This window comes from Solanum tuberosum, unplaced genomic scaffold (assembly GCF_000226075.1).
Source record: "Solanum tuberosum cultivar DM 1-3 516 R44 unplaced genomic scaffold, SolTub_3.0 scf00195, whole genome shotgun sequence".
NCBI lineage: Eukaryota > Viridiplantae > Streptophyta > Magnoliopsida > Solanales > Solanaceae > Solanum > Solanum tuberosum.
In genome coordinates this window covers 231,932-304,020 of record NW_006239116.1, presented here as the reverse complement: position 1 = coordinate 304,020, position 72,089 = coordinate 231,932, and the positions used below count along the sequence as shown (strand labels likewise).

General features: G+C 38.6%; 3 protein-coding genes across 3 annotated transcripts in view; all 3 read left to right on the top strand.

The window, feature by feature from the left end:
- The first annotated feature begins 17,934 nt into the window (after window positions 1-17,934).
- Window positions 17,935-20,180, top strand: LOC107062030 (replication protein A 70 kDa DNA-binding subunit B-like). The gene is made up of 6 exons (XM_015312211.1): window positions 17,935-18,105; window positions 18,302-18,615; window positions 18,698-18,822; window positions 18,911-18,992; window positions 19,235-19,352; window positions 19,923-20,180. Exons 1-6 carry the CDS (start codon window positions 17,935-17,937, stop codon window positions 20,178-20,180), a joined length of 1,068 nt encoding a protein of 355 aa, XP_015167697.1.
- Window positions 20,181-68,502: 48,322 nt separating this feature from the next.
- On the top strand, window positions 68,503-69,411 carry LOC107062029 (uncharacterized). The gene has a single exon (XM_015312210.1). It carries the CDS (start codon window positions 68,503-68,505, stop codon window positions 69,409-69,411), a length of 909 nt encoding a protein of 302 aa, XP_015167696.1.
- Window positions 69,412-71,885: 2,474 nt separating this feature from the next.
- Window positions 71,886-72,089, top strand: part of LOC107062028 (uncharacterized) — a 452-nt gene continuing 248 nt past the window's right edge. The window contains exon 1 of the mRNA XM_015312209.1: window positions 71,886-72,089. This exon is cut by the window's right edge and continues 23 nt beyond it. Within this exon, the coding sequence (XP_015167695.1) occupies window positions 71,886-72,089 (204 nt within the window).

The window sequence follows — 72,089 nt, the reverse complement described above, 5'->3', positions numbered from 1 at the left end:
GAGTTCGTGACTTTTCCGCTTCAAGGTGAGGCTAAGCAGTGGTGGATAGCTTATATGGAGTGCAGATCTTTAGTTTTAGCTCCACTTACTTGGACCCAATTTCATGCTCTGTTTTTAGAGAAATATGTGCCTACGATTTTGAGGGATCGTAAGAAGGATGAGTTCATGGCTTTAGAGCAAGGTGGTATGACTGTGGCTGCTTATGAGGCTAAGTTCCATGCTTTCTCTAGATATGCTACTCAATTGGTGACTACTGAGGAGGATAGGATCCGTTTATTTGTTATAGGACTAAATTCTGAGTTGCAAGTATTATCTGTTCATATGACTTCTGCAGGGAGGAGCTTTAATGAGGTAACTGACTTTGTGAAGAAAGTAGAGGGGATGAGGTGAGACGGTAAGGCTAAGGCATTGGCTAAAAGGGCCAAGAACTCGGGTAACTTTCAATGTTCTTATTCCAGAGGATCAGGGAGGCCAACGCTGGCAGTAAAGCCAATTCAGTCCGCTATGACCGCCTCTACAGATAATTACTCGGGGACTCCATCTCATAATTTGGTTCAAGATAGCCACGGAGTCGCACCTTCGACGTGCAGCAGACCATCTTTTGATCGTACTTGCTACAGTTGTGGAGAACTGGGGAATATGAGGAGATATTGTCCCCACCCATTTGTGCTGGATTCCGTGCAGCAACAGACTAGAGAAGTGGTACCCGCGGGAAATGGTAATAATGGTCGAGGGCGTCTATAAGGTGGGCGAGGAGATAATCAGTGAGGCTGTGGAGGTAGAGGAAATGATAACGTAGGCAGGGGTAATGTGTAACCAGGCAGGGAAATCGCTCGACATGAGGATAGGGCTTAGTGTTACGCCTTTCCGGGCAAGAATGAGGCAGAGGCGTCAGACGCAGTGATCACATGTACTATTCTTGTCTGTGACCGGTGTCTAATGTGTTATTTGATCCAAGTTCCACTTATTTTTATGTATCCCTACATTTTTCCTCAGAGTTTTATATGATTTGTGATATACTTGATGCCCATATCCATGTTTCTACCCAGTTGGAGAGTCAATCATAGTTACCCATGTCTATCGTCCTTGTCCTATTTTATTTATGGGTTATCCGACTTGGGATGATTTGGTGATGTTGTAAATGACTGATTTTGATATAATCTTAGGCATGACTTGGTTGTCCCCTTCTTATGTTGTGCTTAATTATAATACTAAGTCTATAACTCTAGAAATTCCGGGAAGGGAAAAGTTAGAGTGGGAAGGGGTATACAGGCCTAAGCAAGCTAAGATCATATCCTCCATTCGGGCTAGGAAACTGGTAGGGCAGGGTTGTTTAGCTTATTTGGCTCATATTAGGGATGTTGAGGTTGAGACTCCATCTATTGAGTCTATTCCGGTGGTTTCAGAATTTAGAGAAGTGTTTCCTACTGATTTGCCTGGTATGCCTCCAGATATAGATATAGATTTCTGCATTGATTTGGAACCTGGTACTCGTCCCATTTCTATCCCTCCATATCGTATGGCCCCAGCAGAATTAAGACAGCTTAAGGCTCAAATCCAAGAGCTTCTTGATAAAGGATTTATTCATTCTAGTGCTTCTCCATGGGGTGCTCCAATTTTGTTTGTTAAGAAAAAAGATGGTAGTATGAGAATGTGTATAGATTATTGGCAATTGAATAGGGTCACCATTCGAAACAAGTACCCCTTGCCTCGAATAGGCGATCTTTTTGACCAATTGCATGGTGCATCAATTTTCTCCAAGATTGATCTAAGGTTTGGCTACCATCAGTTGAAAATTAGCCCTGAAGATGTGCCCAATACGGCATTTAGAACCCGCTATGGGCACTACGAGTTTCTAGTTATGTCCTTTGGCTTGACTAATGCGCATACAACTTTTATTAATTTAATGAATGGGGTGTTCAATCCATTTGTTGATTCATTCATCATAGTCTTTATTGATTTTATTTTGGTCTATTCGAAAAGTGAGGAAGAGCATGCCGACCATCTTCGTATTGTTTTGGGTGTCCTTGGGAAAGAAAGGTTGTATGCTAAATTTTCTACGTGCGAATTTTGGTTGACTTCTGTTGCATTTTTGGGACATGTAGTTTCAAAAGAAAAGGTAATGATAGATCCTTAAAATATTGAGGCGGTTAAGAATTGCGTTCGGCCTAGCTTTGTCTGCAATTATTTTTTGCTGTGCTATTAATTGACATATTTCTAACTTTTTCCCGATGTTTTGCAGACATGGTCAGGACCAACATAGAAATGCCACCCCAAAAAAGAGTACGGGGTATCACAATCAACGAAGGGGGATCAAATCCTTTAAAAAGAGGAAGGCAAGAGCCTCCAACTGGAGATCAGAGAAGGGGCAAGAGGCCCATATCTGATAGGGTGACTACTGGTTCCCAGGCTACTTTATCTGAGCATGAGGATGACCAGCCTTTACAGTCCCGGCGGGATGAGATCCAGGCTAGATCTCACCCTGACTCAGCCAGAGTCCTTCCAGCTCGTACACCAGCAGACTCAGTGCCAGCTCTGGCACCCCCTATGGCTCCTGTGCCACCAGTCGTCCCTCCTCCCAGGCTTCTGAACAGATTGAAAGGTGATGGTTTGCGAACCATCCTCGAGGAGAATTTGATATCGACAGAAGGCATGGAGGGCAAGTACTCAGATGTGAGGGACACCCTCAATTTCCACAGATTCGAGCAGTTCACCAGGCCTCGAGGCCCCTATATTCCTTCATGGGTCTGGGAATTCTACACAACATACAGTGACTTGGTCCCAAATAGTAAGAAGAAGGCAAACGAGTTCAAACCAGTTACGTCGATTGTGGTCCGGGGTAAAGAAGTTGAATGCAATAGAGAGTACATCAACACCATACTTGACAGGGGGTATGACTTTGAATACCCCAACTTGACTACTACCACATCTTCATTGGATGAGCATAAGGGTTGGCTGGCCATTCATCTCAGACACCACCCCAAGGTGGATAGAGGTAGGAGCCCCGATTAAGAAGAAGGACTTAAGTGTAGCTGCGCGTTATTGCTTTTGATTCATCAACAACTCTATTATGCCTTCCCAAAATGAGTCCATTCTCCGTCATCCTAAGGCGGCCTTCCTTGGGTGGATTATTTGTAGGAGAGCGTCGACTTGGGACTTATCATTTAGCAAGGGATGGCCATGAGGGTCAAGTAGAGGCAGACTTCTCTACCATTTCCGGTACTGATCACAAAGTTATGCCGGCATGCTGGAGTCCCCAGGGATCCGACTAGAGATATTGATTCGATACATGCAGAGGCTTCTTTGCCTACTCCGGCCTCCGGGCCTTCAGGTACCTCTGCCCTTTCTACTTCTTCATAGGTTCCGGGTGCCTCCACCTCATCCCAGTCAACCAAGATTACTCAGACGATGATCCCGAAGATGGGGCATCTGGCCCATTCAGCTGACGTGAGGGCGACCATACTCGAGAGATCTGTACCCTGGATGATTGAGGCTGCTATTTTGGCTGCACTGACCCCCCTCCAGACTTCTATTGACACTCTAACAACGAGAGTTTAGGCTTGTGATAGCATGAGGGGGAGACCTCTGAGGTGACGACTTTGAAAGCCGAAGTAGCAGATTTGAGGAAGGATGTAAACTATCTAAAGTCTACTGACTTCACTTCATTATTGGAGGCTGCTGATGATTTGGACGCCCCTGAGACTTCAGAGATTTCTCTGGCTACCACCGGAGATGTGCTTAGGGATGATCCAGTAGTTGATGACTCGGATGTAGAGACCGATGAGGAGCAAATAGAGATAAGGGAGGAGAACATTTATGGAGACCTGCCAGATCTGGAGAAGACTATTGTACAGTATGTGATCTAGACATCGCTGACCGAGACATCCATGGCAGTTCCTAGTGGAGCTGGTCCTTCTGAGTTGACTCCGGGCCCGGATGCCCAAGTCCAGATTGATGCACGGGGCACTGATGCCCAGACAGGTGGAGTGAATGAGTAGACATGATCCCTTCTTTACCTCCCTCTCTATATTACATTATTTTGACTTGTGGATATTTTTTTTTGCATTTGAGGACAAATGATTTTATTTGTGGTGAGGTGAGGCCCCTTTTGTGACTCTCTTGTTTTGTGTATATATTACGGGTTTTGAGCTATAATTGTGTGTTACGCTATTTTTGTGGATGATTGAGCTTGTGCCTCGTTGTTTTTAATTGTAAATGATTTTTGGACCCTTCTGAAAAAATTGTGCCACCTCTTTTTTGTGTTTGAATGTGGTTGTTCTCTTGCTAATTTTAGTATCGGTCTTGATTATTATCGATGACTTGAATAGTGCTCATAATTGAGCAAAAGTGAATGTGCGGCAACGATGAGGCCAAATGAAGTTGCATAGACAATATGTGAACTTTTTGCATCTCGTTGTGACTAGCCAAGTATCGAATTGAGTCTCTTGTGATGAACATTGCACACTGGCAAAAGTGTGGAGTCTTGTTTGACATTGGTGTCTGTGCCTTGTGTGATGAGCTTACCGTAAACCATGTGTGATGACACCTAGAATTTGCCCTATTGGTCCGGTTGACTAAGTGATGCAATCTCTTGATATGATTTTAGGCAACTTTAAAGAGTGAACAATTTGACATTATACCTCTTTTGTGGCCTACCTTGTGAGTGTGTGAACCCTGTTTGAACACCCTTTGAGCCTTAGCCTTTTCTTGGAAGAAACTTGATAAAATTGTGACCTTTCTTGAACCATTACCCATAATCCTCATGATTTGTGGTTTCTGTGAATAGCCAACTTAGGCCAGAAGCCTAAGTTGGGGGTGTGGTGAAAAGAGAAGGTAAATCAAGAAGTGCAAGAAATTCCCCTTTGACCTATGGTTTTGAGAAAAATGGAACCCCTTCATATAAAAAAAAAGAATGAAAAAAAAGAAGAAGAATGAAAAAGTTATGGAATAAAGTTGTGAAAGTGCAAAGAAAATGGGGTTTCCAACTGTCCGTGGAAAGTGAATAATGCGATGACTTTTGAGCATGAATGAGAATGAGGAAGAAAAGGAAAGGAACTGTTGTTCACACCACATTTTATGAGGATAGAAGTCAGTAAGCCTAAATGACCATACCTTTGCACTAAGCCCCGTTACAAGCTTTGAAAAGACCTTTTTGATCATGAGTGATTGAAACAAGGGTTGATCGGAATATACAGGTAAACCTATGGGTGAATTTATGCACCGTGTTCATCTTTTTGAGTGTGAGCGTTGCATTTGATTCCAGAGCTTTAAATTGTGAACCATTGTGTGTGAATATGAAATCATTCTTTGTGTGAGGGCATTTGAGTACCATTGTTGAGTTTGAAATTGCATTTGAATCAAGTACTGTGAACTTGAGAATCTTTGATGATGGTGAGTCACAACTTGAATCTTTGAGTGCACAATTGATCCTTGCATGAGTAAGTTGAGTCTTTTGGGTGCATTCATGATTGAGTCTTGTGTAGCACTGTTTTGAGACATCCTTTTTCAACTGCTGAACTTGAGTTTTACTTGAGGACAAGCAAAAGTTTAAGTTGGGGGGTGTTGATGAGTCCATGATTTGGACTCATTTAGGGCTTCATTTTAGTAGATTTAGTGTCCTCAAATGCATATTTTGTGCCAATAACTGATGTAAATCCTTGAATTTTAGGTATTTGGATTGACATTATTGAGCAAAAAGGAACAAGGCAACTGAAAGAACAAAGAAAAGAAGGCCTGAGGATTGCCTAAACCATTGGGCGAGTCGCCGAATGGCTATGATCTCGCCTAATGTTCCAGTGTGCCAAGCCATGAAGGAGAAAATCAAGTCGGCGATAGAAAGGAATTGTGGGCGAGTCATCGAACGGTTCCTTGATGCAGTGTCATATCTCCCAAAGTTACAGAGCTTGAGGTTGGTAAACGCCAAAGCTAAAAGGAGATGGAATTGACCAAAGGGCGGATCGCCGAGTGAATCCGCGATCCAGACTTAGTGCACCGAATGGTCCTTCGCAGCACATTTTTGGGCGACTATAAATACGTTTTTAAATACTTAGTTTAGTATGCAGTTTAGAATTTATCATAGATATTGTTCAGTTTTCAAGTTTGAGAGCTTAGAACTGAGTTTAAAGGCAGTTTTCCTTAGCTTTGAAGATTTGAAGATTTCCATTTCTAAGAAATTGGAAGTGGGTGTTGAAGATTCTTCATCTTAGACCTTTGTAAAGACTATATCAATCCTACCCAGTTGATGGAAACACAACTTGGTAACGATTTTTACCTTTTTACTATGTCTAGCTAAAACCCCAATTCTTGGGGTGTGATTATGGGTTGATTTAGCTGTTGGGTATTATTGATTGATAGTATAAATGATGTTTAAAAGTGATTACCCAGGTAATGGAAACATAATTTGGTAACGATTTTTACCTTTTTATTATGTGCTAAAACCCCAATTCTTGGGGTGTGATTATGGGTTGATTTAGCTGTTGGGTATTATTGATTGATAGTATAAATGATGTTTAAAAGTGATTTTGTTCATTAATTGTGGTTCAAATTAATGGGTTGTAGTTGCAAATACAATCATAACTTTGTGTTTTTGGCTTGCTCGAGAGAGATGTTTAAAAACCAAAATTTCTGAATCGATGGTCTATGGGTATTGGGTTGTCATGGGTTCAGCTCGAGAGAGTGAACCCTAAACCCTTTTCCACACATTCAGCTCGAGAGAGTGAATGAACTAAAGCGTAGGCTGTTCTTAATTGCTGCTTACAGGTGTTTGAGAGAAACAAATTTGATTCGGGGTAAATTGTTCGAGATAAAGTTTATCCCCACTAAAATCTAGCTTATTCAGTAATTTACAACTATTCATTGTTAATTGCAATCACCCAATTAGACACCTTAGCCCATAATCCAATCACATATCAAGAACCCGTCTCCATACTTGTTATTTTCGTGGTATTTGTTGTTGTCGATGATAGTTGAAACCAATTTCCCCTTAATATTTGACACTTGTGTCACCCCAAATTTGAACCATGCTTTTATTCGTAAATGTTTTTAGCTATGATTGGCTTGAGCATATTATTACTTGCCTATTGATTCTCAATTACAAACCACTCCCTTGGGACTCGACCCCAACTCACTAGTTGGGTTATATCACTACTTACGATCGTTGACACTTAGTATTTGATGAAGCGTCCTGATACGTGAAATCAGAGCAGCGAACTGATGCCTCAATGGGACCTCACTTGAATTTAATTCATCATTCCTTGTCCTTGAATTACATGGTACTTGATTCCCTTAAAACCCGGGCTATTTAGATTGTCCAAAACAAGGACTCGGTCACATTTTTTTTCCTTTCAAAAAAGAGTCCGTTCAAAACTTGTCTCATTGTCTACTTCTTTATATGCAAACTCTTCGTGTATTCAATCAAAGAGGGGTGTAGACACGTGATTTTTTTACCGAATTTGATGTTTTACACAATTTTTATGCTACAATATTTCTTTCATATCTTCATTAGTTATTTTGATTTTTTTAATCTTATTTTAGTAAATTGATTTTAAAACTACAAAAATAAAGTTATGTTCTAGGCGAAGTTTTATTTTTCAAGAGAAAAAAAAATTTACAATTTTTTTTTTATAAATAAACTACTGTTTCTTAATTATATTTTAAGATTAACTATTTAGCTTTTCTTATATTTTTAGTAGTTCAAAATAGTTGACTAATATTTTTACTATTATAATTTTTGATATATATATTTAATTTAAAATAAAATAAAATCATTAGCCTAAACTATACCACTACCCTCACTCATACCTAAATTTCACTACACTCTCATCCCCATTTTCTACCCATCAACACACAACCATCCTATATTAACACACATACACATGCCAAAAATCAGCACATACCTACAGAAGGGGAAGAAAAAGAAACATATACCACACAAACATACATTACTATACAACAACCCAAAAATATAATTGACACCAAAACATAATCTTCCTTCCAATAACACACCCAAACATACAACATGCATAGTTAGAAAAAACCACAAAGATTGAGTACGAGGTTTGCTTTCATGATTTTAAGTTCGTGATTTTTTATTGTGTTTTTTTCTTCTTATGAATTAATATTAACAAAAAGTAACATTTTATCTTCATTGTATAGCTTGATTTCATAATTATATAAGATGTGATTTGAATGTTATGAACTTGCACAAATTTATATGTATTTAATTATTGCATTATAATATTTATATCTTTTTGAACCTTTTATATCGTTAAATTTAGAAATAAAAATTGTATAACATGTGATTATGTCTTGCATGTTTAAAGATCCCTTTCCAACTCTTTTCTTTAATTAATTATCGAATGTGTTTGGTGCTTATGCCTTATTAATTTTGATAAATTTTCTGTTGGGTTGTGTTTAAATAAGTGATATATTATTTTTATGCAATAATATGAGTGTTGTATCTTTTGGGTGCTAACTTAGCTTATGCTATAAAAATGACAAACTAATTTTGGTAGACAAATTTAGACACATTAAAAAGTGGTTTCAATAAAGAATGTGATCATACATCTTTTTTGAGACAGTTAAAAGAAATTCAATGATGCGGTGATGCAGTTTATCAAAAATATAATCGACTTTTATTAATTTAAAGTAAGACTGTAGACAAAATTACTAGGTGCGATGTGAAGAGAGCATTTATGCTCTTAAACTATTTATCTGTCAAAAATTGAGAATATAGTTATGGATCTATTTGAGCTTAATAAAAGTTAAACAATAAAAATGCGAAAAAATCATGACCTGAAATTAGATATTCAAAAATAATTTAAGTATAAGTCGATATAAGCAACCGTGCTAGAATCAAGAGACTCGAGGGATGCCTAATATCAGTCAAAAGAAATCCTTACGTGAATTTCTAATTTGCAGACCAAATAAAGAGTCATTTTCTTTTGATTAGGGATTCAAAAAGAAGGTGACTTGGAACACCGTAACTCATTTCCAAGTGCTACTCCAAAAAAATAATTTATATTCAATGCCGTCAGTTAAAAATTGAAAAAACGCTTTCTTGCAGTAGAAAAAGAGGTGTGACAATATTGATAAATATCAAAATTTGTAAGGAATATTTTCTAATAAAACTTGAGAGTAGCTTTCTAAAATTGGTTAACTTAACTATGATTATTATATTTGTTAATATAATGTAATCTTGACCTTTGAATTTTAAATAAGACATATGTTTCTTATCTAGACATGTATTTGATGAAATGTAAATAAAGTGTAATAAAAAATTTTGGATTTTAGTTAATCCACAGTACTAGCATTGTTGAACATGAGATTGAGTTTGCCATACTTGGATACTGAGGTGTTCACAGTATTTTTAGGTCTTCTTCTTTTGCAATGTCACAATGCACAAAGGTTATTGATGATGGATCTGAATTTTCACAAACTTTTTGAGTCAAGTCATCTTGAATATGTGCAATCACCACTTAGCCAGTCATGCAACAACTTCACCGATGCCACTAGAACACCAGTTATGATTGCAACTTTACATTCATTCCTAAAGTAATAGGAAAGAAAGAATGTTGATTCCGTGCTCATCAATTTGAGCTCATAATATATCGATACTGAAGTAGTATTTTTACCCTTTAGAATTCATATGACTTATAGACTTGAAACACATGTAGGATACAATATGTCAAATTTATATTAAATAATACAAAAAAAATTCCTACTTTATTGGACTTATTATGAACAATTTTTTACCATTTTTAATCAATTTTTTTGTCCATATGAGCGCACTTTATTAGAAATATAGAAGGACCAAAAGCCCAAAACAAAATCTTAGTCTGGTCCAAAAGTAACCCGACCCATAAAAATACCTAAATAAAAAATATAGATATCCGATACTTTTTCAAAGTGATCGATCATTATCTATCTTGTCTTGTGCGTCGCCTTAGTAAACTCCTCCTTGTTGTTGCCTAAACAAAAGTTAGAGGTGCAGTGCTCTTGTTCTCCATTTTTGTACCTGTTGTGCTTTCTTCATAATACTAAGGTGAGTGTATCTCCTTCGTGATTTCATTTTCCCTACACTGTGAGCTGACTTCGATCTGCTCAATTTATCGTGCCCTACTTTTTCTTTACCCCTTTTGTTCTCTTCTTTTCCTCAACCCATTTAAGGTGGTATGAAAACATAAAATCTTCCTACCTTCGCCATGATATCTGACCTCCATCATTAGATTTGAGTACCTACATTCTCTATTGCCTTGCATTCCCTATATAAGATTTTTATTTTCAGCATATTTTATATGTTTATATTTGATGATGAAGCTTTTATGGAAAAAGGACTTCTTTATTTATTTGCATCTTGGCTTTACCACTACTGAACTTTACCCTCATTTCCTCTTATCTTGCATGTTTTAATTTTAATATTTGGAATTATTGACTTGTCTGCATTAAGAATCTTCCAACAAGTTATAGTGAGTTGTTAAAAGGTATTGTACATTTTCTTTAATTCTTGCTTATATGCTTTGTTTGCTGAAGAATCTGCAAGAAAATTCCCCTCCTTGTAAACTCGGATGTTGACTGGTTGTTGGAGTCTGTAACAAAGAGATTACTAATAAACAATAACAATAGTTCTCAAAGGCACGTTTGTATTGATAAACTGAACCAACTACAACTTTTGTAAACAACAACAATACTTGATAAACTATATTTAAGGCAATTTGAAATACAAGAAGAAATAACTAGTGATAGATAGCTAAAAGAAATGGGATGAGAAGTTAGAATGAAGTAGGAGATGAGAAACTAGAGAAATAGAGATGAGATAACAGAAAGACCCATCATGATTTTGCTTGCCCCATTATGCCCAGTACTTGTTCTGTTTATACATCTTATTGCAGCAAACTCTGTCCTTTGTCACGTGACCTCCCACTTTTCCAAACGTAATCGCCAAGTCTTTTAGGAGGAATTACTCTTCTAGAGCTCTTAACGTGTCATATCCATGTGATTATTCTCCGTGGCAGCCCCCATGTCATCCAGGTCAGCAACTTGACTCCTCTTGTTCACAACAATACTCCTTCCCTGAAAAACAACCTTGTCCTCAAGGTTGGGGTTAGGTTGATCTGCTAATGGTGTTGTGTCGGTGAGCTGCGGTGGAGTGATTTGTTGAACTGGTTTGCCAACACATCGTTTCAAGGCAGAAACATGGAACACAAAATGAATTTTAGCAGCCTCAGGAATGTCCAATTTGTAAGCCACGACTCCTACACGTTTTAGAATTTTGTAAGGACCAAAGTAACACCGTCCCAACTTGTGATCGTGTTGCAAACGCAGAGTAGACTGCTTGTAAGGTTTAAGCTTCACAAAGACCCAGTCCCCTACCTCATATCTAATCTCAGTGCGAGATTTATCTGCGAAAGCCTTCAATCAATTTTGAGCTTTTGTCAGATTATGCTTGAGTAGTTGTAATACCTTGTCCCTTTGCAGCAAGAAGGACTCTACTAACTCACTTGATGTACTTCCTAGTATATATCGTGCAATAGTAGGAGGCTCACGCCCATACAAAGCCTGAAAAAGAGTCATTTCCGCTGAAGTTTGGTACTAAGTGTTGTACCAGAACTCTGCCCACGGCAACATGGAAACCCAAGTAGTAGGAACATCCGCAACATAGCATCTTAGGTACTGCTCAACACATTTGTTGAGTGCCTCAAATTGTCCATCCATTTGAGGGTGATAAGTTGTACTCATAGCCAACGTGGACCCCTGCAAACGATGAATGTATTGCCAAAGAGAGTGAAGAAAGTGAGGATCTCGATCAGTTACAATAGTTCGAGGGGTTCCATGTAACCTGATAACCCAAATCACAAATGCTTCAGCCACCGTATAAGTAGACAAGGTGGATGGTAAGGGTATAAAATGCGCATATTTGGTGAGACGATCCACCACGGTCATGATGGTAGTCTTGCCTTTGGAGCTAGGAAGGCAAGTGATAAAATCCATGGAAATATCCTCAAAGACTTGGTCCGGTAATGGCAAAGGTTGAAGTAAACCTGCCTGGTGCAAGTGAGAGTCTTTCATCTGTTGGCAAATGTGGCAAGTTGCGACCAAAAACTGGACATCCTTGCGCATATGCTTCCAAAATAAGTTGGAGAACAATCGATGGTAAGTCCGAGCAACCCCAGCATGACCCCCAATAGAAGTGGCATGAAACTCAAACATCAACTTATGGCGCAAAGGTGAATTAGTAGGAATTACTGTCCGACCTTCGTAAAATAATATCCGCTCCTTAAACTGGTAATCAACAAAGTCCTCATCCGATCTTTGTTTCTCTTGTTGTATTGCTAGTAACTCCGAGTGATTAGCATTTAGTTGTCTCAATTCTTGTTCCAGTTCCAGTGACGTAATAGAGATGGTCATATAGGCTGCCTCAAAGTTACGAGAAAGTGCATCTGCAGCAGCATTTTGTTTCCCAGGCCTATAGACTATCTAGAAATCAAACCCCACTAACTTGGTGAGCCATTTTTGTTGCTCAGGAGTTTGAATAGTGTGATTCGTGAGGCTCTTCAATGATTATTGATCAGTAATAATAGTGAACTTTTGCCCCAAACATATCTTGATGGTAAGTGGATGCCTTTTGCATTGGGGCACCCAATTGTTAACTGAAGTATGCGATTGGATGGCCCTTTTGAGAGAGTATAGCACCAATTCCTTGCCCCGATGCATCAGTCTCAACCTGAAATTCTTGGCCAAAGTCAGGCAGACATAAGATAGGAGTAGAAACCAGTTGGGCCTTAAGAATGTCAAAGGCCTGTTGCTCTGCCTCTGTCCACTGATAGGAGTCTCGTCGCAACCAGTTATACAGCGGCCCTGCTGTAGCTGCAAAGTGGTGAATAAATCGTCGATAATACCCAGCAAGTCCAAGGAAACTGCGTACCTCTTTTACTGTTTTAGGAGGGTGCCATTGTTGTATCACCTCAATTTTATCTAGATTCACTGCCAAGCCTTGTGCCGAAATAATGTGGCCCAAGTAATCAATTGAAGGCTGCCCAAACAAACACTTAGATTGTTTTGCCACTAATTAATGTTGCCGTAGTAATTGTAAGATAGTCTCCAAATGCTCCAAATGTGCGTTCCAAGAAGGCTTGTAGACCAAGATATTGTCAAAAAATACGAGAACAAAGCGACGCAAATGTGGACTGAAAATCTCATTCATTGTTGCCTGGAAGGTTGAAGGAGCATTAGTTAATCCAAACGGCATTACTAAGAACTCATAGTGACCATCATGAGTTCGAAAGGCTGTTTTAGACACATCCTCCGGCATCACACGAATCTGGTGGTAACCTGAGAGTAGATCAAGCTTAGAAAAATAATGAGCCCCATGCAATTCGTCAAATAATTCATCAATTGTTGGGATTGGGAACCGATCCTTTACTGTGATTGCATTTAGTGCTCGATAGTCAACACAAAAATGCCAAGTACAATCTTTCTTTCGAACCAGCAACACCGGTGATGATAATGGGCTGGTGCTAGCCCGTATCACTCCTTCTTTAAGCATCTCTGAAACCATTTGCTCCATGACCTATTTCTAAAAATAAGGATACCTATAGGGTTTAACATTCACCGGTTGTGCCCCAAAGTTGAGATGTATAGCATGATCCTGGATACGAGAAGGTGGTAATCCCGATGGCTTATGAAATACATCAGCATATAGTTCTAACAAAGTTGCTAGTTCCACAGTACGCTGCTCTGTAACAGAGTTATATCTAGTAACTATCTCAAGACAAAAATAGGATGCAATGGCTTCCGTAGCTACCATTCGTCTTAAGCTATGCAGTTGTACATGTTGCACATCAGTCGGAGATACACCCTACCATACTACTTGGTTTCCTCCTAAATTGAATTCCAAAGTTCTCGTCGCATAGTTAGGGTGTACTAAACTTAGGTATCCCAACCATGAAACCCCGAGAACAAGGTCGGCGCCATGTAGTGACAAAATATAGAGGTCTTCAATGAGCGTAGTTCCCTGAATCAACACCGTGACACCTCTGGCCACTCCGTCACAACGGAGGCGCTGTCCACTCCCCACAACCATAGGGAAGTTGGAGATGGTTTCAATGGACAATTGCAAGAAGCGTGCAACTCGTTCCTGAATGAAATTATGGGTACTTCCTCCATCCACCAAGATCTGAATCGAAGTCCCATTCAATTGCCCCATAAATCGAAGTGTAGACGGTGAACTTCCTCCGGCTAGTGCATTGTAGGAAATAACGAAGTCTTCATGTAACTCTAAGCACTGCAAATCCTCAGCAAAAATATCATCTGTGACAAAAGGGTCCGGCAGTAGAGGGTCCATAGATGTCCCATCTGGAAGGAGTAGAAGATGGGGTGGGGTTTTACATTTATGGCCTACAATATACTTCTCCTCACAGTAATAACAAAGACCATGCTCTCGATGGCTTTGGATCTCAGGGTGTCTTAAACGCTTGAGTGGTGGCCTATTTTGTGTTGGGGTCGATAATGAAGCAGGAGCAATGGACTTAGAAGATGGATCGTGAAATGTTTTAGTGCTAGGGTTTGGAAGCAGGGGTCGAATTCTATTAGCCAAGGCGGGTCGGACCTGCCCCTTTTCCGCTTGGATCCTCTTCTCATGTATATAGGCTAAATCAAGAGCTTCTTCAAAACGTTTAGGTCCATGAGCAAGTACTGAACCCTTAATATCCTCTCTTAGTCCAGAGATGAACAGACGAACCATCAGCCCCTCCGAGATATCATTGGTCTGGTTTGCCATAGCCTCAAAACGTCCCTGGAACTCCGATACCGTGGTCGTCTGACGGAGCTTCGCCAATCTTCCCTCTGCTGATTCAAGCCCTTTTGGTTGAAAACAAATCTTCACTTTTCAATGAAATGGTCCCATCCGACTAGTTGTTTATTACGAAACAACCATCGGTACCAATCCAAGGCTTCTCCATCAAGGTAAAAAGACGCTAAGGTCATTCTGTAAGCCGCCGCGATGCCGTAGAAATTAAAATAACGTTCAGCCTGAAATAGCCATGCTTCTGGGTTTTCACCACCAAAACGACCCAATTCCACCGAAGCTGGTTTATGACGAAGGGTTGGTGCTGTTGGAGCATCCATGAAAGAATCTCGTTGAGGATCACCCATCAGAACTATTTTCCCCACCATCTCTTGGAAGAAGCCTCGCATGTCAGCGAGATCCTTGGCGAATGAATCCTTTACTTCTTTCATTGATTCTGCAATTAGAGCCTTGAGTTGTTGGTCCTCCATTAAAGACCTCTGGATGAAAGCACCAATGTAACAAAAAGATTACTAATGAACAATAACAATAGTTCTCAAAGACACCTTAGTATTGATAAACTGAACCAACTACAACTTCTGTAAACAACAACAATACTTGATAAACTATTTTTAAGGCAATTTGAAATACAAGAAGAAATAACTAGTGATAGATAGATAAAATAAATGGGATGAGAGGATAGAATGAAGAGGGATATGAGAAACTAGAGAAATAGAGATGAGATAACAGAAAGACCCATCATGATTTTGCTTGCCCCATTATGCCCAGTACTTGTTCTGTATATACATCTTGTTGTAGCAAACTCTATCATTTGTCACGTCTCTCCCACTCTTCCAAACGTAATTGCCAAGTCTTTTAGGAGGAATTACTCTTCTAGAGCTCTTACGTGGCATATACATGTGATTATTCTCCGTGGCAGCCGCCATGTCATCCAGGTCAGCAACTTGACTCCTGTTGTTCACAACAGAGTCTATTTATTTCTAGATAAGTAACTGTCATTTCCCCTGGGATCTTTTAGATTTCGCTTAAAAAAATGCTTATACGAAACGAGTCTGCTTCTAGAGTTATATTTTGAATCCCATTCTCTTCACAAAACATTAAAGTTTCTAAGTTAGTTTTATTTTCTCCTTCATATCTGCTGCATTTTCAATAGATTCTGTTTGAGCATAGATTAAATTTTCATCCCTATTTCTCAAACAAAATCCATATGTACTCATCATTGGGTTTCTTCTGCAAGCCTCATTTGTAATACATGATGATTTTTTCCTCAAGATGTCTCCAAGTTAGTGAGTGATAAATACAGTTTGAGTTTGTACTTAATGAGCACCTCCACCATGGCTGGCCAGTCAATTGGAAATCTTTTAATCCATTGATACAATATCAAAATTTATTCCCTACCATGAAGTTAAAATTGATGTCTCCTCCATATCTTCTAGCATTCCTTCTTTTCCATAGGGACTACATTATCAAAAAAAGGTAATGTTCTATATAAAGTCATTAGTTTTGGTGGACCTATGAGCCTTTATAAATGTATTTTTACGTGTTGTAGATGCATGTTGTCAACGTTTATACCTGCAAAAATAGAAAAATTCTTCCACAACTTGTTGGCTATGGGAGCTATTAGTAAAAATTGACTCATAGTTTCTTCAGCATAAGTGTCACAACAGTGGCATCTAGAGACTGTTGTTATCATCATTCTCTTCAGGTTGTCATGATCACATGTCTAGGCTCTTCCCTTCTTCAACTTGTTCCTAGGTTGATTTTACTGAAAAGATTTCTTTAGTATTGGACATCTACCAAGTTTTATCATTATTTTTTCTTTCTTTAAGTGGTTTGATTGTATCCATTATATTATCTACCATATCCTTTGACAATTTACTCCTTGGTTTAGGAATATCACATGTTCTTTGGCTTATGAAATCCTTTACCTCTATTTCCTCTTCCTCTACTTGTTGTAATAAAGTTCTCCTTGTTTTGTGTTATTTTCCTTCTAGGATCTGCCACCAAATGTGATATTCAACTTTTTCCCTTAGCATAAACATTTTTCTCCAAAAGCGAGAAGCTTCGCTGCCTTATACTAGGATAGGATATAACTTCTTATAATATATATTCCACATTTAGGTACTCCACAAGGATGATGTGCTCACTCTAAAAACACATCAAAGTTTTGAAACCAGAGCTTTTGATATATCATGTATAGATGTGAAGTTCAATCCCCCTTCCACCTTGGGAAGTAGAGGTGGACATAAATACCGGAAAATCAAAAAATCGAACCCAACCAAACTAATTCGATTCTTCATTTTAAGTTCTTTGGTTTTTCAGCTCGGTGTCAGTGTCTTTTTTTTCAAAAGGTTAATTTTTCATTTCGGTGTTTGGTGTAAGTGTTTCAGAATTTTGGTGCACCAAAGAACCGAACTTTTTTTAAAAAGAAAAATTTCAAAAAATATTATATATATATATCTATATTACTTTAAAAGCATCAACTCCTAACCTTAATGTTAAAATACTAAAATACCCCTATCCCACATTACAGCCCCCACGCTATATACATACACCCAGTCGGAAACGCCAACAATTAAACCTGCTACACTTTCGACATCCCTCTTCGCCTCAAAAAACGACCATTGGTAAGCGACACCACTTCTGCCGCCTCCTCAATGAAACAACACCTCCGTCCAACAATAACAAACAGTCGCACCCTACCACTTTCCCCTATTTCTATGTCTGCCACTGAGATTCTTTCCCCCCATCAAACACACCACAAATACAGTTTAAGCACTGGCACTCAGAAAAAACTCAAACACATCATCAAGGCATCTGCTCTGCCTTTCAAACAGCACAACTTAACATCTGTTGTGCGATTTCATTAACACATTGTATGTTCTTCCCTTCTGAATGAAATTCCGTTATTTTTGGAAAAAATTACAGTCTAAAATAAGGCAATATGAAACACATTCATATGGAATCCGTCACTTCGTTTCATCCCCTGGCAGCAACAACAACAGTCACATACCTACAGGGACAATTTTGTTTTTTCATTCAACTGGTTACATACAATTTCGTAGCCATTCAGAAATAACATTGTTGCACTCATGTCCTCAGGTACATGCAGTCATCAAAATTCAACCAACATGGCGACTGAATCAGAACTAGCAAAACAGTCTGTACCGATAAACAAGATACCAAAAAACTCTATTGATTCTGTGATTAGAGTCTTAGTTATTCGAAGAGGTTCAATAACACCTTATAAGAATTCAAGGAATGAAGGAACTTACAGAACAATCATATTAGTTGACGAAGAGGTAACAACATTGACACTTTTACTTCTTTTATCGCACTGTTACTATTTGTTCTACTTATGCCACACCTGCTTAATAATAGGGCACAAAGATTCAAACAACGCTATTTAATAAGCATATCGAAACATGGAAGGATTTTTTGAAGCCAAATAAGAGTTACTACATTGCTAAATGACGCTATGATCGTGTCAACCCCAAGTACTCTTCTGTGCATAAAGAAGTTGAATTGGCCTTTACAGACAACACTGTCATAAAGGAGACCATCCATGAGGTTTCAACACAGAAATTTTCTGATGGCTTTTTATCATTAGACGCTGCTGATAACTTACATAATGGTTCTATTCTAGGTAACTATCCAAACGTCAAAGTTGTTATTTTCATGCTCCATTACGTAAGTGCTATCGCTAATTTACACGAGAAATTTCCAAACTTGATTTGCATCTTAGTTTCGGTGAATCCCATCATTCAAAATGCAACTTCGAAGAGACGAGATATAGTTGTTACAAAGGAGTTGTAAGTTTTGCTGATTCATAATGTAACATCTATATAAATATATGACGGTGCCCTGACTTTTTACTTCTAACTGATACTGTAGGATGGAGCCTACAACTGTAACTCTTTGGGGAGATTTTGCTGAAAATGACGGTGCATTCCTTGATAAGCTTAAAGATGATAAACCTATACTCGGCTTATGTGACGTTAGAGTTTCAATCTATAAAGGTATCCAACCATCTATTGTAGCCGCTCAATGACTATAAACTGAGTATAGCTCCTGTTTGTAAACATTAACATGTCTTTCTCACACTAGGCCGATTTGGGATCTCCACTATTCCTGTGAGCAGCGTCTTAATCAATCCAATTTTCCAAAAAGCAATCGACCTTCGAGCCTGGTACGTTACCTTATTCACAAACGTGTTCAGCACGGTTACTTTAACCCAACTGCCAAAACATATCATCAAACTACACTTCACTATTGTAGTCAAGTGAAATCAAACGTTGCTCTAACACGACATAATCCCTCTATTATCATTGTTCTGCAGTTACATATACCCAAATACCTGAAAAACATATGCACTGAACACACCTCACTCTTAATGGCTCGCACCACTAACTAACCTTATTGTATATACAGGCACGAAATCATAGAGGCTCACAACAAAGATATTATAGTAGCACCAACTAAGGCAATGAGAAGAGCTATAGAAGTTCCGTTGGACCATATTCTTGATGGGTTGTTGGCTGAATCGGAGGTACATACTAACCAATAATCCACCCCTCCATAAATAAAATTCAGGTGTATGTTTAACATATATTCACAAATATGGTATATTGGTGCTTTGCAAGATTCTATGTACAAGTTCAAAGCAACGATTGTAGACATACTCAATAAAGATGAGCCATGGTATTTTTCATGCAAAACATGCCGCAAGAAAGTCAGAGTTATAAAAGAGGCTGCAGCTTGTATTAATTGCAACATTGATAATGTATAATATGCAATGAGGTTAGACTTTGTTAAAACTCCATTACACAGCTACTCCTTATAAAACACAAACTTTTCATATTAAATTCTTACCCCTATGTTGAAGATACTGCTTACGACTTGAAGTGTGTGGTGGAGAAAAACCTGCTCGAGTCGTACTTTTTGAAGCGGCTAATAATTTACTAGGCTGGAAGGTGCAAGAGTACATACAAACAACCTCAATAAAGGTATGAAATTTATTGATAGAGTTCACTGAATTCGCGTCGTATTTATATAGTATCATGTGTACCTTACTGGCAACCTTCATACTAACATATTCAATTGTTTATATCTTATAAAGAAGGAAGAATGTCACTACTACCGCAAATTGGTGTTGAGTAAAGACAAACAATTCAACTTCCTTGTCAGAATTGATTTGACAGATGCAAACCCCCGTAGGAGCTTAATTGCCGAAGAAATAAATCAACTAGAAGATGAAGCACCAATTATCCTGGAAGAAGAAGTTAGATCAGTGAGGAAGTACAGGAAGAGGGCTAAGAAAACCACAAATGCAGAGGCCCAAATCAACCAAAAGAAACCCAAAGCCGCAAAAGATTAGACGTGTTTCTAAATTCTGTAACTAAACAATGTGTCGCTTATACCGTATAACCAATGTCTGTATCTTATTATCTATTTATGTGTGAAATTCATATGTGTTATTTGTATATATAGCCTCTGCTCCATATTACCTTCTTCCATAGACAACCATTTTCCAATGGCTACCATAGACTCCCCCAACCAAACTATGGTTATCCACCTGAGGATGCTTACAAATATATTATGTTTCATATGTACAACAATTACTTCCTAGGAAGATTGAATACTATTAAATTTGCATACCATTGCAGAAAAAAGTAACTTCATGCCAGTATACTTATAAATAAATAATAAACACTGTTATATTTCATTAATCTAAAGATGGTGCAGTTTACTTTGAATTTTTTTTATAGATTTAAGGAAAAAGTAGAGTCGATATTTTTAATAATACATTCAAATTTGATCTATGAATTTAAAGTTTAATTAATTAGCACAAATACCAATTCACCAGACACCACATTTATTATTAATCTTCATAATACCAAAGAAGGAAAAGTTGTTTGAATAATGTTTGGTGTCTTTTACGACATATCCTAACTTTACATTTAGATTAGGGTAAAATTTCAACAACATTATGTTTTTATATAAATCAAAACACTATCTACGAGACTATATGTATTTTTGTAACTAAAAAATAATTCAAATTAGTTATTTTTAAATTAAAATATTATTACAATTGAAAATATATTTGACGCGCACATGTACGTTAATAGTGAATAATAGTAATAACTTCCTTATTAATGGTAGTAATAACTTACGATAAATATTTTAGAAATTGATTTTATGTCTAATTTTAGTTCACCTTCGCTTACTTACTATATATAATATAAAATTTAAAACTTCATTTGATGTCCAACTTCAACTCATCATTGCTTTAATGATTCTCATTTATTAAAAAGTGACTATGATATTTAAAATGAACTTATTTCCTGATTAGTTAAATCTACTTATTTTATGTATATAAAAGCTTTTGGAGAGTCAATTTAATAATAAATAACTAAGTTTAATAAAATTACCAACAAAATTACTAAAGATGCGTCACCTTAATAGCTATTATCTCAAAGTTTATTTGGAAATAAGCAATTAGAATAGTCAATAGTAAAAATAGTATATTATACAATCCTGCTTAACCAAAACATTAATGTTACTAGGACAGCCAACACGACCAACCAACGCATTGGCCAACAGTCGCGCCTACTCAAAACCATCGCAACTTTCCAGTAGTGTTGCGTCGCAGTCCAAAAGTTCACTACTGAATCGTTCCCACCACTTCGACAAGCCCCTCTTGAAAACACTATGGCATTCCTCCATCTGACAATAACAACTCGCTAAACTGTGCGCCTTCTGCAAGAAATTCATGATCCTCCAGTTATATTGTAGTCCTGACATTCCTTTCGTCCATCTCTTCAAAATAATTATACATTGTCACTCAAAGACACATTCAGTTACACAAACCGTCAGCAGGATCTATTTGTTCAATCCCCAGTTATGCTGTCATATTAAATAAAATCCGCAAGACTACAAACTTTACACAACAACATCACGCACGGCGAATTACAAATTGTAAGTTTTCCTTTATTATCATAACACATTCATATCAGGTACATTATCCCCCACTGTGAACGGCATCCAGTAATGATATATGGATTATACTACTCATAAAAATGAAAACTATACAAAACCATGGTAGCAGAAAAATAGTGGCTTCATCTTCAGCATCTTACGTAGAGACTACCCTGTTATATATAGATAATAGCATAAGTACACAATTTATAAGCACTCCCCCAATTCTGCTTTCAACTAATGTATTTTTACAGTCAACAAATTTCAAACAGGAAACCATTCTCTCAAAGGCAGAGCAATTAAAGATGGAAGTGCAACAGAATAAGCAGCCCAAAACAAGAGGTTTGTTCCCGAAAATGTATCTTTAACATCAAAATAAATCTTACAAACCAAGTAAATATACTGCAATTCTAACATCATATCATCACATCACATTTTCAACAGCGGTCAAGCGCAAAATACTCACGGATGTAGAAAGGGCCTTGCGACGAGTTCAAAAATTCGTGGCATCAACTAATCAAATACAAGATGAGCACGCTCATGAGCCACATGTGAAGAAGCGGAAAAAATCAGTTAAACGTATAGCTATATCAGAGGTGAATGATGATGGAGGTATATAAACTCAGATACTATACACTAAGAGCAACGTAACATTTACTGTTATCACCATAAATACAAATCATTCATTAATACTATTTTGTTGGGCAGTATAGCAGTAATAAATGGCAACTTGACAACAACATCAAGTCATAAACTTGAAGAAGAAATAGATTGCACCTACTGCAATGCTCGGAGGTTTCAATATGAACCCCCGACATTCTGTTGCGGAGGTGGCTATATCAGCTTAGCACCTAATGAAGTGGCCGATGACTTTTATGAATTATTTGTGTCTGACTTAGAAGATGCCAAGTTATTCAGGAAAAATATACGCGCGTATAATAGCATCTTTGCGTTTACATCATTTGGAGTTAAGCTCGATATGGAATTGGCATCTTCCAGGAAAGGAGTTTACAGTTCAAGGCACAAGGACAGATATATCATGATCTACCATCATTAATCCCAAACAATGATAGACCACGGTACTTTCAACTATACTTCTATGATACCGATCAAGAATTAGCCAATAGAATATCGGTACTGGAAGATGCAAACTTATCAGAGGAGGTCATGATCAAAATAAGAAACATAATGGAGAGGAATCCATATGCAAAATTCTTCTCACAGCTTAAAGAACATACAAGCTTTCAAAATATGGAAATACGCATAGTTGCAAAAACATCATTAGACCAAAGGGTTTATAACAAACCATCAGTGGATCAGGTGGCAGCTATTTGGGTAGACGGTAACAATCCAAATATACCGTTTGAATGAGATATTGCAGTACATGAACACTCAGGTTATAAACATCGAGTCAAACATTATTATGGATGTTATGATCCGCTTCAATATCCTCTAATACTTCCTAAAGGAGAAGGAGGTTTGCATCAAGGAATACAAAAGTGTCGCAATCCAATAAAAAACAGTCAAAGAGTGGCGTTACCAAGTGACCAGATAGGTAGATCATCATTCACAAATGCCGCAGAGATGTTTGCCCATGAAGAACAAGGTAAGCACTTTCACATATAGCCAACAAAAATATACATCCAATTGCCTAACATCTTACACCTTGTAAATAATAAAATTCAAATGCTATAAAGATAATATGGAAAACTTACTTATTCCAATTGACCAGAAAAAAACACGCACTATATGATACTTTACTTTATGGAATAGAAAAAAAACTGGCTCGCCTAAAAGTCACCGTTGCATTATGCAGTTATGTCCGTGAATTTACCACTTTTAGTAATCCATAACTTATAATTTTAAATACATGTAGGTGTACGACGCGAAACAAAAGGTTCGATTTCCTGCAGGGAGTATTACTGTTATAAACTACAAGTCCGAACAAGTGACAAGTCCATATTATTACTGTGCGGGAGATTGTTGCAGCAGTTTGTTGTGGACATATACATCAAAATGGAAACAACAAGACTTGAATATTATAGATTAGAGCAATCAAATTATCGAAGGGAGATACTCAAAGGTATTTTTGATAGTGTCACGGCAGGCGAGAGTAGAGGGGACAAGGTAGGACAAAGGGTATTACTGCCAGGATCGTTCATTGGAGGCCCCAGTGATATGCGACGACGCTATATGGATGCTATGGCGTTGGTTCAAAAGTTTGGAAGACCAGACCTATTCAACAAGCCTTGCTTCCAGGTCAACTACCTCAAGACAGGCCAGATTTGGTTACCAGAGTGTTTCGAGCAAAAATGCAAGACTTGAAAGACCAAATCTTCAAAAAAGAAATATTGGGACCGATTGCAGCACATGTTTTTGTGGTAGAATTTCAGAAGAGAGGCCTACCACATATACATCTGCTTCTAATATTTAAAGAAGGTAATAAGATACGATCAACAGACGAGTATGATAGATACATTTCTGCCGAAATCCCGGATAGTGACACACGTCCAAAATTAAGTGCATTAGTTGTAAGACAAATGATACATGGACCTAGCGGCGAAAAACGAAAAACAAGCCCGTGTATGAAGGATGGACAATGTAAATTTCACTACCCACGAGCATTCAACAACAAAACAATACAAGGAAAGGATGGATATCCAATTTACAAAAGAAGAAATGATGGGAAAACAAGTGAGGTCCGGGGAATGAAGATGAATAACCAATGGGTTGTACCATATAATCCATATTTGTTGATGAGATATAATTGTCACATTAATGTTGAGGTCTGCTCAGGAGTTAAAGCAATTAAGTATCTTTACAAATATATATATAAAGGGCACGACAAATGTGCAGTACACATTGAATCAAACGATGGGGAAAAAGTCATTGACGAAATCAAAAGCTTCCAAGATGCACGTTGGGTGTCTCCACCAGAAGCAATGTGACGAATCTATGAGTTTAACCTAACTGAAATGCAACCGGCAGTTATAAACCTACAGTTACATCTACCGGGCAAACAAACAGGTACTTTACAAATTTTACTCATACATTATTGATAGCAACCATGACAACACAAAATAACCCGATTACTTTGTAATATACTTACAAAATGATATGTAGTGTGCTACTGGAAGAGGCAAAATCTACAAACTATTGTGGAATCTGATTTTGTTAACAAAACTATGCTTACCGAGTATTTCAAGATATGCTCTATAGACGTTGAGGCTCGTAAATATCTCTACAGAGAATTTCCAGAGTATTATGTTTGGAACTCCCAATCCAAAATATGGACAAAAAGAAAATCCCGCACAGTCATTGGTCGCATAAATATTGGTAAGACACACGTACTTTCTATGTCGATTAAATACAAAAACTTCACATAATAAACATAGATGCTCAATATCGAAGCTAATCCACGAGAAGGAGAAAGGTACTATGAAAGGCTATTAGTGAATCACGTTCGGGGGCCAACTTCATTTGAATACTTACTCATTGTTAATGGAAAGCATTGCGAAACTTTTAAGCAGGCAGCCAAAGAAAGAGGGTTATTAGAATCAGTTAACAGCATTTCAGAATGTTTACGCGAGGCTGTCACCTTCAAGATGCCCGCCGCCCTTCGATGTTTGTTTGCAACAATATTGGTTCATTGCAACCCAACGGATGTCAGATGTCTTTGGGAAACATATTATGGGGATATGTCCGAAGACTTTCAAATGAGCCATTCAAGCACAACATACGCACCAATCCAATGTACCTTGAAAAGTATTAACTATTACTTGGAGAGTATGGGACAAAGTGTGGACAAATATGACATCCCTCAGATCAAACAACAACCACTTCAAACTGAACCACGTGAATGTAGAGAAATAATAGAAGAAATGTCTGTGAAAGTGCCAGCTGAAGATGTTGCCGCTTAATCAAAATTGAATCAAGAACAAGCGGAAGCTTACAATACCATTCTTGAAAGGGTCAACTCAGAAACACCGGGGTTGTTCTTTGTGGATGGGCCTGGGGGAACCGGGAAAACATTCCTATATCGTGCGTTACTAGGAAAGGTTAGATCAGAAGGTATGATAGCATTAGCATCCGCAACCAGTGGTGTAGACAGCAGCAATATTGCCTGGAGGACGTACGGCACACTCAAGATTTGCCATACCACTACAAGCAGATGAGACAACAATGACAAATATGTCGAAACAAGGTGGGGGAACTAAACTAATTAGACAAGCAAAATTAATAATATGGGACGAAACACCCATGGCAAAGAGACACATAATTGAAACAGTCGATAGAAACTTTCGCGATATAATGGATAGCGACATTCCTTTGGGAGGGAAAGTCATGGTATTTGGAGGGGACTTCCGTCAAGTTTTGCCTGTTGTACCAACATTTACATGCGCGGAGACTGTAAATGCAAGTTTGGTTAAGTCATATTTGTGGCCTTTAATGGAAACGATTCAACTATCAACAAATATGCGAGCAAGAGCAGATACAAGTTTTAGTAACTTTTTGCTTCGAGTTGGAAATGGGGAAGAAACCACAATAAAGGATAATTTAATAGCACTTCCAGAACAAATGATTGTACAACAAACACAACATGGTAATCCAGAAGAAAACTTGATCAGGGAAATATTTCCAGACCTTCAACAAAATTACAGATCTACTGACTATATAACGGAACGGATAATCTTAGCAAGTAGAAATGAATTTGTAGATAATCTAAATGAAATCCTGATTGGGAAATTCCCTGGAGAAACAAAAACATATATCAGTTTTGACTCAGCGGAAGATGATACCAACAACTACTATCAAGAGGAATACCTCAACACCTTAACACCAAATGGACTACCACCCCATAGGTACATGATCAAATCCGTCTAAACTTTTTTAAATGTCTTATTATGTTACTTCATAGCGCAAAAGATAAATCAACAAATATGTTCCTAAAAATACATAACAATTAATGAATCTTTACAATTTACATATTAGGTTAGTGTTGAAAGAAAATGCGCCAATCATGCTACTGAGAACTCTAGACCCCTCAAATGGATTATGCAATGGGACTCGGTTAATTTGTAGAGGATTTGACAAGAATATCATACATGCCGAAATAACAACAGGTCAATATGCAACAAAACAAGTGTTTATTCCAAGGATACAACTATCACCACCGGAGAATGAAGGATATCCTTTCAAATTTATTCGGAAACAGTTTCCAATACGTCTATGTTTTGCAATGACAATAAATAAAGCACAAGGTCAAACAATACCGAATGTTGGATTGTACCTACCACAACATGTCTTCTCACATGGTCAACTGTACGTAGCACTATCAAGAGGAATATCTATGGCGACAACAAAGGTATTGGTCATGACTGAAAAACCAGAACGGTACAAAGGGACATACACAAGAAATATTGTGTACAAGGAAGTTTTAGGCGAGATCTGATAAATGCTAAGAAATCAAAGCAACCGGAGATGGGAAAACTAACACATTAAATGAATCAAATGAAATATTATTCAGATGTATTCAAAAGTTTAGTCGAAGGGACGACTATATGAACAACACCATAGAACGAACTAATATGACATTACAGTTCTATATATTCTATTATGTAATTATACACTTACATTATAATACACTATTTAAAGGGGACATGTTAAACATGACAGAACAGAAGTAACAGACAAAACTGTCAATTCATGCAGAATTAATTGGAAATATGTCTCGTAGCAACAAATATAGGATATTACCATTGCCTGCACATGCCTTACAACACGAAGCTAACTTAACTGACACCTCGCAAAGTATAGGGCGTAATTAATAATAAAATACAAAGTCATATTACAAACAAACTCAAATATACATTGACAATAAACATTGCCATGTATAGGGAGATGAAGACTTTACATACACGTCAAAGATACTTGCACAGAAACTTATCATACCCATTTACACATTAACAAAATAATTCACAGAGAAACATGACTTCAAACTATCATATGCGACACCCAATTCATTTTTATTGTTGAATCAACCTCAAGACGACGAACCCACGTGCGGTGAATCTAGTATATATATATATGGGCATTCTCTTAACTAAAAATAAAGAGTCAACTAACAATTAAATCATTCATGAACAAATTAGAGTAGCAAGAAATGTACAATTCAATAGTTAATTTCAACTAATAAATCCCAAGAGGAACCAAAACATACTTTTATCAATGTACGTTACGTAAAAGAATCCACCTTCATCCTTGTTTTATGTATCCCCAAGAACCCATGTATTTCTCGTGTTTCTCAATTGGGATCTTATAATGTGGGTCTTTGTTTAAGAAAGAAGAATTTTATGAATTAATGCATAAAGTGATAGAATCACATGATTTATAATGAAATACATGTCTAATGTTTCAATTCTAGATTTGATGATTGAAAGTAGGTTTTGAACCTTGAAAGAGTAAGTATGAGATTATGCATGTCTTTATGAAAGTTATGTAAATGTATTGAGGACACTTTGAGAGTGAAGTGTCAACGATTAAGTTGTTGTTGTGTGTCGATTGAAAGGTTATTCTCATGAACACATATGAATATGATGTGAAAGGTTTTCTCACATAATGAAGATTCTAAAGTTATATGGCTTTCTCACCTAATTGAATCTAATACTTACATGTAGACATGGACGGTGAAAGGTTATCTCGCGCATGATCTAAAGAGCTATCCTAATGAATAAATGTGGATTGGTTGTCCAAGGGACATCCTTCCATGAGCCATGAGTTAAGTTAAGACTTAATGATACTCTGTGGAATTTATGCGTAGCACCGAGTGGATATTGAATATGAGATGGAAGCTCTCCTGATAGGAAGGCCGGGTTTCTAGAAGCAATCTCTTGAGATGGAAGATCCGTCGTTAGAAAGGTCGGGTTTCTAGTGACAATCTCCTTATCCCACAAACTATGTGCCCCCATAGGATACTTAGCTAGTGGATCCACTTAAGCTAACAAACCATGGTTCTACCTTAGGCAAGTAGGACAACCCTTTTCGGTGTGGGTACAACTAGGTGGTCATGTTATAGCTCACATGGTCTTATGTCAGTTAAGGTTGCTTCCCACGATGAAAAGACTAATAATAAACAAAGGCATGCTTGAAGAAGTATCCCACAAGTGTCCAAAGGTGTTAAAGATAAGGCTAGCTTATGTTGACTATGATGTTATGAATTATGTTTCCAACTTTCTCTATGATAATGTTTAACTTCGTATATTACATGCTTTGAAATGAAATGTCCCTTTTAGTACATTTTATATGTTTTCATGCATAGTTATCATACTTCATGCATTTTTGTACTAACGCATACTCTTGCCTACTTTTTTACCAAACATAGGGTCCAACAGTCAGGGTCAGTTTCGTGGCTAAGTGTTAATCTTGAGATTCCAAGCTTTGGTGAGTCCTCATGCATTTGAGGACGGTGTTTTATTGTTTAGTTCCTTTCTTTCATGTATTTCTACTTTTGAACATGATGTATGGGCTAGGCCTAGTTTCATTCAATATTGTAATAAATGGCTATGATAAAACAAGTGTCTAGACTTCCGCTTTCTTTTCTAAAAAACCTTTCAGACTTGAAAATGTGTTTTACTCATATTGTTCTATTTGTTATATTATGAGGACTAAGTGGCTTGTATGGAGTCCCTAAGGGTTCTATATGCCTTGTCACATCTAGGGGGTACCCAGGGTCGTGACACATGGACTTTCCCTTGATTCAATTGAGTTTGGTCAGGTGCTAGACCATTTGGGTAAGTCTTGTTTATCCTTTATCTTCATTTTCCATTAATGAATTACAAGTTTTAATATTAACATGTGAGATATTGGTGGGCTTAGGGCATGGATTTTCAAGAACCCAAGTTCTTAGCCAAAATAGTGATTTTGAAGGGGTGTTGACTCCTTTTTTTCAAAATGATTTTCACTAATGAGATTTTAAAGCCTTAAACATCATTTTCAAGTTTTAAATTTTGTATTCAAACCTTAATTTTAGAATGGTGTTTTGAGTTGATTGACTCACCTTTCAAGAGGATTGATGTGGGTATTGTTGTTTTCTAAAATTTATTGTGAATACTTGCTTGTGCATAGATAGTGTGGCTTTGAAAATGGTTTGGAAGGGGACGACTAAACTATTGGAGTGATTGTTATTGATTTGAGACAAGTGGCTTCCTAAACCTTGTATTCTAGTTGAATTTGTATGCTTCCTTGGTTATTTGTATATTGGGTGTAATGGGAATGATGTGAAGGGTTAAATCGTCCATTTGTTATGTCTAAATGAACAAAAAGAGGGTTGAAATGAAAAAGGCTATGTGTTGAAAATGATGATGTATTTTGCCTTAATTCAACCCTCATTGATTGATGATATGCTTGAAAGCATGATTGTGGACTTGAATTGTGTAATTGTTGTCTCTTGTATGTGGTGTGATATTGCTTGCATGCATTTATCGTTGGACACCGTTATGAGTCTAGTGATGCTTATGAGGCCGAGGTAAATGTCAGCAAGTGTTATCATGTCGAGATATTTGCAGGTGAGAGTGTGATTTAGCCAAGGTCATTACCGACGAGTGTTAATATGTCGAAGTCATTTCTGGCAATGGCTCTAAAGCCGATGGGAAATGGTTATGTCAAGAGATTTATATTTGTGACTTGAAGTATTTAATGCTTATGCGGGACTTGCTTGATACTTAAGATTGATGTACTTGTTGCGTGTGACTAAACTACCTTATTTTGAGGTTTACTTATTTGATTTGCTTAATTGTTGAATTGTGGTTAGCCGTGTAATGTAGGATTGTTAGGATGGGCTGATTTTTTTTTAGGTTGTAGTTTGAGGAGGTTCGGTTGGAGTGTCGAGGGTATTTGATTTCTAGCTAGTTGCATTTTTTAGTAAGTTGCTTGTTGCGTACTGTGTTGTAGGTACTCACCCTTTACTTCTACACATGTGTAGGTTCTGAGCCTGGACGTGTGTGGTCACTTCCTCTTTCTTCGATCTGGAGGCCTGTCAAGGACTTGAATTGGTAGATGTTTGTCATTCGACGGACCTCTTTTTCCTTTTTTTACACTTTGTTCTATTTGAGAAAAAAAAGACAAAGACTTGCATGTATTTCATAATTTCATATTTATTTGGAGGCTTTTACACGTGACAATCAAGTTTTAGGGTATTGTTTAGAATGAATATAGTTTCCGCTTTATCTTTTTTTATCTTATTCTTTTCCGCATTTCTTTAATTTTGTTGGGTTGAGGCTAAATTGTCTTGGTGGGAAAAGACAAGTGCCATCACGCCAAATTTCGAGTCGTGACATAGGATGTTCCTTCCCAATAGGGGTGCGCGTTCAGTTCTTCAGTTTGGTTTTATCAAATATCAGTTTCGTTTTCAGTTTTAGAAAAGTGTGCTCCCATATCAAACCAAACTAATTCAGTTCAGTTCGGTTTCTGCTACTTCGATTTGGATTAGTTCGGTGTTTTTAAATTTAGTTTTCGGTGTGAATGAATAATAAAATGAGGACAAAATCAAAGTATAAGATACTTAAAAATTTAAAAGTATGTTAAGGAATATTGTGTCTCGCCATAGAACACTTATTGTGCTAACTTAAACAATATAATTATTTTTATCAAGAACATTGTCCATCCAACTACTTCTTTAGCAAAACAAGGACGAAGGTGGATTCTTTTGCGTAACGTACATTGATAAAAGTATGTTTTGGTTCCTCTTGGGATTTATTAGTTGAAATAAACTATTGAATTGTACATTTCTTGCTACTCTAATTTGTTCATGAATGATTTAATTGTTAGTTGACTCTTTATTTTTAGTTAAGTTGGGGATACATCATGAAAACCATTGGAAGTCATCAATTCATGCTAATTATAACATAATTCAACCATTAGAATCATGTTTGAAAGGAACACATGTCTTGTGAATCAAACCCTAACAATGGGGATTTCTATCCTTTTGTTGAAATTGGATTTTGGATGAACTCAATGGATGAAAGATATCCATGTATGAAAGCTATCATACCTTACCAACAAATTCTAAATCTAAGCTTCAATGGAGGAATTGAGCCTTAACCTTGAACCTAGCTTGAACTTCCTTCTTCTTCTTCTTCTTGTTTCTAGAGAGAGAAATATTTGAGGGGAGGAAATTTGGGGAAATCTTTTGTCTTTTGGAAAATATGACTTGAATGGTGACTTTAAAGGGTTAACATCACTTATATAGGTGTATTAGTCTTATATAAAACAACCTCACTTTAATCTAACTCAAACAGGAAAATCCCAAAATAACCCCACTTGGCAGCCCACTGTCCAGTCTTCACGAGAGGCACCACGAGTTGTGCTCCTCATCACTGGCCATGGTCCTGCTAGTGGTCTTGGACCAGTGTCTAGGACACCTTTCCTTGTCCCCTAAATGTTGAAAGCATCACCACAAGCCTTCCTACGAACCGTGGTCATCACCACTGGCCGTGAAGTGGCTCGTGAAGATGAGTCCAAATTGGGAAGCCCTTTAGGAGCTACTGCCTAGCCACCACGAGCCACACAATGGACCATGGTCCCCACCACTAGCTGTACTGGTGGGCTTGAAGGTGGGGGCAGTGCTTAGGGAGAGTTGGGTAGCCTTGGCCCCTTCCCTTGGTTTTCGCCCTTTCTCCATGGCACTTGCCCCTAGTCCTTGGCTTGTAGCCCTCACACTTAGCCCTAGTTTGCCTACTAGACTACGAGGTGTCACACCATGGGACTCATTTGGCACATAATTTCGAAGCATGGAAACATGAAATACACGATGCACAACTGACAAGGTAGGTGGCAAGGCCAACTTAAAGGCTACCTCTCCCATACGACTCAAAATCTCAAAGGGTCAAATGAATCTAGGGCTAAACTTGTCCTTCTATCTGAACCTCATTACACCATTCATGGGTGACACACAGAGCCAAACATGATCACCATCCATCAATACTAGTGCTTGAACTCTCCGATCCACATAACTCTTCTGTAGATTCTAGGCTGTCAGCAGTCTACCCTAGATCATACGAACCTGCTCCAAGCATTTCTAAGAAATTTAGTATATAATGAGTCCATCTCAGATGAATCAAACCATCCAATTGGATATCTACACTGTCTGCCATACAATGCCTCAAAAGGGGAAATCTGAAAATTGGAATAATAATTGTTGTTATAGGCAAACCCTGCTAAGGGAGAATGTTGATCCCATCTAGCACCAAAATCAATCACAGAAGCTTGGAGCACGCCCTCCAACACTTGAATCATCCACTCAAACTAACCATTGAGGATCAAAGCGGTACACATATCTATCCGAGTACCCAAATCATGCTACAATGCCTTCAAAGAGTGGGAAGTAAATAAGGAACCCCGATTAGAGATAGTAGAAACTGGGGCCATGTAGTCACACAATCTGACTGTTATAAAGCTCGTCTAGTTTCTCCACTGTATATTTCACCTAAACTGGGATGAAATAGGCAAAATTGGTCAACATGTCAATAGCACCGAAATATAATCATAACCACCCATGGTGGCATGTAGTCTTACAACAAAGTCCATAGTGATCCACTATCACTTCCAAGTAGAAATGGGAATCTTCTGAGATATACCTCAAGGACGCTACTGCTCACACTCGACCTGCATGTCTACAAGTCAAACACCTTGAAAGAAATTCTGCAATATCCCTCTTCATACTACACCACCAATAGTGCTAGCTCAGGTCATGAAACATCTTTGCCGAACCCGGATGGATGAATTATCGGGAACAATGGGCCTCCACAAGAATCAATCTAATAAACTCACCCACCATGGGCACACAAATTCTGCCTCCAATCCACAAGACGCCAACCGAATAAAGGTCAACCTACTTGGTTTCCCCTCTCATCACCTTGTCTAGAGTGAGACGTAGTTTTTCATCCTCAAGCTGGCACATAGGAATCTGCTCAACTAAAGAAGAACGAGGCTCAATGAAAGCAATCAAACAACTCGTCCCCTCAGAAACTCGTGAACAAACAAGAATGTTGTCTAACCTCTGGACTTCTCTAGCCAATGGTTCCTCCTCCACACTAATACCGGTAAGAATTCCCATGATAGAAGTCTTTCTACTCGAAGAATCGCTAACCATGTTAGCCTTCCTTAAATGATATAATCTAGTAATGTCATAGTCCTTTAGAAGATCAAGCCATCTGCGTTCCCTCACATTCAGATCCCTCTGGATGAAAATGTACTGAAGACTCCAATGATCTGCTAAAACCTCTTAATGAACTCCATACAGATAATGTCGCCATAGTTGAAGAACAAACAATACGGTTCCCAACTCTAGCTCATGGGTAGGGTGGTTCCTCTCATGTCTCTTAAAATGTCTAAAAGCATCGGAAATTACTTCACAATTCTGCATCAAAACACCTTCAAACACAACTGCAAAATCATCACAATAAAAAGTGAAGTCCACACCCTCTTCGGGTAAAGTCAAAATAAGAGCCGATGCCAAAAAAGTTTTGAGCTTTTGAAAGCTCTCCTGACACTCATTAGACCACTGGAAACTCACACTATGACGAGCCAGTTTAGTCAAAGGAGATGCAATAGTTGACAATATTTGAAAAAATCATCGGTAATAGCCCACAAGTCCCATAAAACTCCGGATCTCAATAACCGATGTAGGTCTAGTCCAATCCCTCGCTGCCTCAATCTTGACTATATCTACTTGAATACCATCCTTGAACACCACGTGTCCTAAATATGGAACATAATTAAGCAAAAACTCAAACTTCTAGAACTTGGCATAAAACTTCTCTTCCCTCTATCCCTGGAGTACAATCCTCAAATATCGATTATGATCCTCTCCAGTCTTGGAGTGCACCAAGATGTCATCAATGAATACTATCACAAAGTAATCCAAATACAGTTTGAACAACACTTTAATAAACTCCATGAACATTGCAAAGACATTAGTCAAGCAGAAAGACATCACAAGAAACTCATAGTGCCATAACGAGTCCTGAAAGTCGTCTTAGAGATATGATATGTCCGAATCGTCATCTGGTGATAACCGAACCGCAAGTCAATCATAGAAAATAGAGATGCACCCTAAAGTTGATCAAATAAATAATCAATACAAGGAAGAGGATACTTGTTATTTATGGTCACCTTGTTCAACTGTCGATAATTATTACACATCCTCATAGATCCATCCTTCTTCCTCACAATAAACATAAGAGCACCCCACGGAGAAACACTAGGGTGAATAAATCCCTTACTCAATAAATCCCGGAACTTATCCATCAATTCCTTCAACTTAGCTGGAGCTATACAATAAAGAGGAATAGAGATGGGCTTAGTGCCCAGCTCCAAGTCAATAGAAAAATCAATATCCCTATCCAGGGGAACACCTTGAAGATCAATAGGAAATACATCTACAAACTCTCGAACCACATGAATATAATCCATGGGAGGTGACTCAACACTAGTATCCTGAATGTAAGCCAAGTATGACAAACACCCTCTATCAACCAATCTTTGAGCTCCAATGAAGGAGATAGCTTTTCTAGGGTAGCAACAACTCACACCCGTTCACTCAATTCTCGGGATACCCATCAATGCTAAGGTCATAGTCATAACATAACAATCAAGAAAAGCATGATGCAAAGAAAGCCAATCCATAACCAAGATAATATAAAAGTATACCATTGTCAATATGATCATGTCTATCCAAGTATTATACCTGCCCAAAGAAGCAAGACTAGATCGACACACTCAATCCACCACTAAGGATTCACCCACTTATATAGAAACATGAATAGGCATAGGAATGCAAACAAACATCATATCAAACCCAATAACAAAATAGGTAGAAACATATGAGAAAGTAGATACAGGATCAAATAATACAGACCCAAGTCGATGGAAAAATGGGACGATACATGTGATCACACCATCAGAAGTCCCAGCACGATATATCATTGAATAGGCATAGAACTAGCCATCTCAGCCACCTGTAGCCTAATTTAAACCTCTACCTCCACCCTGCGGAGCTAGAGTACCTCTACCTCCACCCTGCGGAGCTAGAGTACCTCTACCTCCACCCTGCGGAGCTAGAGTACCTCTACCTCCACCCTGCGGAGCTAGAGTACCTCTACCTCCACCCTGCGGAGCTAGAGTACCTCTACCTCCACCCTGCGGAGCTAGAGTACCTCTACCTCCACCCTGCGGAGCTAGAGTACCTCTACCTCCACCCTGCGGAGCTAGAGTACCTCTACCTCCACCCTGCGGAGCTAGAGTACCTCTACCAGTAATCCTGCCACCTCTATCAGACTGAACTCTACCTCGACCCTGGCCATAGGTCCGGAATCCCTAACTGGAGAAGGTGAATAAGAATGATAAGGTCCTGAACGAGTCTGTAGAGGATACTGTTGCAACATATGACCTAGATCCCATAAGTGAAGGAAGACCTTGGCCTAGATAACTACTTTTGTGAATCCGACGAACTACCATCGCTAACATGACCTAAACCATACGATCCTCAGGCTGACTACCCACTCTCAGCCACTAGCATAGAACAATGAACCAGCCCACGATGGTGGAAGGAACCACTACCCCTATGCGAACCTCTGCCTCTAGAAGAGGCACCAGAAACTTGACGAGAAGAATGGGCCCCCTTACGATACCCAAACTCTTCTAAGACCATCAAATCTGCCTCCTTGGTGATGCTCACAATGGACTGGAAGGAATCCCTATCTCTAGCATCCCTGAACACATAAGATCTAACAGAGAAAGTCAACCCTCTTACAAACTGGTGAACTTTCTCTACCTCATCTAGAATAATAGTCATAGCTTGTCTAGAGAACTCATAGAAACATGCCTCATGTTTTATCATAGACAGACCACCGTGAGTCCACTCTAAGGAATGAAGCTGTCATGCCCCAAAATAGGGGGCGTAACTAACACTCGATACCCTAATACATCTAGTTACCCACTGAAACATACTAGCTAAACCAAACTTGTGAGGCAAAAATATTGGGCAGCACAACCTCTAAAAAGTGAAGCCTGGACCTAGAGGTCATGACCTGAAAGAGAATAAACTTATAAACAATGGTAGACAAATCGAAAAACAAATAAAGATGTACTATCTAGCCGACGAGGCCACAACCGAAAACATACCTACTTACACACACACCTATATATACATGCCAAGACTATTGGCCGGAGGTTGAAAAGAAAACCCAGAATATTGTGTCCACAATAGCCTCTATGAGTGACATAAGCACTGTCGGGACAAGGCCCCGACTATACCCAAACTGTACAACAAAAGTAAACATCCTCTGATAGCCCCAGGATAAGATGGAGCTTACCCACTCACAACTGAACCTGAATCCTAGCGGGTGGGTCGATTAGAGTCCCTGCATGTACCTGCTCGCACAAAACAAAAATCAGTTTCCCCAGGGAAAGGGACGTCAGTACGAATAAAAATGTACTAGTATATAAAGCGAAAAGTAAAATCATAAACATTTGTTGTAAAAGGGTAATAGAGATACCACCTAAAACTGAAACCCAAATAATCTCCATGGCTGACCTTTAACCCCTACTACTTAAATATGCATGGTATGCTCATATAATCGTATGTCGTGAATACATATACATATATATATAGATGCAAATGCATGACATACCCAACCAAATGCTAGCAATGGTGGTGCTTTCCGATAGCGAACCGGCATCATATTCGCCAACTTGTGGCCATCTGTGTCTCATACGTATAAATATAAGCAATAGGCCCCATACCTCCCGATTATAGCTCGGGAGTAGAATGCATAGCATGTCAGGTCATGGATTTATAACACCTATGACTTACTGTTGTCATGTTGCCAATCTTGGCCCGTTTGTAGTCTTGTTCTCATAACCCCATAATAACTTTCGTATAACATAGAACAATCTCATGGAACTTGATATGTTCTTCCAAATAAGCTTGAAAAGTTAACTCGAATTTTAGAAGAATAACCTAACGTTGTTGATATTCATAACAAGTTTAAAGGTAGACTTACTTAGTTCCTAACTTGGTTCCTAGATAATTTATAAAAGAAATATTTTAAAAACCAACTGTTCTAATAGTTTACATTAAATTATATTTGAGAGTTTTGAAGGTCGTGAGCTACTTTAAAGTTTTTCTTTAATAATAACCTTAGTGGAGAAAGAGGGCTGGTCATAAGTAGTAAGGGTCTCGCGTGAAATTTTAATTCACATCACCCAAGGAAGAATACGAATTCATACGTGCCGACATATAATCAAGGAAAACTGATAAAATGACGTGTAGATGTCGAACACTCTATTTATCCGAACCAGTGAAATATCAAAATAACAGAATAATGAAAATAATTCAGCTGAGATCCCAATGCCTTTCACTGAAGGTCTTTCTAGCAAGAGGATAGCAAAATATCACATTCGACATTTTAGGAATTGCTAAAATGAGGGACGTAGCTTCGCCTTAACATACCTTTTCAATGAACGCTCTAATGGCCGTATCTTCTTCACAAAGTTGTTCCTTACGTCCTAAACTTCGCTAGCACCATATACAGAGCTGGTACACACCTATAAATAGTTCATAATTGTTCTTCAATCGGCAGATTTTCCAAATGGCCTTAACCTGACGAAATATTCGTAGAACTTCATAAAAACAATCATAAAAGAGTCCCGAGAAGATTACCTTAGTTAACCAAGTGTAAACCTTGAAGAAAAACCAATAACTACAAATTTATATCTTCAAAAACTTTCTCCAAACGCAACTAATAGAAGGAGAAAACGATTACCACATGTAAAGATCACGTTTCTAGGCACGGGGGCAATCTTTAATGGTTGAAATCGTCGAAAACTGACCTTCATCATGCAAGTACTCCATAGGAACCTTCTCTTAAGCTTTGTTTCTGGTTTGGAAGTAAAATGAAATGTTTTCATGGCTTAAAACGTTGAGTAAGCCGACATACAACATTTTTTGACCCTACCCGGATCCTGCCCCAGCAGTCTGTAGTAAAACCCTCATAACCTTTTACTTCGATGTCGGTTGGATACGGGGTTTAGTGTGTTGCGAAATAGACTCGTAGGCCTTCGATTTAGTGGGTGATAGGCCTTCTAACTCTTTGTATATTGGGAGAAAACATCCAAGATATTTGACCCAGAGTTAAGATAATATTATTAGAGAAATGTCGTTAACTTTTGTCGACTTTAGTTTCACTAATTTTCTTGACTTCCAAACTTAACATACAACCCTTGTGCTATTATAATATCTCATAACACACTATTCTTAGCATGTTTTACACTCATAGGCATATCCACAATGTATGGTGCAAGTTCAACCTTTCAAACGGGCAAAGTTCTACCCGAGCCATTTCTTTTATCATGAACTTTGTTTGAGGGGTCCCTTTGACCTAAAACTTTAGTTTAGTTCCTTGATATTGCCACCTACTTGAAATATTAATATCCATTGTACCATACAAAGTGATATACATCTCATATAACCATGCCATACTACGCCACATATATTATTCACGATTAGAGAAAAAGTAGGAGATCTTACATAAGCGGTCTTGGAAAGCACTGGAAAACACATCCTACTCTGCTGGAGGAGATCCAACTGGTCTAGACCTCACAAAAGTCCTCCACCACTCTCTGGCGCGACCTTGAAGCTGAAATGCAACAAACTCAACACCACAAACATCCACCATACCCACTGCATCAAGCATCTCATGGAACAAAGTCAAAAATACATGAGCATCATCACTCTTAACACCTTGAAATTAGGTGGTTTCATCTTCTGAAACCTCTCATAGTAATGCTGATCATCCACAGTCAAGATAACCTCAATCTGTGAACCAATAGACAATGTAAGAACCATTATTGCTTGGCCCATCTAAATAGGAACATATGGAGTCTTCTTCCGTACTCTTGTCTAAGCACCTTGGAGTGTACCTGGCATACCACTCGGAGAAAGGTTTTCTAATGGAGCTCAAAACTCGGGAGGAACCTGGTCCTCAACAACCTGAACCCGTGGATCAAGAAAAGCCTCTCTATCCCAACCTTTGGCTGGTGTCGTTCCACGGGCATGACCTTTACTTGGTGCTACTCTACGAGCCTAGCTTTAGCTCGGGAGCTACCTCTACCCCTCTATGGGTCCTCAATAATAGGCTCGGGGACTTCCTCCCCTCTATCACTAGAACGAGAAGCTCTTGTCGTCGACATCCACCAAAACAATACACAACGACTCAATACTAGTGAAGGTAACCACACATGATAAAAAAAGATGTATAAATAAAAGTTTTCTAACAATCTTTGTAGCCCATTGAAGATAAGTAGAGACGTATGATGGAACTTGTCTTTTCCCAGCAAGATAAGTTAGCCTCAACCCATAGAAAACAAAAGAAATGCAGAGAACAGTAAAAAAAAGAACACAATTAAGTAGAATTCTTATTCATTCTAAACAATACCTCAGATTTGAAGTCTCAATCTTTGTTCCTCAAATAGAAAAAAGTGTAAGAACAGGAAAAATAGAGCCCGCTGAATGACAAGCAACTACCTCTTCAAGTTCTTGACAAGTGTCACACCCCGAGCCTACATCCTGGACGTGACCGGTTATCGAGAACCATTGCTGGACCAAAGCGAACCGTTGGCTTGGCTAAACTTTCAGCAGAAGACTTAACCATCAATAAAACAAATCAAATATAAACTACTCAACTGTCTCAAAAGTAAACTTAAAATGTTTTAGAAATAAACATTCAACTAGCCCAAAGGTAACTCAAGTCTTTAAACATTTATAACTGAAAATTGAAAAGACTCATGACCTACTCTCTATCAATCTACGAAGCCTCTACTAACCGAGATGGACGTCAGGACCAAACCCACGACATCCAATAAAATAAGAATCATAACGCAAAATAAAGGGATCCTCCAAAAGTAAAGAGGCTCACCAAATAACTCTGGAACTCGAGTGGATCAACAAAGTGCTTGATGCTGATCGTGGTTACCTGTATCTGCATCATAAAAGATGCAGGACAAATGACGTTAGTACATGGAATGTGCGGGCATGGGAGGGGAAATCTAAAACAAGACATAAGCTTGAAATGGAACTGAAGAAACGACGTAACTCGTCTCAACTCAAGTCAACTCATTTCAATATAAAGCAGTGATAGAGATGCAATATAAAGAAAAGCTTTTAAAATAGTAGGCAGAAAACTCAATGTATTTCAAAATACAGTATAAGTCAGTTTGTATATATAAAGATACAAAATAACTCAGTGGGAGATTCTCTAACCGAGAACCATCACTATGAGTTGTGTGATAATACATCTTCTAGCCCACGCTGCTAGAACTGTCATATACTTTTCTCGGGTATAGAACCTACTCCTAAGTGGATCCACTAGTCTATGCTAAAAAGCAATAAGGAGTCATCTAAAAGGTATGACTCATTCTACCCACGTTGGTTATATGGTTTATGAGGGCTATGAGTTGTATGAACTTTCCCTCATATCGGTGCTCAATACTACTCCAAAAATATACTAGCTCATATGATTTTTAAAAACACATATCTCTTTCTGTGATTTGAGATTATTACATAAAAATCTTTCATTTAAAAGACATGGTTGCTGATGAAAACCCTTTTGGAAATCAGTGTTTCCTCTTTCCTAAATGTAAAAACATTTTTCTTGGGAATGCTTATTTTCCATATATCATTTCAATAGAATGACTCAACTTTATTCCTCCTCAAACTCAATTCTCAAGTCGTTAAACAAGTTCAAAAGATTGTAATAAGAGTTCGTAAAATGACTAAAAGAATTCTAAAGACTCGACTCTTAGCTCTACCTTGAGTTTGAATTTACAGATTCAAGGTTATGATTAGTGTATATGAAAATTTTTTAGATGTTTAGAAGTAGTTTAGAGTAGTTAGAATCAATACGGAGTGAGGTACACTTTAAAAGGACTCAGACGGGCTAAATGATGGAAAAATGGTGGGGGTAGGCGAACCTGGCGCACAATTGGAGCGGGGTACCAGCCACTGAAGTTCAAAGAATGGATTCTGATGCATTTCTGGCGCGCCGCCATAGACTCTCTCGCGCATGTGGGGCGCGCCGCGCCAGCCCCTCCCCAGGTCAACCTGACGAATTTGTCTTGTTGTTTTCTGACTTTAATACGACTAAAATCAATTCTTTTTTCTCAATTTCTCCTTAGATTCAATTACCCAATACAAGTATATAAAAATCTACTCACAAACAACTCTTCAACTTGATACGATTATCTCAAGAACTCATCAAACCCATCCTAATTCAAGAAAGAAAACAAATTCCAAGAACTCATACCCTTCAACTCTCTAGATCAAAATTACGCTGAAAATATCACGATTGGCGTGTGGGTGAATGAAACCAACACTATGAGAACTCACATACCTCTTAGGCATCAACCCTTGACAAAAATCCACAAGAAAAACCTCAAGAACCTACGAGTGCTTGAATCTTCTCCTCCTTTCTTCTCTTCTTGAAGTCCTCTCAAAACCCTAGTGTATTTGATTTATGAAAACCGACCCAAATCAGACTTCACCCCAAAATATTACTAAAAATCAAATTAATCTGATTGGGTAAGGAAAAGACCAAAATACCCCTCCTATTTTTGGGTAACTCTCCTTAACTAGACCGCCCAACTTCAAACAGGCATATCTCCCTCATATGAGCTCAAAAAATAGCAAACTCGGTGTATTTGGAAAGAGAATTTCATGACCTTTTATTTGATATCTTTTGGGCTGCCTAACCCATCCTGTACTGAAAGTTATGGTAGTTTGAAGTTGACCTAAAACTCATATCTCATGCATTACTTGCAAAATTTCAGATTTTGATATTTCCAATTTAGTTCTTTGTAATTTTAGCTCTTCCAAATAGCGAGGTGTTACAATATTTCCCCCATGGGAACATTCATCCTTGAATGAGATTACTTTAAGTAGACTAAAGGTGGTAACATCTAACATCCAACTCAAATATTCAATATGCAAAGTAACACAACATTTCAACTAAAAGTAAATGTCAAGAAAATGATTAATACCTTGATGTGGAATTTCTCCGGACTCAAAGAGATATAGGTATCTCTTCTTCATATCCTCCTCAGCCTCTCAAGTAGCTTCCTCAACAAACTGATTCCTCCACAGAACCTTGACTTATGCTACCTCCTTGGTTCTCAACTCTCGAACTTGGCGATCTAGAATCTGAACGGGAATCTCCTAATAAGACAAGCTATCATTAATACCAATGTCTTCAGTCAGTATAAAAAGTGAAGTATCGCCCATACACTTCTTCAACATGGAAATGTGAAATACCGGATGAACCGCTTCTAATTCTAACGGTAGCTTCAATTCATAAGCTACATTGTCAATCCTCTTAGCTATCCTGTAAGGAACATTATACCGGGGACTAAGCTTCCCTTTGTTTTCAAATCTCATAACACCCTTCATGGGGTGAAACCTTGAAGTAAACCCAGTCATCTGTCTAAGATTTCTGACGACTTTGTGCTATTTTTAACCTTTCTTGTATAGTCTTCCCTTTCTCCATAGCTTGGTGAACCAAGTATGGTCCTATCAACCCAGCTTCACCAACCTCAAACCATCCAATAGGAGATCTAGATCTTCTCCCATAAAAAGCCTCATAAGGAGTCATCTAGATGCTAGAGTGATAACTGTTGTAGTAAGCAAACTCAATGAGAGGTAAATGGTCATCCAAATTACCTTTGAAATTGATCACACACACCCTCATCATATCCTCTAAAGTTTGGATCATACGCTCTGCTTGACCATCAATCTAAGGATGAAAAGCAATACTAAAATTTACCTTGGAACCTAAACCTTTCTTGAAAGACTTCCAAAATTATGCGGTGAATTGCGCTCCTCTATCTAAATAATGGAGAACAGAACTCCATAAATTCTGAGTATTTCTTGAATATATAACTTAGCATAATCTTCTGCTGAAAATGTAGTCTCTACTGGTAAGAGATGGGCTGATTTAGTCGTTCAATGTACAATCACCCAAATCAAATCATGCTTTCTGTGAGACCGTGGTAAAGCTGTAGTGAAATCCATATTGATCATCTCCCACCTCCATTCTGGAAGATCTATATTCTGAGCCATACCATCGGGCCTCTGGTGCTCTACCTTGACTTGTTTGCAATTTGGACATTTAGCAACAAACTCTGCAATGCCCCTCTTCATACTACTCCACCAATACACTTCTCTCAAGTCGCGATACATCTTTGTGGAACCCGGATGGATAGAATATCTGGAACCATGAGCTTGCTTCATGATCCTCTCTTTGAGTTCATCCACCTTTGGTACACACAATCTACCATGATACCTCAATACACCATCGCCCCCTTATTCAAATGCCCTCACTTTTTGCTTATGAACATTTTCCTTCAATTCAAGAAAAATGGGATCTTGGTCTTGTTTCTCTTTCACTTCGGACACTCGTGATGATCCATCCCCATTCACCACCACCACTCCTCCTTCATTGGAATCCATTAACTGAACTCCCAAACGTGCAAGTCTGTGCAAATCTTTTGCTCACTCTTTCTTGTCCTCCTTAATATCGGAAGTACTACCCATAAACAACCTTCTCAAGACATCAATAACAATATTAGCCTTACCTGGGTGATAGAGAATACTCATATCATAATCCTTGAGTAACTCCAACCACCTCCTCTGTCTGACATTAACCTCTTTCTGACTAAACACATACTGAAGGCTCTTGTGATCGGTGAACACATCAACATGAACACCATAAAAATAGTGAAGCCATACTTTCAATGTGAATACTACAACATCCAACTCTAGATCAAGGATTAGGTAATTTCTCTAGTGAATCTTAAGATGTCTGGAGGCATAAGCTATAACTTTCCCATTCTACATCAATACACACCCCAATCCAATTCTAGATGCATCATAATATACCACAAAGCCTTGTGTACCCTCTGGTAAGGTCAACACTAGGCAGTAGCAACCTATTTTTCAATTCCCTGAAGCTTTTCTCACAAGCTTCAAACAATTGAAACTTAACTGTTTTCTAGGTCAACTTAGTCCACGGGGATGAAATAGATGAAAACCAGTTGACAAACCTTTTATAATAACTAGCTAATCCCAAGAAACTCCTAATATCAGTTGGAGAAGTGGGTATAGGCCAGTTCTACACTACCTCAATCTTCTGAGTTTCAACTCAAATCCCATCAGAAGAAACGATATTTCCAAAGAACGCCACAGACTCAGGCCAAAATTCACACTTAGAGAATTTAGCATACAACTCTATATCCTTGAGAGTTCGAAGAACTACTCTGAGATGACTAGCATGATCTTCCTCATTGCTTGAAAAGATTAGAATGTCATCAATGAATACGATAACAAACAAATCTAAATAAGGCTTGAATACTCTTTTCATAAGAGCCATGAATAGTGCAGGTGCATTATTTACGCCAAAAGAGATAAACAGGAACTCAGAATGACAATAGCGGGTCTTCAAAGTTGTCTTAGGGATGTCACTTTCTCTTATTCTCAACTAGTGATAGCCAGATCTGCGGTCTATCTTAGAAAAACAAGTAGCAGCCATAAGTTGATAAAAAAGATCATCAATTCTCGAAAGAAGATACTTATTATTAATAGTGACCTTATTCAACGGATGGTAATCTATACACATTCTACGAGAACCGTCTTTCTTCCTCACAAATAAGACTAGAGCGCCTTGTCATGCCCCAAACTTGAGGGGAGCAACTAGCTCCAAATGCAAAAACTTAGGCCCGAGCCAACCCTACTGAACCATTTACTACTACCGCATGGCAGCCATACGCAATCAAGAAAACAAACAGGTATATCTCGGCTTAAAACTAAGCCTTGGGCCGGCAAGGCCCCTATCAACTGATCTATAAAATAAACATCTACTCCCAGGAGATCATATAAATAAATAGACAACTAGCACAGAAGTCCTGATTGGGCCGTCGAGGCCACCATGATATCTATACCAAAACGAAAAGCAGGTATATATCAATACAATACATCAAACAACTAACAAGATTCAGCAAACCAACAACATAGGCCAGTAAGGCCATAACGTAGCTATAAACCCCACACACTAGTCTGCAAGCCTCTAAGAATAGTAAAGATTAGCGGGACAGTGCCCCAGCCTACCCATAAAGATATATACAACAAAAGTAACAAACCTCTAAACTCTGGCAGCTCCGGAGGAAAGGCCAACCTGATAAAAGTCAATCATGCGGCCGAGGAGGTCTACTCCGTCGTCTCTCAGGACCTGCATGCATGAATGCACCACCCTCAAGGCAATGGGGCGTCAGTACAAAATAATGTACAAAGTATTGAAGGCAATAAACTATGAGGAGGTATCCTGATATACTGGAATAATCTGATAAATAAATCAAGGATTAGATAAGTGTACTGACCTGCTCCCAAATCTAAACTTATCAAAAATAATAAAACAACAACCTCACTAAGCCCCCATAAGCTCGGCAGGTACAAACAACACACAAGACCACCTACTGAGGCCCCAGAAGGCCGAAAGGTGCCAATCAGCCTGTATGCCCCTATCGGTAGTTCCTTAGCCGTGTAGGCAGTCATATAGCCCACTTAAGTAATTATATTGCCCCGTAGGCTGCACATAGCTCTCTTAGGCATCAACATAGCTTATAAACAACTCATAGCCCTCTTAGGCAACAACATGGCCCTGTAGGAAGCACATAGCCTTCTTAGCCATCAATATAGCCTTGTAGGCAACTCATAGCCCTTCTAGGCATTAATATATCCTCGTAGGCAAATCATAGCCCTTTTAGGCATCCATATAGCCATGTAGGCAGAACATAGCCCTTCTAGGCATATATCACATTCCTGCAGCTAACCACAATAGCCCCAAGGGCAACAATAACAATCCAATCGCTAGAAGCGAGCAATTTACTTATTAGCAACCTATACAAATAGCCTCTAAGTCGTGTCCAACATAGGGACGCTACTAACTGAATAAGAATCCCGACAAGGGAGGATTATATCAACTCGAGCAGTCAACAATCAACAATAATGGCTCCAAGTGTAACAAGGATAACAACCCAATTACATTTATCTTAAGGTTTATGGAAACATGCCGTCAGTAGGGAATAGCCTTAACATACCTTTCCAATGAATGCTCGAAATACCGTAGTTCCTTCACTAAAGTTTTCCTTATGTTCTAAGCTTTACATTTGACTCTGATGTCGGTTTGATATGAGGTTTTATGCGTTGCATACTAGACTCGTAGGCCTTAGATTTAATGTGTGATAGGCCTTCTAACTCTTTATATATTAGGTGAAAACATCCAAGACATTTGACCTAAATTTTAGAGAAATCTTTAAAAGGAACTTACGATAACTTTCGCCAACTTTTATTTTGCCACTTACTTAACTTCAAAACTTGAGATACAACCCTTGAACACTTAAAATATGACATACCACATCATTTTTAATATATTACTCACCCTCCTTGTCTTTCAATGAAGATACGAGTTAATTTAGACGTTTTTGAAAAGTCGGGGTGTTACATCCTTCCCCCCTTAGAAACATTCGTCCTCGAATGAAAAAAAATCTGAGTCACGTGGTTAAGTCCTTAGGAGTTTCCAAAATTTAGGCAGAGTATCCTTTGGCATTGTCACTATCCAGGAACCTAAAATGCAAAAAGTCTAACCTAGGCTTCTCACATGATGACATAAATTGCTAAGCACTATAGCTTTGCAATAACAATGCAAGAAAATATACAACGAGAACAACATTAATAATAAGCAACAATATAAAAAAAATCAGATAGGTATCTTACCTCATTGCACCAATATAAACTGATATGCCACCACCCTGGGGTATTAAACAAGTGAGGATATTTGGACCTCATGCCATCCTCAGCTTCCCAGGTCACCTCTTCTCTATTCTTGTTTCTCCATAATGCTTTAACCGAATCCACCTCTTTGGTCCTCAATTTACGGACCTGCCGATCTAATATGGCAACTGGAGTTTCCACGTAGGACAACTCCTCTGTGATCTGAACATCCTCAACTGCGACAACCCGAGAAGGGTCTCCTACGCACTTCTGTAGCATAGATACATGGAAAACTAGATGAACAGATTCTATCCCCGAAGGCAGTTCTATTTCATAAGCCACACGTCCTACCCTTCGAAAGATCCGATATGGCCGAATGAATCTTGGACTAAGCTTGCCTTTTTTGCCAAATCTCACAACTCCCTTCGTAGGCGAGACTTTTAGGAATACCCAGTCATCGACGCAAAACTCTAAGTCCCTTCGTCGCACATCTGAGTATGACTTATGTCGGCTTTGTGCTGCTAGCAACCTCTCCCGTATGTGCTTGACCTGCTCCATTGTCTGTTGTACTAAGTTAGATCCAATCAACCCTGACTCACCTACCTCAAACCATCCAATGGAGGATCTACATTTTCGCCCATACAAATCCTCATAAGGTGCTATCCCGATGCTGGAATGATAACTATTATTGTATGCAAACTCTATAAGAGGTAAGTGGTCACCCCAACTCCTCTTGAAGTCTAGCGTACACACCCGTAGCATATCCTCGAGTGTCAAAATTGTGCGCTCAGCCTGGCAATCTGTCTGAGGGTGAACGGCAGTACTAAGATTAACTTGTGTCCCCAATTCTTTCTGGAAGGACTTCCAGATGTTGGCAGTGAATTGTGCTCCTCTATCAGAGATAATAGATACTAGGAGACCGTGTAGCCTAACAATCTCCCTAATATAGAGCCCTGCATAGTTTTCGGCCGTAAAAGTAACCCTGAATGGTAAGAAGTGGGCTGATTTTGTTAGTCTATCAACAATTACCCAAATAGAGTCAAATTTGTGACGCAATCGAGGTAACCCTTTAATAAAATCCATATTAATTGCTTCCCATTTCCACAAAAGGAATGACTATCTCCTGAACTAGCCCAACGGGCTTTTGGTGCTCAACTTTCACCTGTTCGCAGTTAGGACACTGTGCCACAAACTCAGCAACATCCTTCTTCATCCCGTGCCACCAATAGATCTCCTTAATATCATGGTACATCTTCGTTTAACTAGGGTGAATAGAATACCGGGAATAATATGCCTCTTCAATAATATGATGCGGAAGCCCTGCAACATTCGGAACACACAATCGACTACTATATATAAGGACTCCATCTCCTGCTATATCAAATTCTAAAGTCCATTGATTCTGAGCCTTGGCTCTGAGCTGCTCGATACTACGATCCTCTTGTTGCCGTTATTTTACTTCTACAACTAGAGATGATACGGTTGTGTCCTGAATTGTTACCCCACTATCTTCTGCCTCTAACAATATGACTCCCAAGTTAGCTAACTGATGAAGCTCTCGCGCTAGCTCACGCTTCTTAACACCTAAACATCATAAACTACCCATAGATCTTCGACTGAGGGCATCAACTTCAAAATTCACCTTTCCTGGATGATATAAAATGTCCACGTCGTAGTCTTTCAGTAACTCTAGCCATAGACGTTGTCGCAGAATTAACTCATTCTGTCTAAAGATATATTAAAGGCTTTTATGATCTGTGAAAATGTCAACATGAACGCCATAAAAATAGTGTCTCCAGATCTTTAGTGCATGCACAACTGCAACGAACTCTAAATTGTAGGTCGGATTGTTCTTATCATGCTTTCTCAACTGCCTTTAAGTATATGCGATAACCTTACCATGTTGCATTAGAACACATCCCAACCCAACACCAGAAGCATCACAATACACTCCATAGCCTTCTAAACCGTCTGGCAATGCAAGAACTGGTGCTGATGTCAACCTGTCCTTCACCTCCTGGAAACTATGCTCGCAAGCCTCAGTCCACTGGAACTTAGCTGCTTTTTGAGTCAGCTTCGCTAATGGGGCTGAAATTGAAGAAAACCCCTCTACAAACCTTTCTATAGTACCCAGCTAACCCTAAGAAACTACGAACCTCAATCGGAATCATGGATCTGCGCAAAGTCTTTACAGCCTCAATATTTTGTGTATCAACCGCAAGGCATACATCTCATATAATATGGCCTAAGAAAGCTATAGAGTCCAACCAAAACTTACACTTAGAAAACTTTGCATAAAGTTCTCGGTCTCGAAGAACCTGAAGGACTGCTTGCAGATGATTTGCATGCTCATATTTTGAACGTGAGTACACCAAAATATCATCAATAAATACAATAAAAAAAAATCTAGATACGGCCTGAATATACTATTCATCAAGTCCATGAACATTGCTGGTGCATTAGTTAATCTAAAAGACATTACGAAGAACTCAAACTGTCCATATCTAGTTCTAAAAGCTGTCTTTCGAACGCCTTTCTCCCGAACTCGTATCTGGTGGTACCTTGATTTTAAATCAATCTTTGAGAAACACTTAGAAACTTCTAACTGATCAAACAAGTCATCTATCCTCGGAAGGGGATACTTATTCTTTATAGTTGCCTTATTCAGCTGTCAGTAATCGATACATATTCTTAGTGAGCCATCTTTCTTCCTTATGAACAACACTGGTGCACCCCATGGTGAAGCACTAGGCCTAAGAAAGCCTTTATCCAGCAAGTCTTTCAGCTGATCCCTCAACTCCTTTAGCTCAGCAGGAGCCATTCTATAAGGAGGGATACATATGGGTTGTGTACTTGGTAGCATATCGATAGCAAAATCAATTTCCCATTCTGGAGGGATACCAGGGAGCTCGTCTGAAAATACATCTAGAAACTCATTAACTCCCGGAATAGACTGAAGAGTCGGTAGGTTCTGCATATATATCATGAACGTGAACAAGATGATAAATTACAACCCTTGGTAATCATCCTTCTCACCTTAAGATAGGAAATAAACCTACCTTTTGGTGTTGCTGTATCACCTTTCCATTCCCGAACTGCCTTTTCCTGGAAAATGAATCTAACAATCTTTGTCCGACACTCAACATTAGCATAACAAGATGCTAACCAGTCCATACCCATAATGACGTCGAAATTGACCATCTCTAACTCTACGAGATCTACAGAGGTCTGACGGTCGATAATTTCTACTGTGCAACATCGATAGACTTTCTTGGAAACAATAGACTCACCAACTGGTGTAGATACAATAAAGGGTCGATCTAATGACTCTGCTACTATACATAACTTCCCCGCTATAAATGGAGTAACATAAGACATAGTAGATACAGGATCTATCAAAGCATAAACACAATGGGAGAAAATAATCAATGTACCTGTCACAACATCTGGTGATGACTCTAGTCCTGTCGGACGATTAATAAATATGTACGGTTCTGTCCACTACCAGAACTAGATGGTCCCTCTCTATCTCTGCCTCTACCTTTACGTGCTGAAGTTTGGGGTCCACGCCCTGTAGACTGTGCTGATGAGGAGGAATCTACTGCTGACCTGGTCGACTGACCTTTACCGCTCTAACCTATAGTAGGGCAGTTTGTCCACCCATGCCCCTCCTGTCCACAAGAATAACAACCTTTGCAACCCTGTCTACACCTCCCGAAATACATCCTACCGCAAGTAGCGCAACGCGGCGGAGCTGTCCTAGCCTGGCCTGAACCCCTTTGGTGCTACGAGCCTGATGCTCCTGAACCCTCACCTAGGCCTGACTATTCCTGATGATCAAATCTACTACCATGGAACTGCTGTGGTGGAGGTCTAGGTGGCTAATAGAATATCGTAGTTTGGGACCTCCTTGAAAATCTCCCTGCGAACCATCGGGCCTAGCCCTTTTCTGTGTCTCTCTCTTGACCCTCTCACTCATATAGTGTAAATGTCGGCAATCCTCTATACCTTATACAAACGCCTAAATTCACGAGATATCCATATTATCATTTAGTGCAGCAGTAGAACAAGCATCGATATAGTTTGAGTCAAGACCTCCCATAAATCTACGCACCCTATTATGCATCGTATCAGCAAATGCTGGTGCATATCTAGCCAAAGAATCAAATATCAGCCCGTACTGTCAGATACTCATGCTGCCCTGTCGGAGGTTTAGAAACTGTCCACCTGGCCATCCCTAATCTCTCGAGGTAGATAGTGATCTATGAAAGCTTCTGTAAAGCTATCCCAAGTGGGTCGGGATTCATCTTTTCTCTCCAAACACTCGTACCCAATATACTGCAACATCGCGCAATCGAAAAGCTGCTAACTGAACTGACTCAGTCGTTGAGGCATGCATGCCTCTAAAGATCCTATGAAGCTGATCAATAAAGTGCTGAGGGTCTTCTCTGCAATCTGTCCCAATAAACTGTGGAGGATTCAAGGCAAGAAATTCATGAACTCTCGAACTTATGGGCCCTTCAGAAGGTCCGGCAACATCTGGCGCAACTGGTTGGCACTGTGCAGCTACTAACTGTGCTAACATACATACTGCACTCTTGAAATCCTGATCTGATGGAATATGAGGAACTAGAGGTGGTACTGCTGGTGGAGCCAGAAGTCCTATCACCCTCGAAGGATCCTGAAGCGGTGGAGAAGCTATAGGGGACTGAGAAGATGTCTCCCCCTGGGTCTCACAATGGGCTACCTCGATCTGTGGTACCTTGCCGGTACCCTCGCTTCCAGTTGTATCTAACCCCTGGCTAGTTGTGGTCTGTCTAGTGTTAGTCATCTCTATTTGCATACAAGTATCAATTATGAGCCAGAAACCTCAACCCTTAACACACTGCTCTATAGCACGAGGTGATCAAAAGAAGGATAGTCATTCAAACATGCCCGATAGCTTCTTGCTTATCAGATGTGGTGCACAACACATTTATAAACAAGACTCTACTAGACATGGCTTGCAGACTCCCTAGGATACGACGTTGCTCTAATACCAAGTTTGTCACGCTCCAAACTCTAGAGGCACAACCGGATCCTAATGCCAAAACTCAGGCTTGAGCCGACCTTGCTGAACCATTTGCTACTAGCGCATGTCAACGACACACAATCAAGAAAACAAACAATTATATCTCGGCTTAAAACTAAGCCCTCGGCCGGCAAGGCCCCTATCAACTGATCTATAAAAGAAACAGATACTCCAAGGATATCATATAAATAAATGGCAACTAGCACAGAAGTCCTGATTGGGTCGTCGAGGCCACCATGATATCTATACCAAAACTAAAAGCAGGTATATATCAATACAATACATCAAACAACTCAGAAGCTTTAACAAACCAACAACATAGGCTAGTATGTCCATAACGTAGCTATACACCCTACACACTAATTTGCAAGCCTCTAAGAGTAGTAAAGATTAGTGGGACAGGGCACCAGCCTACCCATAAAGATATATACAACAAAAGGTAACAAGCCTCCCAACTTTGGCAGCTCCGGAGGAAAGAGGCTAGCCAACCGGATAAAAGTCAATCCTGCTGCTGAGGAGGTGTACTCAGTCGTCTGTCAGGACCTGCATGCATGAATGCAGCGCCCCAAAGGCAATGTGGCATCAGCACAAAATAATGTACAGAGTATGAAAGGTAATAGACTATGAGGAGGTATCCTGATATACTAGAATAATCTGATAAATAAATCAAGGATAAGATAAGTGTACTGACCTGCTCCCAAATCTAGACTTATCAAAAATAATAAAACAACAACCTCACTAAGCCCCCATCAGCTCGGCAGGTACAAACAACACACAAGACCACCTACTCAGGCCCCCTTAAGGCCGGAAGGTGCCAATCAGTATGTATACCCCTATCGGTAGTCCCTTAGCCCTGTAGGCAGTCACATAGCCCTCTTAGGCATTAATATTGCCCCGTAGGTAGCACATAGCTCTCTTAGGCATAAACATAGCTTATAGACAACTCATAGCGCTCTTAGGCAACAACATGGCCCTATGGAATCATATAGCCTTCTTAGTCATCAATACAGCCCTATAGGCAACTCATAGCCCTTCTAGGCATCAATATAGCCTCATAGGCAACTCATAGCCCTTTTAGGCATCCATATAGCCCTGTAGGCAGAATATATCCCTTATAGGCATAGATCACATTCCTGTAGATAACCACAATAACCCCAAGGGCAACAATAACAATCCAATCTCTAAAACAAAGCAATTTAGTTATAAGCAACATATACAAATAGCATGTAAGTCGTGTCCAACTTAGGGACGCTACTAACTGAATAACAATCCCGACAAAGGAGGATTATATCAACTCGAGAAGCCAACAATCAACAATAATGACTAAAAGTGTAACAACCCAATTACATTGCTCCTAAGCTTTCAGGAAATATGCCGTAAGTAGGGAATAACCTTAGCATACATTTCCAATGAACGCACGAAAGACCGTAGTTTCTTCATGAAAGTTGTTCCTTATGTCCTAAGCTTCGCAAACACTATATATATATATACAGCTGGTACACATATTAGTTAAGAAAGTGTTAACCTTCAAGAAACACCAATAACTACAAATTTATATCTTCAAAAACCAGCTCCAAACGCAACTTCATCATGCTAGAACTCCATAGAATCCTCTCCTAAGCTTTCTCTCTGGTTTGGAACTGAAATGAAATGTTTTCATGCTTTAAAATGTTAGATAAGCCGACATACCATATTTTTTACCCGACGTGGATCCGACCCAGATTTTGCCCCAGCAGTCCCTAGTAAAACCCTCATAACTTTTTACTCTGATGTCGGTTTGATACGGGGCTTTGTGCATTAAAACTAGACTCGTACAAATTCGATTTAATGGGTGAAAGGCCTTCTAACTCTTTATACATTGGGAGAAAACATCCAAGACATTTGACCCAAATTTTAGAGAAATCTTTAAAAAGGAAATTACGATAACTTTTGCCAACTTTTACTTTTCCACTTACTTAACTTCAAAACTTGAGATACAACCCTTGAACACTTAAAATATGACATACCACATCATTTTTAATTTATTACTCACCCTCTTTGTCTTTCCACGAAGATACGAGTTAATTTAGACGTTTTGAAAACTCAGGGTGTTACACTCCCCAAGGTGAGACACTTGGTTGAATGAAACCTTTCTCAAGAAGATTTTTCAAATGCTTTTTTAACTCTTTTAACTCAGCTTGAGTTATTCTATATGGCGGAATAGAGATAAGACGAGTATCAGGAAGAATATCTATACCGAAGTTTATTTCTCTCAAAGGAGGGACTCTTGGAAGATCATCTTGAAAGACCTCTAAAAACTCAATCACAACTGTAAGAATAGGTGGTGCCTGAACACTAGAGTCATTAACTCAGACTAAGTGGTAGACGGAATGGAGAATGAATGAAATAGAATAGTCTGGCAAAATCATATGATAGGGAAAGTGCTCCGCCTCCCACTTGTCTGGGTTACCGGGCTGGCTAACCTAACTATGAATTTCTATCAATGTTGGGGTAGATGTACCTCTTGGAAACTAACTTTTTGTCCTTAAGGTATGAAATAAAAGGAACCTTATGCGGTTGTGCACTACTCCTCCATTCTATAACTGTCTCATTAGGAAACTTGAACCTAAATAATCAAGTTCTACAATCAACTGAAGCATAAACGGCATGAAACTAATCCATAACTAGAATAACATCAAGATCTACCATGTCTAACTCGACTAAGTTAGCCATGGTGTCCTTGTGAATGATGAAAATAGTACAACCACGACAAAGTCTCTCAGCTAGAGTAGACTCACCAACATGTGTAGAAACACTGAAGGGCTCAAGAAATTGCTTAGGAAGAATATGAAAATTCATGGCAATATAATGAGTCATAAAATTTAGACTCGCTACTGGATCTAGCTAAAGCATAAACATCAAAAGTAAAGACTTTGATCATACTAGTGACAACATTTGGAGAATTCTCTTGCTCTTGGCGACTAGTGATAGCATATATAAGGTTCGCCCCTTCGCCTGACCCTACAGTAGCTCCCCTAGGTGCAGATCTGTCTGGTGGAGAAACTAAAGAAGATTGGGCTCTATTGGCGACATTACCACCACCCTGCCTATTCTTAGGGCACTCTATCATGAAGTGATCATTCTGACCATACTAAAAGAAACTAGTGGAGCCATCACGACACACCCATGAGTGGTTCCTACCACACTTAGCACATGCATGAGTCCCATTACCTCCTTGTGCCACACTACCTTGAGACCGTGCAGGTGTAGCTCTGAAATTTTGTGAATTATTGTTATTGAACTCACCTCTGTTCCTTGGTGCAGGTCCATAAGCAGATGATGGAGCAGGTCCCTTTCGCTTATATTGGTAAGATGACCGATTTTCATTACTCTTCTACTGTCTGGACTCATTTACTGCAGTCATAGCTTTCTTATTTGTCTACTCTTCCCTATCCCTCAACTTAACTTCCTCAACCTGTGTAACACCCCTAATTTGAGTAGAAGGCATAGCATGTTAAAAACAATAAGATTTCACCTCCTAGGGACCAACCATGACTCTTGACTAATTCTTATGTTTTGTTGTTTATGCTAGCCATCATATTTAGTACTTGATTGTACTAACGCATACGGTTTCCTACATTCTTATCAAATGTAGGGTCCGGCGACATTGATTCTCACACTCGTGGCAAGCTTCGTTGGTTATCAAGAAAATGGAGTTTTGGTGAGTCCTCATTGTGTTCGATGATGTGCTCACGACTTTCTTCTATAATTTTCTCTTATCTCTTGGACTATTGTATGGGCTGTGACCCAAGATTTATTCATGCTTTTTAGATGGGTTGAGACAATTATGTTAGACTTCCGCCCGTTTTATAAAAGACTTTGATTGTATCGAAAAGTTTTAATTTCCCGCTCATTTTTATTACTTGATGTTATAATATGCTAAGTGGCTTGTATAAGGCCTCTCGGGGTCTTATACACCTTATTACATCTAGGGGGTACCCTTGGGTCGTGACAAACTTGGTAATCAGAGCACAAGGTTTAGAATGGTTTTAGGATGTCTCAAACCACGTCTAGTAGAGTTGTTCATAAGTGTGAAGCACTCCATATTTATGAATGATAGGCTACTAGATGTGTATGAAACTTCACTTCTTCACTTCTTTAAGTCGTGCCATGAAGTTTAACTCTATAAGTCTTTCTCCTAATCCGTGCTTGATGGTTTTTCAGGATATGACTTCCTGGATGGCTAGAAGAAGGATGGAGGGAGACAATGTTGATCTAGAGGCTCCTCCTCAGGTTCCTCCCCAAGCTCCTCCTCAAGCTCCGATTGACCCATTGAATGAGAATGTAACAAATGTGCAGTTTAGGTCGGCATTCCAAGTGTTGGCTCAAGCCGTAACAGAGAAAGCCAATAGAGAGGTGGTAGTCCCCTTGAACCCAAATATGGGTACGACGGCGGCAAGAGTGAGGTATTTTACAAGAATGAACCCTCCCAAATTTTATAGCTCCAAAATTGAGGAAGACCCTCAACAGTTTATCAATGAGATCTACAAGGTACTTGCTAATATGGGTGTGATTTCGGTAGAGAGGGGGAACTATCTTCTTACCAACTCAAAGGAGTTGCTCAGATTTGGTTCAATCAATGGAAAGAAGCAAGGCCGGTGGAAGCGGGTCGCATAGAATGGGAAAGGTTCAAAAGTGTGTTTTTTGAGAAATTATTCCTTCTAGATATGAGAAAGGCCAAGGTACTTTAGTTCATCAACCTTAGGCAAGAAAATATGAGTGTAAGGGAATACGTTTTGAGGTTCAGTCAACTATCCAAGTATGCTTCTTCCATAGTGGTGGATTGTAGGGCCAAGATGAGTAAGTTTCTGTCGGGAGTATCCGTAATGCTCTGAGATTAAAGCCTAGACTATGAATTTTTAATTGTTAATGCCATTGTGTGGAAGAGATACTTCCCATAATGAGTTGATAAGCATGATTGAATTAATGTGAAAGGTTTACTCACATGAATGATTCTAGGTTGAAAGGATTGCTCACCTAAATTGAATCTAGACTAAAAGCTTATGTAATTGATGAGGCTAGAAGCGATTACCCTTGACCTCCCTATGTAAGGATATGAGGTGATTCACATACTCCTTAGAATTGAACAAGAGGTGAGTCCCCACGTTCTTACTATGATTATTGGACATGAAGGCGAGTACCCATGCTCCTTATGAAATAATGTGAAGGTGAGTACCTTTGTCATATGATGAGATTGTGGAGGCAAGTACCCGCCATCTAAAAGTAAGTAAGGCAAGAGGAAAATACCCATTAGCCTTAATAAGCTAGGCATTGAGGTGAAACCCAGGTCTTTAAAAGTATGTATGACTAATGTGATTATGTTATGAAGTTGATTTGCTTGGAGTGTTACTAAATATGCCTTCCATGATGTAAGATTGAGTAGAGGCGGATGACCTATGTCTTGGCTAAGGATAAGTGAGGTTACTTAACCAAGTATTCCTCTATCATTATGATGCTTACTATGTATTGATTATGCTTTATGTCTTATGTTGACTAACGCTTATGTTATGTTGTTTCTGCTAGCCATCACATTTAGTACTTGATTCTACTAGCGCATACTCTTGCCTATATTGTTATCATATGTAGGGTCCGGCGACATTGATTCTCACACTCGTGGCTAGCTTCGTTGTTTATCAAGGAAGTGAAGTTTTAGTGAGTCGTAATTGTGGTCGAGGATGTGATCACCACTTTTATTTATAATTTTCTTTTATGTCTTGGACTATTGTATGGGCAGTGACCCAAGACTTTACTCATATTGTTTAAATGGTTTGATACAATTATGTTAAACTTCCGCCCGTTTTATAAAAGACTTTGATTGTATCGAAAAGTTTTAAATTCCCGCTCATTTCTATTACTATATGTTATGATATGCTATGTGGCTTGTATGAGGCCTCCCGAGGTCTTATACGCCTTATTACATCTAGAGGGTACCCCTGGATCGTGACAACGTGCTCTAATGGATCATAAGTCTTGTTATGTCCATGTCTCCTATCAACATTGTTGCCTTACCCTCTTTGCTTGACAGATGAGACAGCCAGAAACAAACAAACTCATCCTGCTCATCATATCAACAACCATTTCCGGAGCATAGCGGGAAAGTTGGGTGAACTTGAGGCTGTAGTCATGCACACTCATAGATTCCTTCTTAAGTGTGAGGAAGTCTCTTACATTTGCCTCTCTTAGCTTACGGGGAAAGAAATGCCCCATGAAGGCACTCTCAAACATAACCCAACTCACAATCGGTGACCTTAAGCTCTACCCTTCTTACATTGGTCAAATCCGATTCTTGCAACACCCTTCAGTTGGTATGCATCTAGTTCCACTCGCTCAGCATTAGCAACATGCTTAACCTCAAACACCTTCTGTATCTCTTCCACAAAGTTTTTCGGTTCCTGAGTGACATTTGAACTAGTGAAGCTTGGAGGATTCATCCTTAAGAACTCACAGATCCTGGAAGTCTGAGCCACTTCATGTCAACTATCTCTTTGTTGTCCAGCTTGGTTGGTTACCACCTGATAGCTTTCTGGAACTCAGTATTAGTGACCTGTCCTTGGGGTTGCACTTTTGGTGCATTGTGTATCCATTGATCCTCAACATTCCTTCTAGTAGGACGACCTCAGACAACTCTTCGTGGAGGCATGATTTGAAAGATATGTACAAGCACGAGTTAGAAAGAAACTTTTATAGAGATGAACTCTATCGCTCGAGAAGAGTATGAAAGAAGTGAGATAGTTCCTCAATGTTGCAGCCACCTAATTATAGATGTGGTATTCTTCACACCAATAACTAGGACTCTAGAGACACGGCTTCATAGACACCCTAGGACTCTTGAACTCTGTGCTCTGATATCAAGTTTGTCATGCCCCGAGCCTACACCCTGGACGTGGTCGGCACTCGAGAACCATTGTTGGCCCCAAGAGAACCCTTGGCCTGGCTAAACTCTTAACCGAAAACTTAAACAACAATAAAAGAAATCAAAAGTAAACTTTACTCAACTGTCTCAAAAGTAAACCTAGAATGTTTTAGAAATATAATATTCGACTAGCCCAAAGGCAACTCAAGTCTTTAAACATTTATAACTGAAAATGGGAAAGACTTATGAAATACTCTCAATCTATCTATGAAGCCTCTACTAAATGAGATGGACGTCGGGACAAGACTCACGGCATCATAAAAAACTAGAATGATAAAGCAAAATAAGGGGATCCTCCGTAAGCAAGAAGGCTCACCAAATAACTTTGGAACTCGACTGGATCAACGAAGCGTTGTATGTTGATCCTGGTTACCTGTATCTGCATCATAAAAGATGTAGGCCTAATGGCGTCAGTACATGGAATGTACGAGCATGTGAGGGAAATCTAAAACAAGACAAAAGCTTGAACTGGAACTGAAGAAACTACTTACCTCCTCTCAACTCAACTCAACCCATTTCAATATAAAGCACTGATAAAGATGCAGTATAAAGAAAATCTTTTAAAACAGTAGGCAAAAAACTCAATGTATTTCAAAAGAAAATATAACTCAGTTTGTATATATAAAGATACAAAATAACTCAGTGGGAGATTCTCTAATCGACAACCATCACTATGAGTTGTGTGATGATACAACATCTAGCCCACCGTGCTAGAACTATCCTATACTTTGTTCGGGTACAACAACTAATACTAAGTGGATCCACTAGTCTATGTCAAAAACCAATAAGGAGCCATCCAAAAATTATGACTCTTTCTACTCACATTGGCTTCGTGGTTTATGAAGACTGAGAGTTGTATGAACTCTCCCCCATATCGGAGCTCAATACTAATCCCAAAATATATTAGCTTGCATTGGATTGGGTGCTACATTTCGGCACACTAAATTGGATCGGGTATGATGTACCGGTACACTAACAGATTGGGTATGGGTTCCATGAGAGAACCATTGACTTGTCATATATGTGTAATTGCTCGTATTATGGATAATGTTGAATTGTGCATGTTTCCTGAAATGATTGGTGGATTGTACGTTATGTTCTTATATGTGAGGATTGCGATGTTGTAAGTTAATTAGTCTTTTTGAAATAGATTTAAGAAAAAAAAAAGGTAAATAAATTAAATAACATCTTATCCATACTCATAAATTAAACTTTGAAGGATGAAATCATATTGAATTAATTCATCTATTGTTTTGAAAAATTTTACACCCTTGTGGGCAGTTTTATTGTGAACTTTTATTTCATATTATTTCTCGATTCAAGTAATGGTTAAGGAAAACAATATTTGCTCATTCTATTACTATTAGTTTTAGTATATAGTGCTTTAGTATGTACTAATTGTAGTATTTGTAGGTCTTTCAGGAGAAATGAAGATCAAAACTGAAGAAAACCAAAGGTTGAACCACTTTAAATAATTGTTTTGCTTCTTTGTTTCTGTACTTGTCTTAATCAGTTACAAATTTTACTATTTTTCATGGTTGTTTGTCCTGTAACGCAAATAAATCAACATATGAAAGCCAAATTTAAAATTATTTCTTCTAATTAATACCTTTTTTCTTGTTTTCTTCTTAAAATAAAACATTTATTTCTTCTAAATAAAAAATTTATTTCTTCTAAATAAAAAAAATATTTCTTTCATAAGATATAATAGTCAAAATTTTGTTAAACAATTTTGAATCTACTATCAAACATATAAAATAATTTTGAATTAACTTCTCAAACATCAGTCACAAACTAAATTAAAAAATGATTTATTCGGATGTACATAACTTAAAGTAAAATAAAGATATGCATATTCCATTTTAAAAATATCTTGTTGAAATAGATTAAAGAAAAAAATAGAATAAATAAATTAATAACATCTTATCCATACTCATAAATTGAATTTTAAAATATCAAATCATATCGAATCAATTCATATATGTTTTTGAAAATTATTACAGCCTTGTGGGCACTTTTATTGTAAACTTCTATTTCATATTATTACTTGTTCCAATTAATGGCTAAGGAAAACAATATTTGCTCATTCTATTATAGGTAAAAATTCATTTTCACAATTGTATCGATGCACAAAGTTTTTCGATAAATTTAAGAGAAATGAAGATGAGAACTCAAGAAAACCACAAATTGAAACACTTTAAATAATTATTTTGCTTCTTTGTTTTTTACTTATGTTAATCAATTACAAACTTTACTGATTTCTAAGGTTTTTAGTCTTGTAACGTAAATAAAACAAAATAAGAAAGCCAAATTCAAATTTTGTTCGTCTAATAGATACCATTTTTCTAGTTTTCTTCTTCTTTGTGTAGTTGGATGACATCGCTCTGAATTGCTCCAAATTTATAATTTGTATCAAAATTTTCAAAAATATTAAATTTATGACTCTGTTTTTTTTATTTTTTTGCTTACTGCCATCGATGTCCTTCATAGCTCCATTGCATATCAATAATTCACAGTGGTGATATCAGTTGGTCTGGTCGGGTCACATTAATTTTGACAAAATGCAAATGTAGAAAAAAATTAAAGTAAAATAAATTTTGTGGGAAAATGATATTGTAGTAAATATTTTTCTTGTATTAATTTGTTGGTTTTGGTGTTGTTAAGAAAATAGTAGACATCGTAAATCCCCAAAAGCTAGGGTTTTACTCTAAGTCATGCATTCCTTTCAAAAATAGTTCTAATGATTTAATTATGTTATATTATGATTGAATTGATGATTTATTATGATTTTTATCTTGAAATCTCCAAGAATCCATGGAATCCCCATATTCCCAATTTATGACTTGTGATGTGCATGAATTGATAAAAGAAGGATATTATGAGATTATGCTTGTAGTAATTGAGTTATTTGAATCATGTTATTATCCATGTCTAATGTAGAGATTCTAGATGTGTTGATTTGATATGAGCTTTGACCTTTGAAAAGGCAAGATATGATATTATGCATGTTTTATGAAGGTTATAAATATGCTTTAAGAATACTTTGAGAGTGAAGTGTCCATGATTATGATAATGTTGTTGTGTTGATTGAAAGACTATTCTCATGAACACATAATGAACATAATGTGAAAGGTTTTCTCACATAATGGATATTCTAGGTTGAAAGGCAATTCTCACATAATTGAATCTAATGTTATATGTAGACATGGACGGTGAAAGGTTATTCTCACGCATGATCTAATGAGCTATCCTAATGAAAAAAATTATGACTTAATGAGTACTCCATGGGATAAATGCTTAGCACCGAGTGGATATTTACTATGAGATGGAAACTCTTCCGTGAGAAAGGCGGGTTTTCTAGAAGCAATCTCTTGAGATGGAAGCTCCCCCGCAAGAAAGGGCAGGTTTCTAGTAACAATCTCCTTATCCCATAACTACATGCCCCCATAGGATATTTAGCTAGTGGATCCACCTAAATCTAAAAAATGATGGTCTTACCTTAGGCAAGTAGGACAACCCTTTCGGTATTGGAAACACCAGATTCCATGTTAAGCTCACATAGTTTATGTCGGTTAAGGCTTATTCCCACTATGACAAGAATATGAATTATGAACTATGGCTACTTAAGCAACTTTACTTAGTATGGGTGAGATTATGGGATCTTATTCATGCATTGCACAAGTATGCTTTGAAGGTACTTATGGTATGTTTCTCTTATGATATGATGATTTATGTAATGAATATGCATATGACTTATGCTTTTCTATTATCTTCAAAATGATGCTTTAACTTAGTAAATTGTATGCATTCAACTAAATGTCCTTTTTGAATGTTTTCAAGGTTTTTATTTGAGGCTATCATACTTAGTGCATTTTTGTACTAACCCATATTTTCCTACATTTTCCCAAAGTCTAGGGTCCGGTTCTCTAGGTGGTCCTCATTGTTGCTAAAGCTTGGAATTGCTCATTTCTCCTAGCTTGTTGGGGAGTCATCTTGAATCGAGGATGGAAATATCACTTAGTAGTTTAATTTTTAAATTTCCTTTTGGGACTATGTTGTATGGGCTATGGCCTTTTTCATTTCGACTATTGTAAAAGATGGCTATATTGAGACAAGTCTAGACTTCCACATTCCTTTATGAAAATTTTGGACTTGAAATGCATTTTTTTACTTTTATTGTTGTATTGCTTATGTTATGATATGTTGAGTGGATTACATGGAGCCTTTTGGGGTTCTATGTGCCTTGTTACATCTAGGGGGTACTTTCGGGTCGTGACAATATCATAAGATAATAGAAATGAACGGAAATTTAAAACTTTTTCAACAATATCAAAGTCTTTTATAAATGAAGTGCAAGTCTAATACACTTTGTCTCAAACCATCTAAAACATGAATATCTTGGGACACAACCCATACAATAGTGGTCAAATCATAAAATGAAAGAACATAAGAGAAATGGTGGTCATATCCTCGAATACTATGGAGTCACCAATCATCAAGCCTTGCTCTACTAAGATTCTAACAATGGGGATGAGAGTCGATGTCGACGGACCGTACATTTGGATAAGAATGTAGGCATGAGTCTGTGTTAGTAAAAACATGTACTAAATAGTATAGCAAACATAAACACCAACATAAGCGTAAGAGATAACAACATAAGTCATAAGCATAATCAATGCACATAAATGAACATAACATAAGAGGAATACTTCATGACGAGCCTCAACTTATTCTTAGTCAAGACTTGGTTCATCCAACTCTAGTCAAGCTTATCATGGAAGGAAACTCAAGCAATAATCCAAGCTCATCATACATCATACAATAATCTACCTTATCTTTTATATACATGGGGAATCGCCTCTTTGCCTTACTACAAAGGAACAAGGGTAGTCGCCTCTAGACCTTATATGGATCATGGGTACTCGCCTCTAGTCCACTTTAACAAATGGATTATGGGTATTGGCCTCTTGTCCAACATCATGTGACATGGGTATTCACCTCTTGTCATTCTATAAGGATCATTGGTACTCACCTCTTGTCCAATACTATCATAAGAACATGTGAAGTCGCCTCTTGTTCATCTTTATAGAATAAGGGTAATAGCCTCTTTATCCCTACTTCATGCAATACGAGTAATCGTCTCATATCCTTCTCATTTGGAGGTCAAGAATAATTGCCTATAGCATCATCAATATCTTAATCATTAGCATTAGATTAATTTTTGGTGAGAAACTCTTTCAACCTAGAATCATTCAATATGAGAAAGTCTTTCACATTCATAACATAAGAAATTCATGTGGGAACTATCCCTTCCACAACAATTACATCAATTGTCAACAATTGACAACACAATCTTTACTCTCAAAGCCCTATTTATCATAATCATTCTATATGCTCAATCTCAAGCAATTTAATATCATAATCATCTTATGAGCTTCAATCTCAAAGAAATCTAATTATGATTCATCATATAAGACTCAATTCAAATGTATCTCGTCAATCCTAGATTGTATACATCTAAACTCACAAATTATCCTTTCATGGCATAAAACTTATATTACATCAATTTTATCTTTCTATACATGGGTTAGGCATGGTTACATGCAATTCTATCAATTCAATCATAAAAAATCATAATATATCCAATTTGATCAACATTCATCAATACCCACAACATTGGAAAAAACCCTAACTCAAATTGGGGTTGTAATCTCCTCAATAAAGGAATCATAAGGACTTCATGGATGGAAGGAATTCATGGCTGAGAAGCTAATGAGTCCACAAATTGGACTCATTTGGGGATTTATTTTAATAGAAATAGTCTACTCGAATGCTCGTTTTATCTCAATACCTGATTAAAATGCTTAAGTTTCAGGTATTTGATGTTTTACTGGAAGCATGGACACTTAGGCACCGGAGCAAAAAGGGTTGAAAAGAACAAGAAATGAAAGTTTGCGGATCGCCAAGTCCAACTTGGGGAGTCGCCGAATTGACATGCACCGCCTTTTGTTCCAGTACGCGAAGCCTTGAAGGAAATGGATCAAAATGCGAGGAAATGAGCAGTCGGTGAGTTGCCGATTAGTTCCGCGAAGCAGTACTGTACAGACCAATGATCCAGAATATGAGGATGTTTATGGCAAGACACTGAAGGCGATGAGCAGATTAAAAGGTGGATCGCCGAGTTCATCGGTGATCTCGACTAATGTCGCTGAACGATCCTCCGCAACACAATCTGTGAAAACAATAAATACTAGTTAGAGGTGTAGTCTTTTGAGGAACATTTTTAGAGTAAAAATTATTATTAGTCTATAGTATTTTTCTCTCAAGTTTGGAGAGGGTTTTGTGGAGACTTGATGAAAGGAGTTCATCTTCCCCAAGTTGGAAGTAGGTCTTCTTTATTCTTCTTCTGTAGCTTAATTCAAGGTTTAGTTTCTTATACCCAGTTGATTTCTTTATCATGTTAGGTATAATTTCTTATTTCTTGATGTGTGGATAAAAAAACCCATACATGGGGTGTGATTTAGCAAATATGGGTTGATATTCATATTGGGTCTTGCTTGCTGATAGGTTAGATGTATTTTAATGGTGATTTCACCTAGTGGTTATGCTTTAATCTAAAGGGTTTGTAGTTGCAAGTACAAAGCCACCCATGCATTTTCGGCTTGCCCGAAAGGGAGGTCGCGAAACCAAAACCACTAGACTAATGGCCTAAGGAGTGGGTCGACATGAGGTTCAGCCCGAGAGGGTGAGCCCTAGTCCTATATCCTAACACTCAGCTCGAGAGAGTGAGTGGGGTAAGGCGTAGGCTGGTCTTCATGCGGCATATGGGTGTCCGAGAGGAACGCATTTGAAACGGGGTAAGTTGCCCGAGAGGGAACTTATTTCCATTTAAAGCTTAGCTTAGTCACTATTGTCTTGCAAATTTCTTATTGAAAGTTTGTACCCATCGATTTATCTCAACTTGTATTGCGGTCACATCCCAAGAACCTTCCCCATACTTGATTTTCTTGTTTATTTTGCTGTTTTATCACTTGTTACAAAACCCCTTTTGATATTTGACACTTCTGTGTCACCCCCTTTAATTTACAATGTATTTTATCGCAAATGGTTTTAGCTATGACTAATTCAAACGAAATTCTAATAGGCTACTGATTCTCAAAATCGCTCCCTTGGGACACGACCCTAACACTTGGTTGGGTTACTATATTATCGACGATCGTAGACACTCATACCGTAGGATAGTGTCGTTGGTCACGATAAGCATCAAACTGGCGCCACTATAGGGGAATGGTGTTATTTGAGAAATTTTAGCTTAATAGAATTTTTGTTCTCTTTCGTATTTTACTAACTTAATTTTTAGCTTTGCTTCGCTTGTGTGTGTTGAAAATAAAAATTATGAGTGAGAACGTGGGGGACGGTTGCCATGCAAACAACCCAGTGAATATTGATTTGCACCGAGACGAAATTGAAGATGTTAATAGTGTTTATGATCCCGCTCCATTGGGTGAGATAGGGGCAATTCGCTTGCCGCAGGGTTGCGGAAACGGAAATTTTGAAGTCACTGGCACAACACTTCATCTCATACATTCAAGGGGCCTATACGGATGATTGGATAATGAAGAGTCACATGAACATATCCAAAGCTTCTTGGACGTATGTGCTCCATTGTCATTCAAAAATTGGTCGTAAGAAGCCATCAGGCTTCGCTTATTCCCATTGTCACTGACAGGAGCAGCCACTACGTGGTTGTCTGAGCTTCCCAAAAGTTTTATCACATCATGGAAATAATTAGTCACAGCTTTCCAAAATAGATTCTTTCCCCAGTCAAAAATGATGAAAAAGTTGAGGAACGACATTCATAATTTTAAACAAAAAGTGAGTGAACCAATTCATGAGTCGTGGATTAGATATAAAAGGTCTCTGCGAAAATGCCCAATACATGGGACGCCAAGTGAGTTGTTACTCTAATATTTTTACCGAAGTCTTGATTCAGTCAACAAAGGGATAGCTGATCAATTGGTTCAAGGCGGCATAATTCTACAGCCCTTTGAGGTGCCCTCATTTCTCCTAGATGGTATGGCGAGAGTAAATCAAGGTTGGTACACCAAAGAAGTTCATGTTTCCCCTCTATGTTTCAGGCTGCCGCAAGAGCAACTCGTTAAAGAAAAAGAGAGGGATGAAAACATCAAAAAGATGTTGTCTCAGATGGAAGATTTACAAGAGCACATGAAAGGCAACTGTGAAGTGTTTCGCGCAGAGAGGGGTTCTTTTTCCGATAACTTGAAATTGGGAGGGAATCAAGGTTGGAACCACATAAGGAATGATGAGGGTTTCCACCCACACTATTAACCGCGGGTTGGAAATCAAGGTTGGAACTACCCTAGAGGTGAAGGACCTACGCGATATTTCCAAGAGTGGACTGAGCATAACGATCATGAAGAATATCAAATTCAATTGAGTGACAGCCCGACATCAAGGGGGAGTGACAGCAGCCCTAGGGTGAATGATGTTCTGACACGAATTCTTGAGAAAGTTGAAGGCTCTAATGATTTTCTAAAAAGAATGAGAGATGATTTTTATTCGTTAAATAGTAAAGTGAACTCTCATGCTAATGCCAGCAAGATGCTGGAAGGTCAATTGAATCTCCTATCGGCCCAACTAACAACCAAGATGTCAAAGGAAATGAGGAAGGAGAGATGGTTGTAATTACCCATAGCGGGGAGGTAGAGATAGGTAATGAATGAGATGAACGTGAGGAAAATCAGGGTAGGGAAGAAGCAGAAATTACCGATCATCAAAACCTTGGCAACAAAGTATGAGAAGGAATGAATCAACACAATGAAACTCCAAAAATAATACAGCCCTTACCCAAAATACCTCCACCTTTTCCCCAGTGTTTGAAAAAGAAGAATGAAGATGAAAAGTTTAAAAAATTCTTGTATGTGTTCAAGAAGTTGTCCATCAACCTTCCTTTGGTGGAAGCATTGCTGGAGATGATAGGGTATGCTAAATTCATGAAAGAGCTAGTCACCAAGAAGAGGATCTTGGATTATGAATTGATTGAAGTGCCTCATAGTTGCAGTGCGATCATGACAAAAGAGTTAATCACTAAAAGAGAAGTCCCTGGTGCTTTCACCATCCCGTGTACTATTGGAATGTTCCAATTTGCCAAGGCTTTATGTGACCTAGGAGAAAGCATCAACCTCATGACATACGCCATATACAAGAAACTTGGATTGGGAGAACCAAAGGCAACTACAATGAGACTTCTCATGGCATATCGATTGATCAAGCATCCTGTTGGAATCCTCTATGATATCTTGGTCAAAGTAGATCGATTCATATTTCCAGCTAACATTGTGATTTTAGACTGTGACATTGATGTTGAGGTTCCCATTATTTTGGGAAGGCCATTCTTAGCAACCGACAGAGCATTAGTGGATGTTGAAAGCGGCAAGTTAAAATTCCGTGTGAATGATGATGAGGTAACTTTCAACATATGCATATCAATGAAACAACCAAGTGATATCCATGTAGTGTATATTGAAGATGTTATAGATGAGGCAGTGGCTAGTGTGAGCCATCTGCTGCGCAGGAATAAGCCTCTTGAGTCAATACTTGCAAATCATGACGAATCGGAATTTCAGGAATATGATGAAATGATCGCAGCCCTAATAGGGTTAGGAGAATATGCACGTAATCCAATTAAGTTGTATATCGACCTAAAAAACTGAGACAGCCCACCTGCAAAGCCGTCAATTGAAGAGCCGCCAACTCTAGAACTGAAAGTACTCCCATCCCATCTCAAGTATGTTTTCTTGGGGACTAACAACACTCTGCCAGTGATTATTGCAGTAAATCTGAGTGAAGAGCAGGTAAAAGTGTTTGTTGAGGTACTATAGAGGCACATAAAAGTGATCGGATGGACCATAGCTGATATCGTGGGCATCCCTCCCGGTATCCGCACCCATAAGATTTGGCTGGACAGTGAATGCAAACCCAGTGTGGAGCATCAGCGAAGGTTGAACCCTCCGATGCAAGAGGTAGTAAAAAAGGAAATCATCAAGTGGCTTGATGCAGGAGTAATCTATCCGATTTCAGACAGCAAATGGGTCAGCCCAGTGCAATGCGTACCAAAAAAAGGTGGCATAACAGTGGTCGCAAATGCTAAATGAGAGCTTTTTCCGACTAGACCTATAACGGGATGGAGGGTGTGCATGGATTATTGAAATCTAAATTCATGGACTGAAAAGGACCATTTTCCAATGCCCTTCATGGACCAGATGCTTGACAGGTTTTCAGAGAGAGGGTGGTATTGTTTTTTGGATGGATACTCCGGATACAACCAGATATCTATCGCACCAGAATATCAAGAGAAAATCACCTTCACATGCCATTACGGGACCTTTGCATTCAAAAGGATGCCATTCGGACTTTGTAATGCACCGACAACTTTTCAACGATGCATGTTGTCCATCTTTGCGGATATGTTTGAGGACTCTTTGGAAGTCTTCATGCATGATTTCTTAGTCGTGGGGGACACATTTTAAGAATGGTTGACACATTTAGAGCGAGTGCTCCAAAGGTGTGTGGAAATTAATCTAGTCCTAAATAGGGAGAAATGCCATTTCATGGTGAAAGAATGCATTGTCCTTGGGCATTAAGTGTCGCACCAGGGGCTGGAAGTTGACAAAGCAAAAAATGAGGTTATTGAGAAGCTACCACCATCGATCTCAGTAAAGGGCATTCGCAGTTTCTTGGGCCATGTAGGTTTCTACCTAAGATTCATTAAGGATATCTCAAAGATTGCACAACAGCTATGCAAACTCTTAGAGAAGGAAGTGAAATTCTACTTTGATGATGCTTATATGGTAGTATTTAAATGCTTGAAGGAGAAATTGATATCCACACCAAATATCATCAGCCCCAATTGTTCAGAACCATTCTAAGTAATGTGTGATGCGAGTGGGATGGCAATAGGTGTAGTATTGGGGCAAAAGCGTACCAAATTGTTTCACCCAATTTATTATGCAAGCAAGACTCTAAATAGTGCCCAGCGAAATTACACAGTGAATGAACAAAAGTTGCTAGTAGTGGTCTATGCTTTCGAAAAGTTCCGAGCATACTTGCTAGGCACTAAAGTAGTTGTTCATACAGACCATGCATCACTCCGATACCTCATGGAAAAAAATGATGCGAAGCCAAGATTGATAAGATGGGTGCTACTCTTGCAAGAATTCAATTTTGAGGTAAAAGATCAAAAAGGTTTCGAGAATCAAGTTGCAGATCACCTATCGCGGTTAAAGAGAAAAGAAGGTACTGAGCAGGAAAAGGAAATAAATGACTCATTCCTAGACGAGCAGATATTCACACTGTCACTCACACACGTTACATGGTATGCTGACTTTGCAAACTACATCGTATGTGGGTTGATTACCTTTGAGTTAAACTCTTACCAACGAAAGAGGATCCTATTTGATGTTAAAAGAAACTTCTGGGACGAGCCATACTAATTTCGGGAATGTGTTGATCATGTCATAAGAAGGTGTGTTCCGGAAGAAGAATCAACAGAGATCCTCCGTGCTTGACACACATCACCAATCGGGGGTCATCATAGTGTAAACTGTACTGCAGCTAAGATTCTCCAAAATGGTTATTATTGGCCTTCTCTTTACAAAGATGCCCATGATTTTGCAAAGAGATGTCCTCAATGTCAGCAGCAAGGAGGAGTGTCAAGAAGGCACGAGTTACCTCTTACACCTATTTTGGAAATTGAATTATTCGATGTGTGGGGAATCGATTTCATGGGCCCATTTGTCAGCTCGTTTGGAAACAAGTATATCTTAGTAGCTGTGGACTATGTATCCAAATGGGAGGAGGCTGTCGCAGTCCCAAATAATGAAGGAAGAAGCGTTGTCCAATTTTTGAAATGCTACGTCTTTGCACGGTTTGGCACTCCAAGAGCAATCATTAGTGATGGAGGATCGCAGTTTTGCAATAAGTGGTTTTCCAGTGCATTGAGCAAATACGGAGTAAAACACAAGGTCGCCACTCCATATCACCCCAAACGAGCGGACAAGTTGAGGTGTCAAATCATGAGATCAAAAGCATTCTATCCAAGACAGTAAACGACAGTAGAACCGACTGGGCTAGAAAGCTTGACGACGCCCTATGGGCATATCAGACTGCTTATAAGACACCTATAGGAATGTCCCCATATCAACTAGTTTTTGGTAAATCATGCCATTTACCTGTTGAGCTAGAACACAAAGCCTTATGGGCATTGAAAGCTCTGAATTTAGATTGGACAAAGTCTTCAAGGGAGAGGTTGGACGAGTTGAATGAAATAGATGAGTTCAGGCTCAGATCTTACGACAGCTCAGCCATTTACAAAGACAAAATGAAGAAATGG

Coding starts and splice junctions, on each gene's coding strand:
- LOC107062029 (XM_015312210.1), top strand. CDS start 68,503: ATGAATCAACACAATGAAACTCCAAAAATAATACAGCCCTTACCCAAA.
- LOC107062030 (XM_015312211.1), top strand. CDS start 17,935: ATGGCGACTGAATCAGAACTAGCAAAACAGTCTGTACCGATAAACAAG. Junction 18,616..18,697: donor ATAGTTGTTACAAAGGAGTT/GTAAGTTTTGCT, acceptor CTGATACTGTAG/GATGGAGCCTACAACTGTAA. Junction 18,823..18,910: donor TAGAGTTTCAATCTATAAAG/GTATCCAACCAT, acceptor TTCTCACACTAG/GCCGATTTGGGATCTCCACT.